Source organism: Coptis chinensis, chromosome 2 (genome assembly GCF_015680905.1).
Source record: "Coptis chinensis isolate HL-2020 chromosome 2, ASM1568090v1, whole genome shotgun sequence".
NCBI lineage: Eukaryota > Viridiplantae > Streptophyta > Magnoliopsida > Ranunculales > Ranunculaceae > Coptis > Coptis chinensis.
In genome coordinates this window covers 67,077,618-67,149,706 of record NC_141457.1, presented here as the reverse complement: position 1 = coordinate 67,149,706, position 72,089 = coordinate 67,077,618, and the positions used below count along the sequence as shown (strand labels likewise).

Genomic DNA, 72,089 nt, shown 5'->3' with positions numbered 1-72,089 from the left:
ACCTCACTTGAGGTGCATAAGCCCAAAACAAGGTCAATTAATTTTTGCTGAAATTCATGAGGGAGAGTGCGGAAACCATGTAGGAGGTCGCTCTTTGGCTCACAAAGCGATCTCCCAAGGGTATTTTTGGCTTTGAATGCAGATCGATGCCAAAGCATATGTCCTCAAGTGCATCAAATGTCAGACCTTTGGGCCACAACATCATTCAACCAGCTCGCGAGTTGATCAGCATTGCGAGCCCTTGGCCATTTCACATGTGGGGCATGGACATCATGGGACCGTTCATCCCATAAAAAAGTACCAGTTTTCGTTTCGTCTTAGCTACAACTGATTATTTCACTAAGTGGGTTGAAACAATTCCTTTAGCTCATGTCAAGGAATCTCACGTCAGAAACTTCATTTGGACTCACATTATTACCATATTTGGCTTACCACATACATTGGTGATGGAGAATGGTTCCCAATTCAAGGCAAAGACAGTCAAAGAGTTTCTGGCCAAGTGGAAGATCGTCCATGCATTCTCCACTCCTCAGTACACTCAAAGCAACGGCCAAGCAAAGGCTAGCAACAAAGCAATCTTAGAAAATTTGAAGAAAGAGATCGAAAAGAACAAGAGTCAATGACCAAATCAGTTAGAGAACATTTTGTGGGCTCATCGCACCACAGCTCGCTCCAGCACAGGCGAATCACCATTCTCCTTATGCTATGGCACAGAAGCTGTTATTCCTACCGAACTGACAGTCACTATGACTTGATCAGAACTCGTCGAATCTGGACATAATGACTCCATCCTAGCTCGAGAAGTCAACTTACTGGAGGAACATTGTGACCTAGCAGCCATCAGAGTAGCGTCTTACCAGCAGATTCTGAAGAAGTCCTACAACAAGCGAGTCCATCCTCGAGCTTTTCAACCTGGTGATCTAGTTCTGAAGAAGACTCAAGATAACTCCAAGCTCGCACCAACATGGGAAGGACCATACATAGTGGAACGAGTTGTAGGCAATTGAGCGTACTGGATCAAGACCCAAGAGGGGAAACCATTGCCACGCCTTTGGAACACTTATTTATTAAAGAAATTTTATCAATAAAGATGCATTGTTTTACTTTCCATAATTTTATTCAGATTTAGTTTACATATATATGCCTTACACCCTACTCCGTTCAATCTCATCAACAAAATACCGAACTTGCCCCGACAGCATCACCAATATTCGTGCACTTTCAACCCTCTTAGGAGTTTCAACGCTCTCAGTGAGCCATACACTTTCTCACTAGTTGAGGACCTATACTTCTAGGATCAACTCAGTGAGAACGCTCTCAGTGAGAAATACACTTTCATAAGCTAACATGCTCTTCGCGAGCAGCACACTCTCTTGAGCTAACAGGCTCCATAGCCTCTCCAATTCCCACAAGTTGAGGACTTATACTTCTAGGATCAACTCAGTGAGCCATACGCTTTCATAAGCTAATATGCTCTCCGCGAGCAGCACGCTCTCTTGAGCTAATGATAAGCACCCAAAAGTGTATTATGAAACCCCGTTGAGACATATAAATTTGGTTAACTATGTGTTTAATAATCATGAAATAAATATGTTTTCATACTTTTGCAAGTATTCGCAGTAAACATGGAAATATGGTTTAAACCTGCAATAAAGCACGAGGAACGACATGTATATGAATTCTTCCAAATCCGCACAGAAGCATCAAACTTTCGAAGCTCCTACCTCTTGAACCAAGACTCCGAATGCGACAAGTAAGCTGCTCAGACAATTAGGGCGATGAACTCTACGCATAGGCGAGAAGTTGTAAAATTGCCCAAAGACCGGACCGCCACTGGACTGCACATAGGACCCACTATATGCGCCCGCAAGATTGGATGAGTCATCAATCATGGAGCATGTCAAGACAAAAATGACAAATTATTGGTGCAAAGTTGACACCTTGCATGTAATTAATTAGATTAGGTGTTAATAGTGAAAAAAAGGCAAGGTGTCACTTTGTTTTAATGTGGTGGATAAAAATGAAGTAAATGTGGTTTGATGTTTCACATGGGAGGAAATGAGATGTCTCTCAAATGGAGAAGAAAACAAAACAAAGGGGGGGACACTCCATTTATTCCCTTGACTTCTTTTCCTTACCTTGTATTATTTTAGTTCCTTAGTCATTCTTATTATTTAGTTTTTTAGTTTTTAGAAAGAAAGCTTGTAATAGTTTTAATGGAGGAAACTTTGGTTTTCTTCTAGAGAATAAATAAAAAGCAAGTGAGTTTAGTTAGCTTTTCTTCTTCCTCTTTCTCTCTCTCTTTTTGCTCTTCAAGTTTGTAATCCTTTATTCCAAGGATCATGAGCTAACTTCCCTTTTGGGGAGTTAATCCAACTCATGTGAGGGAAAATAATTGTTGTTGGCTTGGTAGGTTGTTAGGAAGAACAACTAGACCTACATCCTATCCCAAAATGATAGTTGGAGTAGTGTCTAGTTAGGAATCAAGTAATGAGCTTAGAGATAAGTCATTACTTGATTCCAATTGCTAACATCTATGAGTTTAGAAATGAGCCATACATGTTAGGGATCAAGTTTTCTTCCATTAGGGCTTGTCTATGAGTCTAGGAAGAATCAAATTCACATTTTCAAATCAACAACTAAATATTCTTTTCACATGAGGAGGATTAGCTATCCACCTTTTCTTTGTTAAAATTGTATTTTGTCTTAGTTTCATATTTCGAATATTAATATTTTTCTTTAATGTTTAGGAAATAAACCTAATATTAATATAAACTTACTCACTAGTTCCCTAAGAGTAGCAACCAAGTTGTAGTTGTCCTAACCTTTAGGTTGGTTCGATCCTTACTTCTACTTTACGATACGAAAATCGTGAGTAAGGAACTTTGAGTTCGCTTTTGCATCAAATTAGAGAATCAAATCTCTAAAGACATAGAAAAAGCCAATATCAAAATGGTGCCGCTGCTGTTCTAAAGCCATAGGACTTGTGCTACAGATTAGAAGTTGCATCAAGGGGGAACCCCCACTCTCTTCCTTTCTTCCTTTTAGTTTGGTTCTTAAGTTTTTTGTTAAATCTCATTTTTTTTGTCTCGCAATAGACCTGTTCGCTCACGGATTTTTCGTGGCACTTCCAGGTACCAAAAGTTAGGATTGGGAAAGTATACCGCAGGCAATTATAAGACTTCTGTGAAAAGTTGAACTAATTGTGGCATATTTGACTCGCGTGCGCGTGGAAAGACTCGCGTCCACAGGTGTAGCCCACGTCCACGGGTGTATTTCCTTGTTTGCTTCTCCTGTTCAACCTCCAGCATCCACTGATACACCCTGATCCATATCCAGGCCTAACTCTCTGAACCAGCACCTAAAAATTTCGAATATCTATTGGGATTAATCACGTCGATGATTGAAATGTCTGTTTCACTCTTTGGCGGTTTAGCGGGAAGCTACAGGTTCCAACGTTTTAATGTTTTTTTTTATTTATTATTGCATGAATGCCATGTACGTAGTTATTATAAATTAGTTTATGGATTATTATTTACGTCTTAGGCTAGAAATATGCATGAATCATATTAATACGCCCGTAAATATTTATATGCGATTAAGTGGATATGAATTGCATATTAATGTATATGTACATACCAATGGTACTGTTTTGCATGGTTATCTATATTTATATGTATAAGTGCCTATTATTGCATGTTTAGTTTTTCTCTACGTATACGTACACGGTATTGTCTAATAAGTCGATTTTGTCAAGAAAGAGGAGAACATTCCAACGAGGGTTAAAATCTGAGTTGGGTAAGTTGTTTCTAAACCCTACGGGGTAAAGCTGCTCTCTATATGACACTCGCAATCTCAATGAGTATTGTCGAAATCGAATTATTATGCATTACAAGAGTCATATTTTAGTTTATGTATAATACTTTGCATATTTAGTTTTGTCGTATTTATCTGCGTATGTATACTATATTCGCATGCTAATGTATTTAGATACGTATAAGTGATTCAAATTTGCCTGTTACTGTTGATATACGTTTACGTAATATCAATTTACAAATTAGCATACATATATGTATTACTGATGTATATTTGCCTGTACGTATGGAAGTATTTATCGATGACACAAGCTTGCCTATTCGTATAGTTATACGTATGAGTAGAGTATCTTCACATGTTACCGTACATAGTATTGTATGAGTAGATTGTATTTGCTTGTTTGTATTTTAACCCTTGCATAAATCTTAAAAAAAATAATAATAATAATTAATAATTAAAAACAAATTAAATTAAAATTAATACCACCTTTGCATAAATTTTAATTTCATAAATCTTAATCATATTCCAATGGTGTCTAGGAAACTTGAAAGATTGAGGTTACTTAATTAGAACCGTGCTTGCACGGAAAGCCTCCCTCATATCTCTCTTGTGACCTGGCTGTTGGTTTATGCACACGTCTTCTTAGCTTCACTGCTACATTAGCAGCAGCTTAGGCATATGTTCTTCAACTCTAATGCTTAAGATAATAATAAAATTCGAGTCCTACTAAATTCCTTCTGTAAGTTAGATCTAATTTTAGGCTTGCATGAGATTAAGGTCTGGTTCCACTAAAGAAATTGAACATACCTATCGTCGAAAAAAATACGATAAGCAATTGCGTAAGTTTTCACCTACAAATTGTTCTTCTTCTGCTAATTACCTTCATCACGATCCTTCGCCGCCATCAACTTCTGTCATTATGGCCGACGATCCTCCACCAGCAGAGAAGCCCCCTCGGACTTCTATACTGCATTACAGGAAGGACCTTCTTCCTGCATCAAACTTGAGGATATTGTCGGTGATTTTTGTATCCCACCAAACGTTTCCAGTTTGTTACCTATATATCATGGTTTGGAGCACGAAAAACCTTATAATCATCTTCGGAGGCTTCAACAAGTGGCAACAACATTTCACCATCCAGTAGTCTCTAAGGAACAACTCTTGCTTCGACTGTTTCCATTCACTTTAGCAGAAAAAGCGTCAATTTGGCTAGCAGGACAACAGTCACAGTCCATAGATACATGGAATAAACTAGTTCAAGCTTTCATGCTTCAGTTTTACACTCAGAAAAAAAAACAACTGAAATGCTTCAGAAAATTCAATTCTTTCGTCAAAATCCTCATGAATCCTTTACAGAAGCATGGAGTCGTTTTACTGATCTTCTGTTATAATGTCCTCATCACCAACTGGACAAAGCTATCCTTGTTCGTTCATTCTTTAATGGTCTTTCTGATCATCAAAAAGAAACTCTTGATATAATGAACGGCGGTTGCTTCTTGGACAAAGGAGCTACCGAAGCTTATACTTTTCTTGAAAAACAAGCGAAAAAAGGTACACACTGGGGTAACACTGAGTCGTCTAGGTCATCAAAGGACAATGTTACAAAGGCCACATCTATTTTTGAGGTAAAACCCGATCCCGAAATAAAAAATTTGATGGAATCCCTAACTAAAAAAGTAGATGCCCTTGCAGTTCAAGTAAACGATCAACTACCAAAACCAGTCATGAACATTGACACCGCCCCATGTGTCATTTGTCTTAGTCCTGACCATCCTGATGCATATTGTCCCTTGTTATATGCTTCCCCTACTCAACAATTGGAGGAGGCATGTGCATTCAACATTCCCAATGCACCGTGGAGACAACATCCGAATTTCGCTTGGCACCAAAATAACCAACAAATGGGGGCTCCTCCAGGTTTTGCTAATCTACCTGTTCGACCTACCAACAATTTTATTCCATACCGCCAAGGAAATAATCAACAATACCAACAAGGTCAATTTCAAAATAATTCAAATGCTAACTGTCAAACCAATCGCAGCCTTGTTCCAGCTAATCCAGATCCCAACTATAATCAACAACTTCTCAGCAATAATCGTGAACCCGTTTCGGATAGGTCAAATGAGACTTTCTTAGCTTACATGAACCAACAGTCTCAAATTTTAACGTCTATCTAACAATCACTTCAACAATTGGTGCAAGAAAAGAGTCAGAAAAGCGTGTTTCGGACAAGCAGTTCCAAACCCTAAACCAAAGAAACACGACCTTTGAACTTACTAATGCACCTGGTACAAGCACCTCCAATCAAGGTGAGGTGCATGCAATCACTACTCTACGATCTGGAAAAATGGTAGACAATCAAATACGTATGCCAGATGATCAACCAAAGGAAGCCGAAGGTTCCAATGAATCTATTTCTAATAATGAACCTACGAACGATTCACCAGATCAAATAAGGTCAACATCTCAGAATTTAGGAAATAAGCAAGAAGACCCCTTTTCCAAATTCCGTCCCAAGGCACCGTTTCCTGCACACTTGGCAAAGAATAAACCTGATGAGAATTTTGCGGAAATTCGAGAGACTTTTAAAAATTTGACGATCAACTTGCCTTTTCTCGATACCTTAAAACTATTACCAAAACATGCAAAATTTCTGAAGGATGTGTGCACCACAAAAAGGAGAACTAATGTTCCTCAACAAGCGTTCCTCACCGAACAGTTTCCATCCATCACAGAACACAATGGTATAGTCAAATACAAAGACCCTGGTAGACCAACGGTTCCATGCACCTTAGGTGACAAATATACGGCTACTGCGCTACTAGACTTAGGAGCTAGTGTGAACTTACTTCCATATTACTTATTTAAACAACTAGGTCTTCATGAGCTCAAACCTACCACCATGACTCTACAGTTATCCGATCGTTCCATAAAGTATCCAAAAGGAATTGTGGAAAACGTCCTCGTAAAAGTCCAAGACATCTTCTATCCTGCAGACTTTGTTATTTTAGATACAGAAGTTGCATGTGATTCTATTCCTATCATCTTTGGACGTCCATTCCTAGCAACTGCTAATGCTCTTATTAATTGTAGGGATGGTTCAATGACCATGTCCTTCGGAAATCTATCGGTAGAGGTAAATGTGTTCAAATTGATGAAACAAATTCCAGAGCCTGACATTGATGATGAGGTGAACAGGGGTTGGATGAAGATTCAAAGCAAGAGTATTTAACAAACTCCTTTCCAGAAGATGAAGTGTACCAATTTCTTTCCTTTAGCGAATCCGAGTTTGAGGATGATTATACACAAGAAGTAAATGAGTTATTAGAGTCAATACCATTATTTGACCCTACGACGCGTGATGTCCAAGAACTTGGATGAACATCAATCTATTTATGCATGGATGATGACTTTCCTCAAGAATCTTTAATACCCAATCCACCCCGATTTAAAACCTCTTCCTTCGAATTAAAATACGCATGGCTTTGATCCAAATGGTCATCACCCGCTTATCATTTCTTCACAATTAACGATGATCGAAGCTCGTTTAATTAATGTCATTCAACAACATCGCTCGCTATTGGATGGTCCCTCACGACATTAAAGGTATTGCACCCATCGTGTGCACCCATCGCGATACACCTTGAAGAAAATGCTAAGACGTCGTGTGAACCGCAGCGTCGACTAAACCCTACCATGAAAGATGTGGTACGAGACGAAGTTTTAAAATTAGTCGATGCGGGTATTATTTACCATATCTCTGATATTGTTTGGGTGAGTCCAATACACGTTGTTCCCAAGAAATCTGGCATTACAGTTGTGAAAAATGATAAAGATGAATGCATTTCCGCTCGTATCCCAGTGAAATGGCGAATATGCATTGACTATTGCAAACTTAATGCTGTCACTCGTAAGGATCACTTTCCACTCCCATTCATCGATCAGATGCTCGAACGTTAGCTGGTCATGCATATTACTGTTTTCTTGATTGTTATTCAGGTTATTTTCAGATAGTCATAGACCCTGCTGATCAAGACAAGACCACGTTCACCTGTCCATTTGGTACATTTGCATATAAACGAATGTCTTTCGGCTTTTGCAATGCATCTGGTACTTTCCAACGCTGCATGCTTCACATTTTCAGTGATATGGTTGAACGTTTTATGGAAGTGTTCATGGACGACTTCTCCATATATGGAGATTCTTTCGATAGTTGTCTATCAAATTTTGAAAAAAGTCTTTACACGCCAGAAGAGAAAACCTTGTTCTTAATTGGGAAAAATGTCATTTCATGGTTACAAAAGGAATAGTTTTAGGACATATCGTTTCAAAGGACTAATCGAAGTCGACAAAAGCTAAGATAGAAAAAATTGCTTCACTTCCTATACCAAAATCAGTTCGAGACATTCGCGCATTTTTAGGACACACGGGTTTCTATAGGAGATTTATTCAAGATTTCTCAAAGGTTGCTCGACCTTTAACCAATCTCCTGCTTAAAGATGCCATTTTTTATTTCAGTTTCAATTGCAAACAAGCCTTTGAAATTTTAAAAACCGCATTAACTATTGCTCCCATAATTCAACCACTTGATTGGTCTAAACCTTTTGAATTAATGTGTGACGCGAGTGACTATGCTATTGGAGCTGTACTAGGGCAACGCCGAGAAGATAAGCCAGTTGTCATTTACTATGCGAGTAAAACCCTTAATGAAGCTCAACGTAACTATACCACCACTGAGAAAGAGTTTCTCGCCATTGTATATGCTTTGGATAAGTTTTGTCCTTACCTAGTGGGTTCTCCAACTATTGTCTACACTGACCATGCGGCACTTCGTTATCTATTAGCGAAAAAAGATGCAAAACAAAGGTTGATCCGATGGATTCTCCTTTTGCAAGAGTTTACTCTAGAAATTAGAGATAAAAAAGGTTGCGAAAATGTGGTTGCAGACCATTTATCACGACTTGTCAGTGATGTTTATACTAATACCGAACCTATATGTGATTATTTTCCAGATGAACAATTGTACTCTATTTTTTCGTCTCCTTGGTACGCTGACATAGTAAATTACTTAGTTACCGAAGAAGTCCCTTCATCTTGGTCTCGTAATGACCGAAAAAAGTTCTTATCCACTATGAAATTTTATTTCTGGGATGATCCCTGCCTCTTCAAGTATTGTTCCGACCAACTAATCCGCCGTTGCATCCCCGATTGGGAACACAATGATGTGTTATCCTTCTGTCATGAACAATCTTGTGGTGGTCATTTTAGTGGTAAGAAAACTGCGGCCAAAGTCTTACAATGTGGATTCTATTGGCCAACACCGCTTTTAAAGATGCACAGAACATTGCAAAGCATGAAATCGCTGCCAGCAGCTAGGACGCATTACTCAACGCAATATGATACCCTTAAATCCCATTTTAATTGTGGAAATCTTTGATGTATGGGGCATCGACTTCATGGGTCCATTTCCAAATTCACATGGCTTCCTATACATAGTAGTAGCAGTTAACTACGTGTCAAAATGGATTGAGGCATTGGCATGTCGTGCTAACGATCATAAAACGGTCGTTTTGTTTGTAAAAGAAAATATTTTCTCTCGATTTGGTGTTCCAAAAGCTATAATTAGTGATGGGGGAAAACATTTATGCAATAAAATTTTTGAATCATTCGTAAAGAAATATGGAGTCACGCACAAAGTGGCAACTCCATATCATCCTCAAACCAGTGGTCAAGTACAAGTCTCTAATAGAGAGATCAAATCCATTTTGGAAAAACTGTCAATCCATCTAGAAAAGACTGGTCTCTATGATTATCTGATGCCTTGTGGGCATACAGAACAGCTTTTAAGACACCTATAGGTATGTCTCCTTATCGCCTCGTTTTTGGAAAACCTCGACATCTGCTGGTTGAACTTGAGCACCGTGCTCTATGGGCCATCAAAAGCCTCAATTATAATACTAACGCAGCAGGCGCGAAGAAAAAATTGCAGTTAAATAAGCTTGAGGAAATTCGGAGTGATGCATATGATCTCTCGAAATCCTATAAAGCCAACATGAAAAGAGTGCATGACAAGCACATATTGAGAAAATAATTCAAAGTGGGTCAAAAAGTTTTGTTGTACAAATCAAGATTATACATTTTTCCAGGAAAATTAAAGACTTCGATGAATCCGGTCCTTTCACGTCTCTGCATTGTCACCCCTTATGGGGCTATTTCTTTGAAAAACGTAAATGATGACAGCGAATTTCAAGTAAATGGCCAACGCCTTAAACATTATTATGAGTTGTGCTCTCCAGATGTCGAAGAGACTCTTCTCAATGACCCAGTCTACATAGACTAATAGATTCGATGGTGTACTTCTTTCCATGTGTTTAAACAGAGAAAGTACGCCATTTGGGTAGTCGTGCCCTCTTCTATTTTCTTTTCTTTAAATCCCTAGAGTGTGTGGTTGCAAGCGCCGGAACCATAGTCCACAAAAACTCTACTTCATAACTGAGTATAAATGTCTTCTGATAATCGAGCAAACGTGCCTCCTAGAAAACAATGGGTACCAAAAATTTCAATTCCTTCTTTCTCCTCCATTTTCTATTCTCTTCCTCGCGAACTCCAACTCATCATTTGGTCCAAATCTCACCCATCTCGAATAGGTAATGGTCGTAGTACTTTTGCTCAAAAGCGACGGGCGAAAAGGATGGGGTGGTGTATGAACTGTCAAACTCCTTTTTGTCCAGGTCTTGATCTTCTATCCGAGATGAGCCGGTATAAGGTATATTATTGTCCGACACCAGCTTTCAAAGAGGATAAACTTCGCTGCCGTCCCGTTGTTCCCACAGGTTGGGATTCGTCTTGAGGATCTGACATTAAAAGACTCACATTCGTCTTGAGGATCTGACATTAAAAGACTCACATTCGTCTTGAGGATCTGACGTTAAAAGACTCAACTTGTATATACTCGTTTTTCCTTTAGCACCAAGCATGGTGCCCAAAGAAAGTCGTGATATGCAACATCGGACATTTCCTAGATCGTGCGGGCAATGGATTCCACCAGGCCAACCCCAATCGGTTTTCTATGTGACTTTATCAAGGGGCGGTTTGAGGCTATACCATATGTACTAAGGGTAATATTATTACTAGACCATTGCACATTGGTCAGGGATGGTACCGTCCTGAACCCTAGGCCCCTATAACATAAAGGTTAAGCCACACCGGCGAGATTAGGTTAAGCCCGAGCCGACATGAAAGTTGCCTGAGTTAAGTTGTTATGTTGTGTTGTTTTATTTGGACTTCCGGTGTTGTTGACACGTTCCTTTCGTCTTGTACATTTGTATATAAATGTGTAGATAAATAAAATCACAAAAAAAAAAAAAAAAAAAAAAATGAGTTTGAATGTGATTATATCATATTCCAGTGGATGGAATTTTTAATGCCGATCATTTTGATATCTCATTGGTTCAATTTAGAGTTAAAACGAATCGAAATTCCAAGTTTGAAATTTCGGAACAATTCGGGACATAAGGGGAATTTCTGGAATTCATTTGGGCTTGGGCAAAAAATTTGGACCTAACCCAAAAACACTGACCCGGCTACAAAACCCACACGCGGGGCAACCACGCGTCCACACCTCTCATTTCTTCCCCCTCAAAATCCGGATCTTGGTCTCCCCCACACAACCCTCGCGCATGACGCGACTCTCCATCAGGGAATTCAACCCGCGCACGCGGGCCAAACTCCACCAAATCAAAAATCCTTCCTCCAGCGCCATCTCCTCCACCAATCCTAGCTATTTCAACCCTCAAAATATCATCTACACCGCGCTATGGCAGCATGAAGAAGAATCACAGTTGAGAGAAATTTCGAAAACCTCTACAATTCCGGGATGTTTCACCCATTTTTCGATGAGGAAATAGCTAGTAGAGAGTGGGAATATCTACTGCATCGAATTCCAGCTCAGTACTCCGAAGATTTAGTGTTGAAATTTTACAACAATGGAGGTTTCCGGGGTGATGAATTTTGGATTACGGCGGATGGGTTGGAACGTGAACTCACGCTGGAGTTAATATCGAATCACAGCCGCATTCCGATAAACTCGATAGTCCGACCACTTTATTGTCAGAGTATCCGACTACGAGGGATTTGATGTTTGACACGCTTCTCGAGGGAGAGTACAATGATGGCTCGAACTGCGTGTACCAGCACTCACTCAAACGAAACCAACTAGCCGTCACTCAATGGCTGGCTTGCAATGTCATTGGAACTTCAAAGACGTCTGACGTGAACAAGACATTCTTGCACCTGCTATGGATCCTCCAGGAGAAGAAGCACACTTTCTGTATGGTCCATTTTTTGGGCCATATTCTGACGACCGCGTCAAACAGGTCAGCTCCTCTTGCTGTACTTGTTACTTAGCTTATGCTTAATTTAGGGTTCCAGTCCGCTACTCCTTTCATTCCAACAAGGTCTTTCGAGAATTTTGGAACTTTCGAGACTTGTGTTCTGGACCACTGGGACCCAGTAGCTAGAGATGACATTGAGCGTGATAACGTACCTCCTCCTCCCCCTTCACCACCCGACTGTTTTAATGAGGCTACCATGCACTGAATCAACACTCCCATGGAAGCCTTGAGACACATGAACACTAGTATGCGCAGGATGTTTCTTCGTCAGGAAGAGATGATTACTTCCCAAAATGACTTCCAGCAAGAAATGCGAAATCGCCAAGGCCGTTTCCAGATAATGATGTTGGCAAATCAGCTTCAATTCCAAGATCAACTACTACAGTCTATAGGCCACATTCCAGACCAGTCAGCTCAGCTAGAAGTTCGTTGTGGCCGACGACGTAGAAACCCTGGTTCATCTTCTGCTAACCCGGAGGATTCCCAGTAGCTGTTTATTTCTTATGCATTGCATTTTTAGTTTTCTTGTGATAAAAATATTATATATCGGTTGATTTCTCATAATTTTGTATCTCCAGACGGTTTGAATGAGAAATTATTTAAGTTATGTAATTATTGTAATTCCTACTATATTAGTTGTCCCTTGATGCATTGGGCCTACTCTCAAAGCCCAATGGTCAGAACCAAACGGAATGATTCCAATAGTCAGATGCCCAGCGATCAGAAATCAAGTTATAAATACAACTCTCCTTTTCCACTTTCACTCATTCCCTTCTCTCCCTCTTCATAAATTCTCAATTTCTTGAACATAATGAATCAAATAGAGCGATGGGAAAAGGAGCAACGCGAATGGCCTATCACAGTATTCGTGATAACAGTGTTTATTATTATTCTCCTGTCACTCATGCATAACATGATCCAGAACATCTAGATCTATGTAACCATCTCTTTTTTTTATTTTCATTTTGTATATTAGTATGGTGTGTTAAATAATTCTCACACATTTGTACGGGTTACGTATTAAATGGAGAAGTTCCGCATTAAATATTTGTGTATATTAGTTGTCTTTTCCTCTCTAAAAAAAATAAATAAATAAAAAATAAAAAATAAAAAAAAATAAAGAAAATAATAATAAGTAAATAAATAAACAAACCATAACAAAGAAAGGCCATCCAAAACTCACCAAAATAATTAATTGATACATATGGTGTTCAGAGAAGATCGCGCACGCTACAAGGTACGCATAACACTTGTCACACATGCAACCCGATTATTCTATCCATATTCTATTACTGAGTTATGATCATCATTTCTGAAATTACGTGTAAGTCTAACTACCCTGTGAAACTTTCCTCCGTATTTTCTACCATTTAACCATCTCATTATTTGTATTTGGATATCTGACATGACAAGCCTTACTGTGGATCATCTATGATGTTGTTCATAATCACATGGGTCATTAACTACACTTGGAATCCAGATTGGTACAGACTCATAGATTGGTTATAAATCTCTTCTTTTTCAGCCATTCTTATTTAAACAATTTTCACTATCCTTCCCTCAGTAATACTACCAATGGATCAACCAAGAAAAATAACGGTAGAGAAAGACTACCTGAAAACTTTCGAAGATGGCCAGTTTTCTCCTTATTTTGACACCGAAATCATACGTCGCGGATGGACGCCTCTTCTATATCATTCAGCAGCTGGTTATTCCTGAGAATTGGTTTTGATGTTCTACCAATTTAGCGGATCTGAAAATGGAAAATTCTACTTCAATGCCTATAGACAACGTTCGGGATTGACTAAGGAAATGATCTCCGACATACTTCAAATCCCAGTGAATACCCAGGGGTCCCTTTTTCAAGAGTCATCATTTGATTCTGCCAACACTTTACTACGAGCTACCGTATCTCATGACGAAGTCGGAAATACACATCATTTTGTTCTTCAACGCTCTTTGAAACAGAATCAACGTGTTGTGCTCCACTGGTTGGGACACAATGTGGTAGGTACATCATACCAATCAGAACTCACAAAGCCTCAACTTCACCTACTTTGGATTTTGCAGACTCAAAGAGATGACTTTTGTCTAATCCAACACCTCCGAACGTAATCACCAAGAAAACAAGAAGGTCAAAGACTTCTACCCACTTTAGTAACGCAGATTATGATGCGTTGGGGTTATCCAAATAATTTCTCCGAGACACCCTTCAAAGAGTAGAAATAAAAGTACTCCAAACAGATTACTCCGTTGGTTTTGGACTCGATACTCTGATAGAGGAACGAAACGACCCAAGCTCAAATTCTCGACCATTTATTTGATGAAAATGCCATCTTCAACATTATTAATCCCATGGAAGGCATTAAACTTCTTCATCGGGTTTGAGGGAACTACACGCTCGTCGAATATCATCATCACAACTCTTCAGATTTCCAAGATCGTCAAGCAACGCATGATGTTGAGCAGGAGGAGATCTTGGAAAATCATTCTCAGTCCTTACAAAATTACGCTCTCCTAATGGAAAATCAAACTGTACTCTCTGCTAGCCAAGGGGACATTCAGATGCAACTCGGCCAACAAATGGAAGAACTAAACAGTCTGGTGCACGATATGCATCTCCAAGATCAACATAACAATCCATAATTTTCTAATATAAATACTCTTATATGTTATTACATTTTTCATTGTATTATGAATTTTGTCTTACTTTTGTGTCTTCTTTTGTATGAAATGCTTAATAGGATTGTCATCATTTGCGGTGTGACTAATATAATTTAACATGTGCTTACAGGAGGGTTTATTCTCTTGCATACTCATTTATCCATCTAGTTTGCCTTTGTCGTTACCTATTTCTTTACTTCATCCACTATGGCATCTTCATCAATTGCATCTTCATCAAACATGGTACCTCCCAAACTCATTCCTGAGCAATCCTTTCAGTCTATGATGGATTCCAATACCTATGGCCATCTCTTCCATGACTACATTACAAACATCGGGTGGTCTTCCCTAATTCTTCAACCTGACCAAACTTATTCTCCGAGTTTGGCTGCATACTTTTATGCTAATATGGAAGACACACCAGCATTCAACCATGCGTATGGTTTCTACTTAGACTGGTTCACAATCCAAGTTGGTGACACACCTCATATCTTTTCTGAACAATAACTTGCACTAACTTTGGATCTTCCATATCACAATCCTGTTGCATCATGGCATTACATCTATCATAATTCTTACCGTGCCTTTTAGTGGCAAGCGTTTCGTGAAACTTACGGTGATGGTCTTGAGATTAAACGAGAAGGAAATGGCCATGTGGCATGGCGTGACGTCACCATTCCCTTGGCAAGCATGACAATGAACATGGGGACTGCGATGTTATTTGTACTCCTGAACATTATGTGAGATTGGCATTTTTCTACTGCCAATGAGGCTGCTTGCGTTGTATTCGGTGCCCTAGCTCAAGGTCATTCATTATTTAACATCATAGGTTGTGTTATCTCCAACCTAAAACGAGCTCGTACTTTTCAGGATCAGTATATACTTTTACCGGTCACCGCTTGCCGAATCATGAAGACACATTTCCCACAGTTTGCAGCTACTTTTCATGACTGGGTCAAGGTAGATTCTATGTGCCCAGCAAACAGAATCATTCGTTCATTGAGGTTTAGGCAATGGAAGTGTCCCGCTCGGTACCTGAGGCATGTTCGTTGTTACCCGAAGGATGAAAATATGAAGACACATTTGAGGAAAGCTGGAAACGAAGAATGGGCAGAAATTTGGCAGACTATTATCTTTTGGCGCAATGCTAAGGAAATGCATTTCCTTCAAGAGGACACCAGAACTTCACATCCTGCTGGATGGTAAACTTGAGTTTGCCATTGTACATATATCTAGCTAAACCTTATGTTTGGTGTGCTATTATTTTTCATGTTTCGTATGCTATTGTTTTTTATTTCGTGTGCTATGTTTAGTGTGCTATTGAACATTTTCTTGTTCGCTCAATAATATATTATGTTCTCCAACCTTTTCGTTCAAAGAATCTAGCCCTAATTTTGCTCACGGTTCTCGTGTACTTTCTCTTTTAATTATTGATACTTCGAGGACTAAGCATCATTCTCATTGGGGTGCTTTAACCCTCAGAGCAAATATTAGGCAAATTGCAACCTGTATATAGTTTTTATTTCATGTTAATAATTGTACTTAGTGACAAAGTCTTGCTTCCTTTTTTCAATGATGAAAATTGTCTAGAAATCTCACATTAGTATCTGAATTAGGATTTGTTTTTAAGAAACTTAAGATAATATGTATGCAATAGTTTATACATCTTTTCATAAACATTCATGTAATCGAGTATCATTGATTGTACATAGCAAGAAGTTTCGGAACCAACGGTTAGTTACTTAAACTATAAATCTGTGAGAATCTAACCAAAACCTTGACATGAGTGATTTGTGTGTGATGACACGGAGGAGTAGTTTTCCCGATTAGAGAAAATCACGCATCTACTTACTTGATCACCACCCGAACCCTAGGCGAGAATTTAGGCCATCTTTGGATCGACATAGCTAAAAATTATTACATGTTACAAATTTTACCGCTAGTCACTCCACTGAACCTTTCATCAAACCTTTCACTTTCACCAAAAAAAAATTCCTTGCCCATCTATTAAACCAAATAAAAGAACCTACCTAAGTGATGAGTATGAGAAATAGGATGAAATGTGGAAAGAATAAAGAGAAAGACTTGTCCCAAATAAAAGTCAGTTATTTACTTCTGGAAAGAAAAATAGAATCATGTTCTTAAGCTATCTAAAAAAAAATCCATTAGAGGCTTAAGAACAAGGTTGGAAAACTCAGTTAGAAGAAGGAAAGAAAACAAAGATTTCTCTAGTGTAAATATATGAAGACCCTATTCTCTCATACTCGTAAATTTTAATTATCCATTTCCATTTTCTTGTACACTATCACCTAAGCCCCACAATACTTAAGAAAGACCTATAGCTCAATTAGGAGTAGGGTGGTGTGATAATAAGTAGTAGACGTGATTGATAGACATCGGCTCCTCTGACTGTCATTGAGATGTGAGGAAACATGTGGCCACTGCACACTGGAGTTAACAAAACCTGAGTGGAAAATTTTTGAGTGAAATTGTGTTTTGACACATACCTGTGAGAACCCATTTAGGTACACTCTCCAAAGGATTCAGAAACAACCCTGCTAGTACATTTCAATGAAAAGTTCACTGCATGCATGATCATATGTAGATGTTTTAATTATTGAATACATATTAACTTGAGTTTCAAAGAAATCAATCCTCGTTCCCTACTAAGGAGATGTATGGATATCTGATATTAATTTAGGAAACGAGTTTCTGTCACTGAGTCGTTGTAGTATAAATGAAGTTTGTGAGTATCTTCTCTGAAAAACTCTCATGAGGCTATAACTCGTCCACTAGGGAATTCCTAGTGGTTTAAGGCCTTGTTGCGTATGGTCAATGCAACCGCACTCTGCAAAACGAGAATTAGTTTGGACTACACATTTTTGGCCACTTATCTGTTTTAATGTCTCTTCTTTGCTTGAGGACAAGCAAAGTGCTTTTTGGGGGTAGTGTGATAAGCACCCAAAAGTGTATTATGAAACCCCGTTGAGACATATAAATTTGGTTAACTATGTGTTTAATAATCATGAAATAAATATGTTTTCATACTTTTGCAGGTATTCGCAGTAAAGCACGAGGAACGACATGTATATGAATTCTTCCAAATCCGCACAGAAGCATCAAACTTCCGAAGATCCTACCTCTTGAACCAGGACTCCAAATGCGACAAGTAAGCTGCTTTCGGACAATCGTATGATGAACTATAATGCGATAGGCGGGAAGTTGTAAAATTGCCCAAAGACCGGACCGCCACTGGACTGCACATAGGACCTACTATACGGGCTTGCAAGATTGGATGAGTCATCAATCATGGAGCATGTCAAGACAAAACTGACAAATTATTGGTGCAAAGTTGACACCTTGCATGTAATTAATTAGATTAGGTGTTAATAGTGAAAAAAAGGCAAGGTGTCACTTTGTTTTAATGTGGTGGATAAAAATGAAGTAAATGTGGTTTGATGTTTCACATGGGAGGAAATGAGATGTCTCTCAAATGGAGAAGAAAACAAAACAAAGGGGGGGACACTCCATTTACTCCCTTGACTTCTTTTCCTTACCTTGTATTATTTTAGTTCCTTAGTCATTCTTATTATTTAGTTTTTTAGTTTTTAGAAAGAAAGCTTGTAATAAATTTAATGGAGGAAACTTTGGTTTTCTTCTAGAGAATAAATAAAAAGCAAGTGAGTTTAGTTAGTTTTTCTTCTTCCTCTTCCTCTCTCTCTTTTTGTTCTACAAGTTTGTAATCCTTTATTCCAAGGATCATGAGCTAACTTCCTTTTTGGGGAGTTAATCCAACTCATGTGAGGGAAAATAATTGTTGTGGCTTGGTAGGTTGTTAGGAAGAACAACTAGACCTACATCCTATCCCAAAATGATAGTTGGTGTAGTGTCTAGTTAGGAATCAAGTAATGAGCTTAGAGATAACTCATTACTTGATTCCAATTGCTAACATGTATGAGTTTAGAAATGAGCCATACATGTTAGGGATCAAGTTTTCTTCCATTAGGGCTTGTCTATGAGTCTAGGAAGAATCAAATTCACCTTTTCAAATCAACAACTAAATGTTCTTTTCACATGAGGAGGATTAGCTCTCCACCTTTTCTTTGTTAAAATTGTATTTTGTCTTAGTTTCATATTTCGAATCTTAATGTTTTTCTTTAATGTTTAGGAAATAAACCTAGTATTAATATAAACTTACTCACTAGTTCCCTAAGAGTAGCAACCAAGTTGTAGTTGTCCTAACTTTTAGGTTGGTTCGATCCTTACTTCCACTTTACGATACGAAAATCGTGAGTAAGAAACTTTGAGTTCGCTTTTGCATCAAATTAGAGAATCAAATCTCTAAAGACATAGAAAAAGCCAATATCAGCTAACAAGCTCCATAGCCTCTCCAACTCTCACTAGTTGAGGACCTCTACTTCTAGGATCAACTCAGTGAGAACGCTTTTAGTGAGCCATACACTTTCATAAGCTAACACGCTCTCTTAAGCTAACAGGCTCCATAGCCTCTCTAATTCTCACTAGTTGAAGACATATACATCTAGGATCAACTCAGTGAGAACGCTCTCAGTGAGCTATACGCTTTCTTAAGCTAACACGCTCTCCGCGAGGAACACGCTCTCTTGAGCTAACATGCTCCATAGCCTCTCCAATTCTCACTAGTTAAGGACCTATACTTCTAGGATCAACTCAGTGAGAACGCTCTCAGTGACCCATACGCTTTCACAAGCTAATCCGCTCTCAGCTAACCCTATGCTATATTAGACTAGCACCCTCACCCGAGCTACCGAGCTACCTATACCGTCCTTACTAGTGGTCAACCCACCAAGGAGAACGTCATTTATGAGCAAAACGCTTCTTTAAGCTAAGTCTTAGGCTCCTTAGCCACTATACACCATCAATATTATAAATGGAACACTAGCTACAAACAATCAAGCATAAGCAAAAACATGCATTCCATATACATTCATCAAAAGAACTGCCTGACCTATGCCAAGAAACCAGTTCGCGAATGCACCGATCTGCTGGGTCTACCCAGGAAATCCAGATCGGTATTTCTTACAAATGTTACAAAATATCAAACTGCCACTTTCGTGGAAACCAGCTCGTTGAGTATCTGTACCATAAAGCGAACTGCTCAGGCAAATCGGAGAAACCAGTTCTATTGTTTAACTCTCTTACAGAGAGGTGAACTAACAGCACATCCAAAAATTTCTTCAAAACTTATAGAGACAAGTCCAACAATCATCGTCCCGCATCAGTAACAACATGTTTGTCAATCGGAGCGGTGCTGGTAGAAGGCATATTACTCGCATCGCATGCTACGACAAGTGCAGCAGTATCTTCAGCTTCACGATCTTGCTTTTCCAATAGTTCAACGTATAGTTCTGCCAGCACACCATGTTCTTCACAAATTCGATCATATTCCATTTGTGCTTTTTGTGCCACAATTTGACACTATTTGGCGTACTCAGTTACGGACTCTAGCTTTTCACGCAGGTCCTTCATTGAACTAACCAGCACAGTCTTCTCCTCCAGCGTGTCCTGATGTTTCTTCTTCAGGGCAGTTAGCTTCTTCTTATCAGCTTCCCAGCCAATACGCATCCTAACCAGCTCAGTCGTGCCACCATCGACATTATCAGAACGTTTCACAGCTTGCTTCAATTTATCATACCCTGCCAAAACCTGCAAAGAGAACGCTAATGTTAATAGTCGTCATTCACGTCATAAGAAATCGGTACAAGTAGAAAGATCACCAAACAACAAGCCAAATCTATGGTCTTCAGGGTTGTTTCCAAACTGTCATCCTCCAACTCAGCTTTATCACCATCTAGCACCATTCCTTCTAGGAAGCAGGTCGCTATAGAGGCCGAATGAAAGCTGCAATCAGAACGCTTAACCATGCGCTTTTTCCCCGTCTTCCCAATGTAGAAGAAGTCGCTCCCCACATCACCAAAACGCCAAGACGAGCTGCTAGCCGCAACATTGTGCCCCTGCCCCAGGTTGCCATGTTCTTCCTGGTTCAGGTCGTTACCCCTTCCTCGACTCGGAGACCTGAACACGATACCTCCAGGTCACCCACGCCCCTCCACTTTGGCATGCTTGCCTTTCTTCGAACCAGAATCATTAACTTTGCGCTTACCATGGTTCCCATGAGGATGAGGTCTAAACTCCATCTCCTCCATCACAAGGGGAGAGGTTTCCCTCGTCCCCTCATCACCACCAGCAACATCTCCACGTCGTCTGGCCATACTCAAGTCTACAAACGAAACTAAAAGATCATTGAACTACTACAAGAACAAAACATTCTTATCCAACAAAAAACTAAGTAAAGAAGAGCATTTACCTCAGTTGATCAGTAAAGGTAAGAGCGCAAAAACTTTGGAGCAGAACAGCTTGGAGATAAAGGAGCCCAAATACGCTTGAGCTTCCCCTAACACCTCTACTTATGCCCAAGTAACGTACCTTCCCAAGGCACGTCATAATGGTATCGAGACGCCAAACATCAGGCCACCTGGCAGCCATCATTTCATATCTCCCGACCGCCCATATTCCTACACGTACACGCGCCGCGTCTCAGAGTCCATGTTGCTCCAAAGCATAGAACGCTTCATGCGTCCTAAAGATATGTGCAACCTACAATGCTAAAAATGAATAACAAGCATGACATGTCAACAAGCTCACATATCGTTTAGCCTGTGTCACTCTTACTACAGGTCGCAATAGCAGCCACACATTTACAAAACACAACCAGACACATCATATGCAAAGCATCAAGTAATTGAACAAAATAAAACGAGATACATTCCATACAAGTGAAAGAGCGAACTGACGACCACAGTTAAGCCGCAGTTCGCAGGTTAGCTGAGTTGTTGAGTCTACTCAAGAAATCCAGCTCAGCTAGCACCAGTTATCACTACTTGAACTCCCCATAACATTCAAGGAGGCCAAGTCGTTCATCATTTTCACAACCAAAAAGAAAGACGAACTACCCAGGTTACCCCAGGAAACTAGCTCTATTGTTTTAAGCCAAAGGCCAGATACAAACACAAACTTAAACCACCATCTTTAAACAACGTTATCAAAGCTTTCTGAGATGAGTGCATTTAGCACTGGGGAGGAGCTAGGGTTGCCGGAAGTCGCCACAGCCGCATCAATAACAGTCACATCCAGGTCACTCGAAGCCTGAGGCTGATCAGCCAATACACCAGTAGTAGAAGGAGGCCCGACCTCAAGAACATTACTAGCATTTTTGGGTGTGTCGTTCCTATGGCCACCCAAAGCCCCACATTCATGTTCCTCCTGTAAATCCTCATATTTTTTCTCCAGCTCCTCTACCTTAGCACGAATGGCAAAATAGGCCTCCTTCGTCTGTACCATGGCAGTTTTGCATCAATCAGCAAAGGCATTCACTACGGCTAAATTTTTCTTCAGGTCGTCCACCTCATGCCTTAGCTCGACCGACTCGTTAACAGCTGACATCTTCTCCAAAGTCAATGAAGTGAGATGCGCCTTCAGAGCGTCCAGTTCTTTCTTCTCAGACTGTTCCACCTCTCAAAAAGTCGAGAGCTCGTCCCTCAGAGACTCGACCTCAGTCTTTTCTATCTCAGCGAACTGAGCAGCCGTTTTCAATTTTTGGTACCCAGCAATAAGTTGCGGCAATAAGCACAGTGCACCGCATCAGTATCAAGTAATAACACGAGATGGAACAAGGCAGAAAAATCATAATACAGGAGGTACTTACCATGCACAGCGCCTTATCCATTCCCCTTAATTTCGACTCCTGCTCCTTGGAATCCAAGTCCTTCCTATCACCATCTAGCGTCATTCCCTCCAGCAAACAAGCAGCTATAGGTGCAAATTTGTAGCTACAATCCGACCTCTTCACAAAGCGTTTTTTGCCAGACGCCTCATCTACATACATTAGGTTGTGCTCCAGCTCATCTTTTCCACCACTGGAGTGACCTTTGCCAGTCTCTTTAATAGCAGCATTCCCCTTCATCTTCCCGGAAGTATCTCCAGTGACCTTGGCCGGAGCAACCTTCGTGGTCTCTTCACCCAGCACGCTGAAATCAGGCAATGGCCTAGACCTCGAACTGAGAGCCGCCCTCCCCCCAGTTTGCCCCTCACCACCAGTTCCAAAACTACCCCCAAGTGCGGCTTCAACTACCCTTACAACCTTGGCAGGTAGGGCCTCAAGATCGTTGCCCCTCCTCTTCGGCAAGCGACTTCGCTCAGGAATCTCAAAGGTGATTTCATCTAGGTCGAAGGGGGCGTCCTCTTGACCCTTCCCAATTCCAGCCCCAGAGGTACCAACACCTCCAGGGGGTCGCTTCTGCCCAGCACGACTTCGGTTCTTATTTTCCCTCGTCACCAAGTTGCTCTTCCGCTTTTCCATCACAGGTCTACTAGATGCTTCACCGATCACCTCACCTCGAGCTCTCTTCTTTTGAACCCTCCTCTTCTCCCTAATCGTAGGGCCTCCACATTCCACAAAGAAATGGGCAACTTCATTCAATTCTGCCCAATTCTGAGCTTGAGTCAGCCCCGCGAACTTCTCGATCACCTGCCGATCAGTTTCCTTCTCTATAGCGAGCTCTGCACATACAACAAAGTAGTAATGTCAATACAAAATCAACAGATGCAATATCGAAACACTCAAATAGCGTACTGGTACCCACCAGTAAGGTCACATATCCTATGTTCCACGTTGTACCCTCTGGCACAGAAGTTCCCAACAAACATCAACGGCCTTTTGTCCCAAGACTCGTTACTCACATCGTCCATAACGCTCGACTTTTTAGCTCGTGTTTGCAAACTAAAGTTAAGCTCACGAGATCGCTTTACTGAGAAATGCTCAATAATATCAGCGACCCCTATCCGGTACTCACCGCTGGCGTTCAACAAGTCCAACACCTTAAACAACCGCCACGTGTTACCCACAAACTGACAAGGCGCTTTGCCACAAAAGTTCAAGAATGCACAAACCAATTTAGAGAACGGTATCATCATATGCGGCCTCAGCTGCCCCTCACAGATTATAACCCTGTAGTTCGGTGGATTGTACCTATCACTAAAAACCCGTGCGTCCTGTTTGGGCTCGTGGATCTCCAGACCACTTACGGTTATCCCATAAGTGTTTCTTAGGTAGGGGAACACCCTCAAAGCGTGTCTGTCTACAGCCCACTAGACGATGACCTCTCATCGCGACCTGAAGTGCTAGTTATAGCAACCGCAGATGCAGATCAGACATCATCCTCTCCACCTTTCGCCTCATCAACATCATCATCTTCATCGTCACCCTCACTCACCCCACAAACTGACTCTTCCTTCTCTTCCTCCGCATCATCCCAACCAAGAGAAACTTCATGAATCTCATTAGATTGCGTATCGTCTGAGTCATACATATTTCTCTTGTCACTCACAACTCTAACAACAGGCAACAAAGAAAATGACCTAACAACTTAATAGCAAAAAGCAAGAACAAAGCAGAGAGCAGAAGATCAACAATGGCAGAAAACTAACCTGAAGACTCTTGGTGTAGTGAGTTTTTTCTGCAAAGAGAAACAAAAAAATGGTGATTCAGATAGCCAGCGTGGTTTTGTATAACCGCCCCTCCAGTTCCCAAAGTGTTATGATTACACCCTAGCCCTAGCCGCACGACTTCCAACAAGCCGCCTTGTCTTTTTTCAATCCTGAAAAATGGGGCTGCGCTTTCTCTGCGAATCGCCAGATTTGCTCACGTGTCGTACACGTGCTAACTATTATCGCATATCAGATCACCAGATAGCACGAATCGATCTCAATAGTCCATTGGGTATTTCCACTTCCATCAGTTTGTCTCTTTATGCATGCTCAACACACGCTACTGTGTTCTTTAGCAGATCGCTTCATTGAGTTGCACGACCTACTGAGTGGGGGCTGTGTGAGGGAGTGATATTCTCCTTTAGGAATATCAAGCACGTGCTCAGCATGGTGGAAATACCACACCGACCTCTAACTTACTTCTCCGACCTATGTCACTAGATCGCATCCACGATTTACGAGATCGCTCTAGAACAGTTCGTATCATTACGCAAATCGTTCTATATCATGACTCAGCTTACCTTCTAGAAGCAATCATGACTAAAACTGTGCGTACACAAATCACTGCCACCAGCTACTGACCACTGCCGCAAGCTACTAACCCCTACTACAAATCCCCATCATTATGGCAGACCTACTAGCACAGTTCTCACACGCCTCCGTAATCTCCACCCTATATTTGTGCTGATTTTTACACGTGTTGGGTTAAGATTCACTTTCATCACCTATAAATACTTCCCACATGAACTACGTCAGACTTGATTCTTCTCTCCCCCCAGAATCAAGAGAAGATACGTAGGTAGTTCGCTCATCAACGAACTCAGTCTTTACCATATTCTCTCCCATTCTCCCTCTCCTTCCTCGTATGTAAAGGTGAACTAGAACGCCCCTTTACACATCTCTATATTCTATTAGTATAAAGGTATAACCTCATAATCATTTTCAGATATATAGTAAGACAGTCAACCTTCCAGATTTGTTACAAGCTCGCATTAATAGTGTCATGTGCTTTACAAAATGCTGGAAGAGTTATGAATGATATGTACTAACTAGACAGTCAACAAGAGAAAGAAACCAAGTTAAATATACAAAATGGATTATATAATTTAGGGATGTCCAAACGGGTACCCGGCCTGGTCCGATTGGGTATCGGGTTTTGAATGGGTATCGGGTTTTGAACGGGTATCGGGTTACCCAAACTCGGACCGGTTTTCAATGGGTCAGGTTCGGAGTGTATTTTGTTAAGAAGTGTGACCAAACCCTACCATAACCCTATATTTCGGGTACCAATCGGGCTCGGGTTCGGGTAGGATAAAGTCTGATATAAATAAAGAAAGAAGACAATAAGAAACTTTATTTGAAATATATATCTACATTTTATTCCTTCTTCGGAAATCCACCAATCCTTCAAACAAAATAAAACTTCTAATGAACTTGGAAGTAATTATCACCTATACTCGGACATAATTATTTGATATGATTTAAAAATAGATGGACTCGGAATGAACTATAGACACATGATCACGTGCAATTACTGAAAAAATTGGAAATCCCCACATGAATGAGATCATAATCCAAATATATTAAACAACATATCATTGTAAACATGAATGAGATAATAATCCAAATATTTATCTATCACTACAAGAAAAAAGGTTTTATGTCACTGTTAAAAATAGTGACAAAAAGTCTTTTGTCACTATTTTTTTTTTTCCAAAACCGTGACAGAGTGAGAGTCATTTATTTTTTTCTCAAAACCGTCACAAATGGTTCCTCTAGAGAAGTCTATCCACCAACAAAAAATGGTGACAAATATTGAAAAACCATCACCATAAAACATAGATTTTGTGACTGTTTTGGTAAAATAGTAGTTAATTGAATTCAAAAGTGTCACAAAAGGAGACACTTTTCATGACAATTGTCTTAAAAGCGTGATAAATGATTTAATTTTCTTTAAAAAAAATTAGAACCATAAGATTCCACAATGAACTCAAACTGCACTAGTGCACTTCAACTCTGAACAAGCACAAACTACTAAATAACCCACTTTATTTCAAAATAGCATCCATAAACACTAATTCCAAATCATTCTAATCCAATAAAAGAATACATCTGAATTCAAAAGAAAAACAATCCCAATCTCGCCAAAGTCACATGTATATCAGCCAGCTAGTGGTTTATCTTCAGGATAGTGGCTTGAATCTAAGTAAGTGGCATGGTCTAATGCGCGAGCAACTACTAATCTTCACAATCAACTGGGAAAAAGAAACAAAAGAAAATTATTAGAAATCAAATCAACGTATTATTTCTTTTTAGAATTTTACATTTATGTGGTATGTAGTCAAACAACTAAGACCTGTTACTAGTTGAATTCCCCGAAAGAACCACTAGGTAAATGTCATAAATCAATAGAATCCTTTCAGCAAAAATCTAATCCAGACTCAACTACCAAGTGTCATTGGATTGATACGTTTGCCAAACAGAAATCAAGTGGTTACTACATACCACATAAAACTAACCACTGCACATAAAAACTTTAAGGCATGACTAAATGGTGCTCAACATCTTTATAAGTCGACCAATATCTATTTCGACACTTCTTGCATGGGCAAGGACACTTCTTCCCACCCAACTTCCACTCTGCAAATTTAAAATAAAACCTTGACTCCCATTGAATAGACTGTGTATTTTTCCCTTTTTTTTACACCGCAAAGTCACCGAGTAGCAGACAGTTCTAGCAGACTTCTCAGACCGAACTACCTAGCCTATCTAGCCTCAGATGTGTCGCATGAGTCTATGATTATATAACTTACTTGATAGCTAGATATCTAGCTACTAGGAACAGCCTAGCTAGTTAGATACGAAGGAAAGAGCAAATAAAACAGCGGATAAGCATAAGCTGAAACCTATTATACTAGATATGCATTGCTGCTCTTGGAGGCTAAGACTTCTAACACTTTAGCCTCATTAGACTCAAGGACATATCAAAGATTAACTAAATGATCGAGGCCACATAGTGCGAAATGCACTTTGGTGAACTTGATTATGGACAGAACACTTATTAGCAGTGTCTTACTCCTTAAAAACTTAGTTCGTGCAGGCTGAGACAAATATAGGCAATAGTTTGAGAATTAAGTCGACCACTCAACCCACCATGACCCCCTCTTTAGTGTTTGGGCCACTCATCTGAAATATAATCAAGGAACACAATTGATAGAGAAAAGGTATTATCTAAAAACTATATCAGTTAATTCGACCCCCACCAAGTAAAGAGAACTTTTGTAACATTAGTATGCTAACTGTAGCAAGCGTTGGATACATGCATTTGTTCCATACTAAGACAATTAAGCTCTTGCTCTATCTCGTCCCAATAATGAGACTCATCACGCATTTCTTGTGAAAATGCACCATGAAAGCTGAGTGGGCAATGGGTCAAGGCAAAAGTATTAGAATATGGCAAGATGAGTGGGCAGGAGTAGCTCTAGCCGACAGAATTCAAGGCATCAACAGGAAGGTTTTTAATGCGAAGCTATCGGACCTTATTCTTAAGAATAACTAGAATATTCCAGTTCCAGTTCTTCAAGAGCAGGAATTGATCTCAGTATTTTGCTACCACCTTTTGGCGAGGTTGAGAACACTCGAATATGGGAACCAGCTAAAGATGGCATGTTTACAGTCAAGGAAGATTCCGATACAATCAGACAAAAAGAACGGGTGGGCATGGCTACTTCGCACAAATGGCTATGGGTCAAAAACTTGCACCCCAGAACAGCAGGCAATATCTGGAAACTTATCCAGAAACTTTCATAGTATCACTATTCACTATCAACTAAAAAAATCAGATTTCTTTTGGGGGGTATATACAGTTCGAAAGGGGTTTTAATGTAACCAGAAGGGTAGAAGCAGGATGGTATCGAATTTAGATAGATTGTTTATTAATAATACATGGCTCAACATATGCTAGATGGAGATATACGATGTTATGTAGGGCAGTTCAGGCAAGTAGGGAATTAACAAATAGCATTCCCAAGCAGATCCCAACTTTTGGTCAAACCTTAGGGCAAGTTCAGTTTGGTAAAATACTCGGTATCAAGTCTTGGAACCAAAAATCAGAAGCTCTACTTGACACCAAGTTAGGAATCAAAAAGTAGAATCAGAATATCATATGTCATATAACCTTTTGACTAACACAACATCTAATACAACCTCCAACAATAACTTCACAAGTAGAATAACGAATATTACCAACAATACTTCACAAGTACTAGATCGAAAATATGAAGTTGGTTTGTGTAAATAACTACACAACGTCAATTTACGTATACATGTAACTTATGAACTAGCTACATGAAGATGCAACAACACAAAACATTAAAACTTACAAAGATTCTAATATAGTCTAAATATTTTATACATACTAGACTTCACATTACTGTGTTCAAAAGGAAAATAAGGTGAACAAACAAGGAACAACAACAAAAAATTCAGTTTCAAACACTTATGTTCTACACATTTAAATAACTGCAAGCAACAACAAAAACAATTAAAGTCCCACCAGCCATAATGAATCAACACAACTCAACACAACAACATCAAATCCAAAGTGAACAAAAAATATACTTTCTACTTTATAAAGATTCTACTTCCTAGGACAAACAATAAACTGAGTTTGAGCAAGAAATTTACCAATAACTTTGAGCGAAAGTGGTTTAGGAATTTTATCTAACAAACCGAAAGCGCTCAACTGCAAGCTTGAAAACGCAAATACTCTTACCAAATAGCAGCTGAACTGTTGCTACACGTCAGTCCATGATAGAGATCTTTGAGTTTGCTAACAAAAGAAAAAATAAAGAGAGATTTAGTGACAGTCCTATAATAAGTGTAGCTCGTGTCCTAAATTATGTGTTTTGACATAGTGACTTTTAACTTTGAAATTGCTAAACACAAATTCCTGGTCGTTTAAAAAATAAAAAAGATATTACTTGCCTTTGTTTAAGATGGAGATGTTGGGATAAACAAAACTACCGCCTTTAATTCACCTTCGTCGAATTAGGGGATGATGAACACTAATTGGTACGACTAGCCACTAGCAAAAAATACACGCCAACTGAATTGAATAGATTCAAAATTTTAGCATGATTTCAATTTGATGAAGAGAAGCAATTAAACTAAATTAACAATGCAAAATTGAAACTAAAAATTTGAAACTGACCTTCTCAGATGATTTTCGCTCAGTAATTTCAAGCAAAATTGTTGAGACGAGTTGGATAGTGAGAGTGGGGGTTTTCAATTTTTTCTAATTCATGCCCTAGGTATTGCGAGTTTGTTGGAGAAGGAGACAAGAAGCAGAAGGGTTTCTTTCTTTGCTGTGTACTTCTGTTGTTGAACATTCAGAGAGTTGAGATCGAGAAGAAACCCGCAGTGTTTGGGTTTGACGCCTCGTCCATTAGCACATGCGTCGAGGGGGTCTTTTAATTCAACAAAAATTCAACCAAAACTTTGTCTACGATTGTGTTGGTTATGTTCATGGAATGGAATTTCTCACTCGTGGTATTCCAAGTTAAACAATAAAAAATCCTTCTCTTAAAAACAATCAGAAATCCCAACCCTAACTAATACAAAATTAATAAAGATTAATAAAGATTAATGAAAACTAATAGAGGGGGAATCGACTGAGGAGCTTACTAGATTTTGAACTTCCACGATTTGTATCCAATTGGCTAACCTGGTTATGGAATCTGGAGATAAAAACCATAAAGTCCAAAGCTTTGAAGCTTTACCTCTAACCAAATTCTCACCTGTCGGCATGCCCCAAAGCAAAGAAGAGAGAGCGAGAGTAGCGTTGAGTGCGAAAGAATGAGATCTAAATCGAAGAGCTTTAATTGATCGTCAGCTTCGAAATTAATGAACCAGATGAGAGTCATGAGTGAAGATGAGACTATAAAAGCAATGACTGAACGGTTATGAACGATAAGATGAGCTTGTTTTCAGATGGTGGGTTTTAAGGGTGTGTTTGTTAAATTTTAACTCATGGAAAGGAAAGGAAATAAAATGGGTGGTCCACTATGGAATGGAATGGAATGGAATGGAAAGGAAATAATTTTAAATGGTATGTGTTTGGTAAACTGGGGAAAGGAAAGTAAAAACTAGGGAAAGGAATAATCATGTTTGTTTGCAAAAGCTATGGAAAGGAATAATTGTATTGTTGAGTAGAGTGTATTAGTAGTAAGTCCCTATCTATCTATTTCCTTTCCTTTCCTTTCCACAAAATTTTCAGGGGTTAGCTAAGGACACAAAACCTTTTCCATTTGTTTCCATATGGAAAAGCCCATTTCCTTTCCATGGGTAAACAAATGCCTTAAAAACTATGGAAAAGGTGGACCACTCTTATTTTCCTTTCCTTTCCATAGTGTTTCCATCATAACAAACACACCCTTAATGTAGTTTCAGAAGAAACTAATTATCTTCAGGGGCTATGGGATTAAAAGTTAGAACAATGACCCGAAAATTAATACCACCAGTGACTGTTTCAGCCTAATAGTAACAACAAATAGCCCAGGTTAGTTTCTGTGTACTGGGCCAAAAAATGAAAATGTCATTTGTCACGGTTGTCAGGGTGTGCGTGACAAAAGGACTTCTACAACAGTCACAAAAACCCTTTTCTGTTATTTGTGACCATTTCGAAAAGAACAGTTACAAATAACATTTTAAAACAGTCACAAAAACCCTTTTTTGTACATTCTTTTATATGAGATTAGTAGTATGCAATTGAAACCGGATTTGGGGTTCGATTTCGGTCCGGGTTTGGTTTTAGGTTTTTTTGCCCTTTTAACAGGTTTAGGGTTAAATTATCGGGTCGGTCCGGGTTTAGAGAGCGTGACCAAATCCTACCCTATGTATTTCGGTTCGGGTTCGAGTTTTGTCGGGTTCAGACAGGATTCGGTGCGGGTATTTTGTTCGGGTTTCGGGCAAGATGGACATCCCTATATATATATAATGGCAATAACAAATAAACAAGGAATGAATCAACATCAATGGTGCACAAACAGTATAACCAACAGATTTAGAGACAGCTATGCAATCAACCCTCAACGAACGACCAAATCAATCCAAAGAAGCGCTTTCCTTCAACTGTTTTTTTTGGGAAAGAAGAATTACAATCTCTTCTAAATGCCTTCCTCTTATTTCGAGCGTTAGACTCAAATAGTCCCACATCGTTTAGTTCGAGTTGTTTGTACTTTGTAGTAGTAAATAAAAGAAAGCACGTGACGTAAGACGATTGTGGAGCGACCGTCAAACCCCTTCGATGCCATCACCCCCCCCCCCCCCCCCAACCCGTTTTTTTATAAGTTGGCTAGTCAAATGTAAAATTTGGTCAATTTTACTTTTTATTCGAGCAGAAATTTGAATGAATTCGAGTTAATTTCTCGAAGCTCGATATGAATTCAAGTGAATTGGTATGAAATTAAGGTGAATTGTTGGGATAATTGAAGAAATTGGGGGTTAATTTGGGGAATTAGGGTTTTGGGATTTGATTTGGGGAGAGAGATATGAGGAATGGGCTAAAATGATGAAAGTGCGTAATCTTACTAGATCCATTTTGGCAACAGGTGGGTTCATCAATTTTGGATTTTTTTTCCTCATTTTCTGATTTTTTGAGAAGGTTGGTTAATGGTCAAAGACGTATGTTAAAAATGGAGGGTTTTTACAAATTTGAAGTAGGGGTAAAATGGGCAATATGGAAAATATCAACTGACGGTACTCACAAAACAGACGGAGTAGGGGGCAATCAGTAATGATTCTCAAAATGGGGGGTTTCGCAAAAGGGGTACATCCGTGGGGGGTTAAGTCAAAAAACCCCTTTAAGTTTGGGGTTTTGGGGTCTAGCCTTCAAATCGATAACTTCCACTGAAAAATGAAAACCCACAAAAATAAAATAAAATGTTATACTGACATACCCCACCACTAGTTGCAATTAGAATTACCCCCATTATAATTGAAATTAGGATTTCCCCCCAAATTGACAGTAGAAGAAGTCAACCAACAGTGGTCGTCAGTTGACTAGTCAAGGATCGTGAATTGTCCTAAATACCCCTTTTCTGTAGAAATTACCTAATTTGCCATGGATTATGAGTGCCCCGTATTGGACACTATTTAAAGCCCACAACAATTTTGTGACACATGTCCTTACCTCTGATTCAATCTAATGGTCGAAATTAGACACATTGCTAGAGTAAAAACCCTTTTCTCAAATAGCATAAATTAGACACAACAGTTTCGTGAATTGTCTCAAATTCAACACACATTTCGTGATTTCTTAGAAAAACAAAAAAATGAAAATAACAAGACATCGAAGGGATTGATCTCAGCAGAAACTAACTTGACATTTAAGCTACCACCACCACCAAAAAGAAATATTCAAGCTATACAAAATATGGCAAAAGTTAGAGGTATTACTTTCACTAATGTAGTTCAGCCAGTTAAACAAACAAGGGCTAAAGCGCCACCTCTAGCTACTGCAGTACCACAACAGAAGTTCAAAGTTGTTAAAGACCTTGGAAAGTGATAACATGGTGTTTATCAGTGTTTTGTTGTGTTATTTTGGGTTTCTCAAGTTATTTTGGCTGTGCTAATTTGGGTTTTCAAATGTAACTATGTAAGACAAGTTATTTGTGCAAGTTGCACTTTTATATGCGTCCCCCTTACATGCGTAAAAAACGAGAATGAAGTACTTTATATGCGTCACTCTTATGATGTTGCATCTTCAAACTTGAAAAAAAAAAAGTATTGGGCATCTGTGATATTGGTTAAAAGAGATTTGAAATGGCAACTTTTGCTGGAAAACTCAGAAATATAAAGCATGTAAGAAGACTATGTACTTAGTTGATCAACTTCCTGCTGATAACAAAGTTTATCATAAGGCTTGTTTTCGTTGTCATCATTGTAAGGGTACTCTCAAGGGACAATTCTTTTGCTTATTAATTGTGTTTTAGTATTGGTTCTGTTTTTGTTGGTTATTGTAAGTACCCTCCGTTCTATACTACAACACACGTGTCCACACACTAGGTCGTACTTCACCAGCTTGAACCAAGCCATCAAGACGTAACAATGACCCAAACTCAGGTCGTCCCAAATACCCGTTACAGCCATATATGGAAGCAAATGATCTAGAGCAATCTTGGAGCTCAGTCAATGCACCAATCAAGGAGACATTTACTTTGTAACATCAGGAGTATTGGTGAATCATCGAGATAGCACACAATGTGGATCTACCTTTGACAACGGCCTGGAGCAAATAAGGAAGGTCAGCCCAAACATCTATAAGTAGAGAGAGATGAACTACGTAAGGTTTGATTAAAGTTTACCCCGAGAAAATTGATACGTAGGCAACTCTTATCCCAAGAAAGAGTGTAGCCACTCCTTATCAATCTTAACCTCAGGTCGTAGACCCCAAGATACCAAACCTCTACATTGGCGCCGTCTATCGGTTCGTTCTCTTGAGAAAACACACACGAACTAATTTCTCAAGCCCACGAAGCTTATGAGAAAAACCACCATGGAAGCACAACTACAAGCTTTAGCAAATCAAATGAAGACGATCCAAGATTCCTTTGTAACCCTTCAATAAGAAAACCAAACTATGCGCGACCAAGCCACCTCTAACACCAACAACGACACTCCAGACGCAATGGAGAACAATGCAATCACAACCTTCACCATTACCACCAATCAGCGACTAGAAGACTTCGCCCAGAGATTGAAGAAGTCGAATGACAAAGCTAGCGCAGTCTAGATCGCTCAAAAGATGCTCCAGTCATACAAGGCATCACCATACACCACTGAAATCAGGGACAAGCAGCATGCCTCAGAATTCATCCAACCAAAGTTCCCGCTGTACAACGGTAGCTCGTGTCCAGGCCAGCACGTAGCTCGTTTTAGCTAGATCCTCGCACTCTACATCGCTCCAGACTACGACTGCCTGAAGTGCAAACTCTTTCCAACCAGCTTGAAGGACGGAGCACTAGACTGGTTCTACACGCTCACCCCCGATTCAATCAACAACTTTGACAAGCTGGCTGAGAAGTTCGCAGCAGAGTTCTCCAAAAGGGAATTCTCTAACTTCTCCAGGACGCCAAGTCATATCCTAAATAAGATATATACAGCACCATACTTCAAGCCCAACATCAACAAAGTCATAGCAATCCAAGGACGTCCATACTGCCATTTCCACAAACTCCACCACCATGACACGAGTGAGTGTTGTAACCTCAAGCACTACATCCAAGACTTAGTCGAAGAGGAAAAACTGAAAGAGTTCTTGCCAGAAAGCAACCTCAGGCATAAGCTGAATGCCAATCACAACAGAAGCAGGAGCAGGAGCCAGGAATGACCTACTCACAGGAAAAGTAGAAGCAGAACAGCCCGATGATCTAAATCTCTAGGTTAGTCGAGGTACAACAGGAGACAACACTTCTCTGACCACGACAAGGAAAAGATAATCAACATGATTACAGACACCTCCAACAACAAGACATCAGGTCGTGAAAAGCGCAAGCGTGTAGGAGCACTGTAAGAAATCTACCACCTCTCCCACAAAGCTGAGGTGATCACTCCTACCAATTCTAAATCTATGACCTCCATATCAATTACCGATGAAGACCTCGACAAGGTATGCCTACCCACAATGATGCCCTGGTAGTGCACGTCAAAATCAACGGATGGACAGTCAAAAGGGTCCTCATCGACCCAGGCAGCTCCTGCGACATCCTCTTCTATAAAACATACAAGGACATGCACCTGCCAGACTCGATGATGATAGAATCAAATGCACCACTCTAATGGTTTAACAGAGAGCGCACAAATGTCATTAGAGACATCATCTTACTAGTCTCCATTGGACAAAAAGAGGACATGGTCAAGACTTCAACACGTTTTAGTGTTATTGATGTCAAATCGTCCTACACTACCATCTTAGGATGTAGGTGGATTCACAAGATCCAAGCAGTTCCATCCACCTTACACCAAGTCCTGCAGTTCTCCGGACCTCGAGGCATCATGGAGCTCAGGAGCAACCAACTAGAAGCTCATAGATGCAATCAAGTCAGCGCAACAGCCAAGGCCAAAACTCAAGTCGTTCAAGACAAAGACATCCCAAAGCTACAAGAGCCTTAAGCAACCAGGTCACAAGCACCCGCAACAGACAAGCTCAAGGAGACACACACACAAATTGAACTTGGAGAAAAAGTCAATTTGGGCACAAATGATGACCAAAAATTTGTTTATATAGGGGTAGATTTAGACCCCAATCTCAATGAGCAACTTATCAAATTTCTATCTCTCAATAAATATGTTTTTGCTTGGTCCTATATAGATATGCCAGGAATCGACCCTCAGGTCGCTTGCCACAAATTAAATGTAGATCCAACCGTAAAGTATATCAAACAATGACCTAAGAAGCTTGCACTCAAATTTCAAAAAGTCATTAATGAAGAGATAGAAAAGCTCAAAAATGTTAGATTAATTAAAGAAGTCGAGTACTCGACCTGGCTAGCTAACATCGTAGCCGTTCCTAAGAAAAATGACCAGGTACGACTCTGCATAGACTTCACCAACGTCAACAAGCATTGCCCAAAGGACAGCTTCCCCCTACCAAGGATTGACATTATGGTAGATCAAACTTGCGGACATGAACTTCTATCATTTATGGACGCATACAGTGGGTACAATCAGATACCACTTGTAGAAGAAGACCAAGAAAAGACGTCCTTCATAACCGAACAAGAAACATTCTGCTACAACGTCTTACCATTCGGCTTCAAGAACGCCGGTGCGACCTACTAGAGACTGGTCACAAAGATATTCAAAGACTTGCTGGGAGACACTATGGAAGTCTACATAGATGACATAGTAGTCAAAAGCAAAAAAGCTGGCGATCACATTTCTCACCTCCAAGAAGCCTTTGAAAGATTGCGCCAAAACAAGATAAAGCTCAACCCAGCAAAGTGCATATTTGGAGTAGCCACAGGAAAATTCTTAGGATACCTCGTTTCACAAAGACGCATTGAAGCAAACTTATAGCAAATACGAGCTCTCTTAGAAATACCAGAGCTAACTACCAAGCAACAAATCCACAAGCTATCTGACATGGTTTCAGCCCTCAACAGGTTCATCTCACGTGCATCGGACAAATGTAGACCGTTCCCACAAATACTCAAAAAAGGCGCAACATTCACTTGGATAGGCGAATGCCACAAAGCCTTCAACGACCTGAAGGCTTACCTATCAACCCCGCCCGTCCTATCCAAACTAAAGGAAGGTGAAACACTTGGGCTTTACCTTGCAACTTCAGACTTTGCTATCAGCTAGGTCCTTTTTCACGAAAGCGAGGGAATCGAAAAGCAATCTACTTCACCAGCAAGACCTTAGCAGATGCAGAAAAGCATTACTCGGCAATAAAGAAAACAATGTTGTCTTTGTTGTACTTTGCTCGGAAATTCCGACCTTACTTTTAGGCTTACAGCATCAAGGTCAAAACAGATGTACCCATCAAGCAGGTTTTAAGTTCCAATAACAAAACAGCCAGCATGGTCAAATGGGCTGAAAAACTCGGAGTGCATCACATTAAATTCGTTCCCAGAACGTCTCACAAAGGCCAGGTCGTGGCAGATTTCCTTGCTGACTTCCCCGTCGAAGATGTCAACTGGGAACTTGAGCCCATCATTTCACTCCATCAACCAACCACCCCAGACACGTGGCACCTCTACGTAGATGGAGCGTGCAACAACAGCGGTAGTGGACTGGGGGCTATGTTGACTTCACTAGAGAGAACACAGCTACAAAAGTCAATCAAGATCGACTTCACAACATCCAACAACGAAGCGGAATATGAGGTATTAATCATAGGCCTCCACATTGCACAACAACTACAAGTCCAAAAGCTCAAAGCTTACAGTGACTCATAGTTAATCGTCAAACAGATCACCAAAGAGTATGTAACAAATGGAGCAACCCTCGCCAAGTACGCTCAGGTCGTTCATAACATCATCAGCTCTTTCAAAACATTCGCTTTGGAACACATTCCTCTAGATAATAACAGACATGCAGACAGCCTAGCTTTCTTAGCCTCGAAAACCCAAGAGGCATGTCCCAGCATAGTCTACATTGACATCCTAGGGAGGCCCGCCTACTAGCAAGAAAGTGTCAACAACCTCACAAACTTCTAACCCTCATCCGAAGAAGAGATCACTCAATCTTGGATAGGCCCATTCCTAAAATTTATAGTACATGGCGAACACCCAGCCAAGGCAAGGAATGCTCGTGCCATACAATTTCAAGCTCCTATATACACCGTGATCAACGGACAATTATTCTGAAAATCCGCAGGAGGACCCCACCTAAGGTGCATAACTCCACGCGAAGGCCAACTCATCTTTGATGAAATTCACAAAGGAGAATGTGGCAATCATGCAGGAGCAAGATCTTTAGCTCGTAACGCAATCGCCCAAGGGTATTATTGGCCAGGCATGCACATCGAAGCAAAGAAGTATGTTCTAAAATGCCACCAATGGCAAATATTTTGCCACAACCACTTAAGTCCATCATGGGAATTGATCAACATAGCCAGCCCGTGGCCTTTTCACATGTGGGGGGTCGACATCATGGGACCATTCATCCCACAAAAGGACTCAAATACGTCCTGGCAGCCACAGATTATTTCACCAAATGGGTTGAGATAATCCCACTTGTTCAAGTCAAGAAAGTTCACGTCATTATCTTTATATGGACCAATCTCATCACAAGATTTGGTCTACTCCACACCCTCGTCATGGACAACGAAACCCAATTTGTTGGCACGCAAGTCAAGGCTTTTTCTACAAAAATGGTGCATCACTCAAGCATTTTCTATGCCTAGATATACACAAAGCAATGGCCAAGTAGAGGCTACAAACAAAGCCATCAAAGAAAATCTCCAAAAGACGTTGGAGAGCAAGAAAAGCCAATAGCCAGAATAGCTCGAGAACATTTTATAGGCATACAGAACAACAGCCAGAGCCAGTACCAATGAGTCTCTATTCACACTTTGTTTCGGAAGAGAGGCAGTCATACCATCAAAACTCACAATCACAACCATTCATTCTGAAATCGTCGAATCAAGAGAAAGCGACAACATCTTATCCAAAGACGTCGACCTCCTGGAAGAGCAAAGGGAAACATATACAATATCCTTAGCTCGGTACCACCAAACAATACAACGATCTTACAACAAGAAGGTCGTCCCAAGATCTTTTCAAGCTAGCGACCTAGTCCTCAAAAAACTTTAGCACCGGCCAAGCTTGACCCAACTTGGGAAGGCCTATACATAATTCACAAAGTCATTAGAAATGGAGCATACTAGATCAAAACGCAACTCGGTGATATGCTTCCCCGACCTTGGAATACAACTCTCCTCAAGTGTTTTTACCAGTAATTTGTCTCCAGATGTATCAATCAATATGAATAAAATTTCATCAGCATTTTGCGTACAAATATTATCTTTGCATTACATAAGTACCATGTATTTTTGTACTCGCTCCCGATCTGAAACATCAAAGTATCAGGTCGTACACCAACGTCAGTGTTAAGCACGACTCAACTATAATTACCACATAGTGGTTAATTATCAATCAAATCCAACTCAAGGTCCCCCAAAAGGACCACAAATCAACTTAACACCAACACCAGGGTTAAACATGATTCAACTATAATTGCCACACAAGGGCTAATTATTAGACAAATACAAACCCAGTGACCCCCAAAAGGACCCAAAGTCAACTTAAAGCCTTTGAAAAGGTTTAGTGTGGCTCAACTATAATTACCACTCAAAGGATAATTATAAAGTCCATAATCAATAAGAAGTTCCCCCAAAAGGAACCACTCAATCAATACACACACCTAAGGACACAAGGAAACCTAGGTGCCAACTACGCACTTGTATCAGGTCATACACAGACACTTACGACCTATGCACATCTATCAGGTCGTCAAGCCTACTACTATGCAGCAAAGGTCATCAAATCACAAATCAAAAAGCAATGGAAGCAAGCACATACATGCAAAACTCAAAGACAATCCCAATTCAAAATAAGTAAGTAATTTAAATATTTTTTACTTCTTACAAATTTGGTTAGATGCTAGAGGCCCCCAAGTTATCCTGAGAAAATGATCTCAGCATCCCCATCAAAAATATCAGTATCAATAGCAAAAAGAAAATATTGTTCAAACACTCCAAAAATAGCACAATCAGTTGACGCAAGGAAGATTCTCCACATTCAAGGGGTCCAATTGGCAGCCCTCTTCACCAACAGAGCTACGGATCACCACTTGCATTCAACACTTATGTGACAACATCTATAGTGGGCTGAGCAGCAGGAGCAGCACCCAGGTCGGAGGTAGATCAGATCATCTGCTAGCATCTACAATAGTACTTTCCATAGTTACTATTGTAGCCCCATTTTCAACCGATCTCTTGAGGGTTTTGTACTTACGTTCTAGCTCTATGTAATCATCCACCAGAATGTAAACATCACCACTCTCTACCAAGTTGACCAGCTCGTTATATTCATTCTGACCTCACTCAGCAACGGCCTGCAACTTTTTACACTCAGTAATCCAGTGCTGAACCTCCACCTTTAAAGCATCAAGTGAAGGTCGCAGCAATGCCACTTTCCAGGCCAAATCCCCGACCTGAGCCTTCAGCTCCCCCCCCCCCCAACTCAACCCGCTCAACATCTTGCACCGCCAGCAGCTTGTCATAGGCCTCTTTGGCAGCATCCAGCTCCTTTTTGTATAGATCAGATTTAGTTGTCATCTCTTTCAGCTTCCTATACATGGCCAGAACCTGAGAAACCAACAAAACAAGTCAAAAACTACAGCAACAACTCAAATCACGAAACATAAGTTAGATCGAAAAGACATTTACAAAGCAGATAGAGCGATCCATATCCTTCAGATTCACCTCCAAATCCTTCCTATGCTCCAACTGGTGCCTATCACCATCCAAGGATATACTCTCCAGCAAACCTCTAGTAACTAGTGAAGACTTGAAGCTGCAGTCCTTGTTCTTCACTAGCTTTGTCAACCCACTCATTGGGTCATAGTAGCTGACCACCCTATCCAGGATAACAGACTAAGTAGCCTTGTCACCGGGCGCTCCCCCCACCCTTATATTTTTACGGGCACCGCCTCGGTTGTCACCCGGCCTTCTTCTTGCCCCGGGCATCAGCCACCCCCACATCAACAGCCAACTCCTTCAGATTCATCTTCTTCAAAGGAGCCCAACCTGAAGAAGCACGACCTTCCCACGCACCAACTCGTTCCTCATACTCAGTTAGGGTCCTCTTCACCCCCTCAGACTCAGCCACCTCAGAACGCCTCTTCAGCTGAGGCCTCTGGAAGGGAGCAAGAGCATTACCACTTCCCCTAGCACTTCCACCTACACCTCGACCAGCTCGGTCACCATCACCCCCCTCATAACATCTAGAAGTAGAACAGCTATCAACAACTCTTCCAGCCATTCTCACTCCAGAAATTGCCTCCTTTGGCTCTCCCTCTCCATCTTAGGATCCGAGCTATAATTAAAGATATCAAGAACAGGCTTACGAGCCCTCTTCTTCTGCTCAGCTTTTTTCTTGTTAATTTTCGCACCGCGTCGTCTCTTGAAGTAGTGTGCAACCTCCCCTAACAAAGATGCTTTCTGTTCCAAAGTCAGCCTAGCAAACTCTTCAATTGCCCCCATAGACGTGCAATCCCGAATTACGACCTCTGCAAAACAAACAAACATCAAAACGTCATCATATCAAACTTATAACCAAAACAAACGACCTACAACCTACAAATTACAACATAAAAACAACCGACATCAAATAAATGACCTACTATCAGTCCTCGCACTACGATTCTCCACCACATACCCAGGAGGACAGTAATTCCCCACAATCAACAGAGGCCTACACCACCACTCCTCCTTACTCACACCAACAATCACCAGTGATTTATCCTTCATCACTTGAAAACCAAAGTTCAAAGTAGCAGATATTTTCACAGAGAAATGCTCCAGCACGTCAGACAAATAGATATTATAACCTCTGAGTCTCAACAAATCTAGAAAGTAAAACACCCTCCAACTATTACCCACAAACTGCAAGGGTGCATTACCACAAAAGTTCAGAACATCCAAAGTCAGACGTGAGAACGGTAACCTCAACCCCGCCTTCAGTTGGTCATACGTAATTACAACCCCACCGTCTCGAGGCACATAATCTGAGCCAAACACATTCTTCTCACCACTCAGGTCATATATCATCAGGTCAGGGCTATCACTCCCAAACTCCCTTCTTAAGTCCCTAAAGTTATCAAACACCGACATAGTCACCACCTCCTCAGTTATCGTCTCCAATGAAAAAGACAAGGACGCCTCACCTCCACTCCATGGCCTAACACCCACTACACCATAACTGCTATTTTGTAATAGGGAAAATTTTTAGTTAGTAACGAAAATAACTATTACGCATTATCCGTTACCTATGACCACAAGCGTTACTTAAAGTCAAGAATTAATATTTATTAATAGTTTCACGATTAGGTTAGGATATGCTAACACTTATATCCGTGAGAAAATGGAAAAATTGATCCAAACGAAATTAAATAAATTTAAAAAGAAAAAGGAAATCATAAGCGGGCAGTATTTTTTGGCTAACACTTATAATTTCCGTTTCTTCTCCTTTTCGTTATTAAGGAAACATAAAACCCTCTCTGTATAACCCTATTTTCTGAAGCATCTTCTTCTCTATCTTCATAAGGTTATGTTAGTGAGGTAAGGTTTCAATCTTTTTTCTTCAATTTCTATTGCATCTCTCACTTTAGATTCTCGATGAAAAAAAAGGTTACTTTTTTGCCATTGAAAGATCACTTCTCTCTCTCTCAATTCACGTGGTTGTTTGGAAACATGTTTCTTAGTTAGAACAACTTCAATTAGGTAAGCTCCTCAGTCGGTTCTCCCTCTCACTGTTAATGGGGATTTTAATTCATTTTTCTAATTGGGGTTAACAATTTGAAACACATCAACAACAATCTATAGTACTATTAATTGATGGGAGATGAGAGGGATTAGAGAAGTTGGATTTTATATAGAGGTTTCTTGTTAATGAATCTTGGCAATTTTTCAGACCCGAAAACCCCAAACTATGTAAAAAATCAGTCCTCGGTTTAAGGGTCTTATCAGGATCACACTTCACAATTTCTGCTACATGGGCATTACTTATTTCATAACTTCTCAATACAGATAGAACTAAATCAGGTTTTTTAGTTGTTGTCAAGTTAATTTTTTTATCTAAATTTTAAGTTGTTTTTAAAAGATAAACCACATGAATGCGCAAGATAATCTATTGTTTTAGATGATGGGCTTGTTGAAAATGAACTTAAATGATGATTCTGAAGACAATGACAGAATGTAGAAGTTTTCAGTTCTGTGAATCTATTGCAGTAATGGGGTTTTAGTGCTCTATGAAGAAAACTTAACATTGGATTGAAAAATGGAGAAAATGAATAGCTTACTAGTTTTATGATTGACCCTCTCTTCTGCAAGTGACAAGGACAAGTGATTCAAGTCTTCAAAGCTAAAACTCAGAGAAGAAGTGCAGATGCTCCTTAAAAGGTTTAACCCTACGTTGGAAATAATAATAATAATTTTTATTTTTATTTTATTTTCAAAGTTAAACGTGTAATGCTAATTGTAGTGTAGACTATAGATTGTGTTTTAAAATGGTTATTATTTCGTTTCCTGCATTCCTTTACCATTGTCAAGGCTTGAGAATAAATGCATATATAATGGAGTTTGAGATAACCACCTCAACATAATTATATTGTGGGATTGTACTATTAATAAAAAAAAATCATAATGCATGCTAGTCAAAATTGAAGAATCCAAATTACGTTCATATTACTATAGAGATTAACATCATAGTGTGTAATTTACAGGTGAGGAAGAAACCATTTGGAATTTTTTACAGTGAAGGTCGTCGCCAACTAAGGGTTGTTTAATAGAAAACTTACTCAGGTATGACTGGGAAAATATTTTGCATTTATTTACTTACTCATTGTGAATTTTGACACATTCAGCGTGTAATTATGTCTGGGGGTTAATGAACTAGTAATTATGCGTGATTAGAATCATAACTTCCAGATCATTTATGCATTGATTTTATCCTTTCACTCGCTTTCTTGAGCCAGAAAAGTTTAAGAGTTTGCGGGTACATTTACTTTTCTTATCTATCCAGTATTCTGCTAGGCAGGTGCTTGGATTATCTATGACTTTGATTATGAAATCCCCCATCAATTGTTTACATCTTATTCCTAAAGTATGTTGTTATTTTCTTTGAAGGCAGTCTGGTACTCAAGGTGCTCTTACTGGTGTAGGGTTGTCCATTGGTTATCCCACAGTAATTGATGAATCATCAACTGGGCTTGTTGTTATATCTTCTACTCCTGGAACCCCTGCAAGTAGGGCTGGCATTATGTCTAGAGATATTATTTTGGCAATTGATGGTATAAATACTGGAACCATGGGGATATATGATGCAGCAGGGCAATTACAGTAAGCTTTTATTACGAGATCAAAATCAGTCTCTCACATTTTCTCTTTTAAGGGTAGATAAACATAATACAACTCGAGCATCATATTACTAATTTACTACACACTTTACTAATGAAAGCTGATATCTGAATAAAAATCTTAGTTATTTTCTCTGTGACATGGACACTTCATTTTCAGTTGGATGCGCAGAAATTGATCTTGACCTTTAAAATCAATGTTGCATACTGTTATTCAGTAGGGTATATTTATTGTCTCCCAAACCTGTACTTTTGGTGGACTTTTTAGTTCCATTCTGATCTAGGTTACATAGTTTACATGTATCATTTTTACCATAATAAAGCTACTTTCTTGGCCATTAATATCTATAGTTGGATACCCTTATTCAGTTGGGTATCTTTATTGTCTCAAGAGCCTGTAGCTTTAACCGATTTCAGTGGTTCTTTTCATTTCCTTTTCTCAAATCAACCGATCATTGCTTTTAAAATTGGCTCTTTTTGCTTACAGGAGAGAGAAGGTTTCTCTTAACCTAGTGAAGTCTAGACTATGCGAGGTTGCTGCTGGTGGAAAGGGTACCTCCAGGATTGGTTACATCAAACTGACTACATTCAACCAAAATGCTTCTAGTGAGTATATCAATAAAGGATGCTTCCTTTTAGAGTTATGGTTCTAGATTCGAATAGACCTTCAATTTTTGCAATATTATATATGTTGTACTTTATTCTGAAAGAAGTCTCCTACAAATGATGTCAAAGATGCAATCGAAACTTTCAGGAGAAACAATGTTAATGCTTTTGTGTTGGACCTTCATGATAACAGGTTGATATCATTTTATATAGACATGCCACATATTTGCTTTCACCTCTTAAGAAAATTTATAAAATTTGAAACTTGATGCAGTGGAGGCCTTTTTCCAGAAGGAATTGAGATTGCAAAGATCTGGTAAACTTAATGATATATTCCTTAGAAACAAATCTTAGCTTTCATGCATGTGTTGTGTACGTATACATGAACTTTAACAGACAGTGTCTTAGAATCATAGTTTTTTTTTTTCATTTTCTTGTATTTTTCCATTTTTGTTTTACAAATTTAGGTTAAAGAAAGGAGCCATTATGTATATCTATGATAGTCGTGGTGTTCGAGATATATATGAAGCAGATGGCAGTGATGCAATTGCAACATCTAAACCTCTAGCAGTTCTGGTATGTTTTCTTATAGAGATCTGGCTATTGCATTCTCCAAAATTAGGAAGATCATCTTGCTTGCGAATTGCTGTCTCTGTCACTCCTCCAGCACCAACTCCCCACAAGCTTCACATGCTGACATTACTGGAAACAAGTACAAGAATGGAGCCGACTTTTTGGGGTTGCTTAAAAGGGATGAGGTAAGGAACTCAAAATTCAGTAGCATGAAAATCTCTCTTCTTGGTCTATTTTGAGCAGTTTGTATTACTCTTCTCTTGATTCTTAAATGCAGCTTTATATGACAGAGCTTTATTTGACTGGTGTTCTTTGCAGCTTTATATGACAGAGCTTGTTTCAAGCCAGTGGTTTGTACCCATCATCGTTGTAGTTTTTGGTAAGAACTAATCCTATTTATGCTCTAAACCATCAAACACTTATCTACAATTGTGTGACATGAGTTCCCGACTACTATTCTCAGATCTTTTGCTTTTCTTGAGCTTTTGGCGAATTCGGAAGAAGTGTCAATGGTGAAGGAGAGGGTCCAGTAATCAATTTGCTTCTCCATAGTCTCCTGACTTAGTCCATTCATGTCCACCACTCTTGAAGGCTTTGGGAGCTCCTTTCTCTGCCCAGCCTCGGTGAAAATTTTGTACTCATCATATCTAAGCACCATGTTTTAGGCTTGGGAGGAATCTAACGGCATCCATTGCATATAAGTATGAGAACTCAGTCACATAGTTCTGCTTCTGCTCATCTGACATTATTTGGCCAAATTTGTATTGGACATTATTTGACCCAAGATTTTTTTTTTTTTTTTTTAGTGGCTACAGTTTACTAACGGTATATCCGTTACAAACAATAGTTAGTAAACAAGTGACCACATCCATTACTAACGGATATATTCGTGACAAACAAATTATTTTCCCGCTAGAAACTGAAGCGTGCCAAACTTGACTAACACTTATATCCGTTACAAATGACAAATTTAATCGGGCCATGGGTTGTTAGCTATCTGTTACAAATAATTTTAGTAACGGATATAACTGTTACTAAAATTATTATCAAGTAACGGTTATATCCGTTACTAAATTTAGCCTAAGTGAGAGTGACGCCCCAGAGCTAACGGATATAACTGTTAGTAAAAATATAAGTAATGGATATAACCATTAGTAAACGCCTTTTCTGGTGTAGTGACCACCATCATCATCACTCAAAGTTTTCTCTCTCCACTGATGCAACTCAACTTCTCCACTCAAACTATCACTAGTGATCGACATTACAAACACAAAAACGAAACAAAATATCAAATTATTTTGAGATGAAAAGTGACGCACTTGAAGATGAAAACTTGAAAAGTTTTTGCTTTCTTTTTCTCTGCTTTTTTTTCGTCTGTTGAGATGATAGAGTGAAGAAATGAAACACCGCCAGACCCTAAACCTTTTAGCTACTCAAAATCTCGAAAAAGACAAAACGTTTGGATTTCCCACACAACACAATTATAACTTCGCCCACAAACCGCCGCGATTTTGGGCCCATGGGTCAGATCCAACAGTTCCCGCACATTTTTCCAAACCAAACAAAGCTAGCTGCACGAACACGTGTTTAATGCTTTATTTTATTTCTTCTTTTCACATCACAGTTGTCCAAAGAATAAATAAAATAAAGAGGGATGTGTAAGTACCCTCCGTTCTACACTACAACACACGTGTCCACACACCAGGTCGTACTTCACCAGCTCGTACCAAGCAATCAAGACATAACAACGACCCAGACTCAGGTCATCCCAAATACCCGTTATAGCCATATATGAAAGCAAATGATCTAGCACAATCATGGAGCTCAGTCAACGCACCAATCAATGAGACATTTACTTTGTAACATTAAGAGTAATGGCAAATCATCAAGATAACACACAATGTGGATCTACCTTTGACAACGGCCTAGGGCAAATAAGGAAGGTTAGCCCAAACATCTATAAGTACAGAGAGATGAACTACGTAAGACTTGATTCAAGTTTACCCCAAGAAACTTGATACGTAGACAACTCTTATCCCAAGAAAGAATGCAGCCACTCCCTATCAATCTTAACCTCAGGTCATAGACCCCGAGATACCAAACCTCTACAGTTATTTTGCTTCTAGTTTTGAAATGAGGTACTTTTATGTGCGTCACTTTTATGAGGGTACAAGACTGCGATGCTCATTGTATATAGATTCTTAGTTGATGTACATTCTGTCAGAGACTGTCGTTCTGTTTTGTGTGTGTGCTTTTGCTTTGGGTGTGTACGTTGCCGTTCAGTTCACTCTTGCTCTTGCCATTCAAAGTTACTACGCATTCATGCTTTGAATAGGATAATGTGAAATACCAATTCTCATAGAGACTACTTTGAATAGTATGTGAAGTAGTAGCTCATATTGACTCACAAGAACTTCAAACGATGGAAAATATAGCAGGAAACATTACATTAAAAACACCAAAGTTTATTTCTAACAAAGAACCAATCAAAACCTTAAATTAGCATCTTCTTTTATCACCAGATATTCTTCTCAAGCTCTATTACAAAGTACAAACTCAGCTTGAAATAACTTTACACTCATAAAACATGATTAATTCTACATACAACAATGCAATAATTCTAAACTTTCATGCACTCTGAATCAAGCTATTGTAACAATACATCAAAACTCATTTCTTCTGCGCTTTTGCTTTAAGAACTCTATAATAAACTCAAAACTAAATTTAAATTTAGAATTATCCTTCTCCTTTTCTTCAAATGACAACTTCTTTTCTTCAACTACCTTCCCAACTGCTGACAACTTCTTCTCTTTCAACCATTTAAAAGACTCACAATTTTTGCATTTATAAAATTTCTTGCCATTGCTGTGAGGTTTAGTAGAAGTCAATATCAATCTCATTGGAACTTGAGCTATCACCACCTCCTATCTTTCAATTTTTCATTGACAAAAAACATTTTTGAAATTTCTGAGATTTGGGTTAACTGGAGGAGGAAGACGAAGTTACTTGATGGCTAGGCCTGCTATTTGAGAAAAGGGTTTTTACTCCAGCAATGTGTCTAATTTCGACCATTAGATTGAATCAGAGGTAAGGACACATGTCACAAAATTGTTGTGGTCTTTGAACAATGCCTAATACGTAGTGCTCATAGTCTATGGCAAATTAGGTAATTTCCACATAAAAGAGGTATTTAGGACAATTCACGATCCTTGACTAGTCAACTGACAACCACTATTGGTTTACTCCTTATGATTGTCAATTTGGGGGAGAAATTCTAATTTCAGTGATAATGAGGGGGTAATCCTAATTGCAACTAGTGGTGGGGGGGTGTGTCAGTATAACCAAATCTATGTGGGGTAACAAACTCATAAAATCCACAGCATTGTGATTGATTTAGTAATTAATATGCTACCAATTACCAACTACCAAGTCTGGATGTGACGTGGCAGAGGGAGTGTCGCGTGGAACAAGAGCGACAACACAGTGATTTTTTTTAAAATGATTTAAAATTGGTTTTCATATGTTATATGGTAAATTTCATTTTGTCATTTTTTTTCACAATTGGACGCCTAAACTCATGTTGGCCCAATGATTGTTATGTTTACGAGGAATTTAGTTCAGATTCCAACAATAGCTACATTAGAGCATCTTCAGGAGAGACACTATCCTAGCACCAAACACCAAATTTATTTTCAATAATTTAGTGTTTTTTCATCTTTAGGAGAGACACATTTTGATAAAAATACCAAAGCAAACACCAAATTGGCCAAATTTGGTGTTTGCTTTGGTGCTGTATAAAATCTCTCTCGCGGTTTTGGCTAAACCGCGCGGTGTTTCGAACATCGCATAGGCTTGGGCTAGATTGTGGGCTTCTATGGCGCGGTGTTTCAAAAACCGCGGGGTTTATCCAAAACCTCATGCGTGATATGAATAAAAATGATACCGGAATTAGGAATTAAACTTGAATGATACCGGAATTAGGAACTGGACTTGAATTATAATGTTGAAATTTTTGTCAGAGTCTCTTTTGTATTTTTGAAATTCTCATATACCCTAATCCTGTCATACATTTTGAAAATCAACAATAATACCATATCACAATCTAAAATGAACTCATGTTACATATTCTTATACATCTCATATTACATAAAATTTATTTAGATCTCTTCTTATGCCCCTTACCACTCGATGACTGCCCTCTTTCCATTTGGATATTCCGAAGCTTCTCCTCTAAGTTCCTAACCTGAGAACCAAGATCTTCTCTGTCTGCACGAATGTTAACTATCTCAGCCTGAAGTTCCTCATATGCCTAATGTTGTTGCGTGTACACCTGCTGAATATCCTCATACGCTTTTTGAGTCTCCTCATACGCATGTTGGGATTGCTTATATGATTGAGAATATGCCTCCTTTCTTTATTGGCTGTAATGATACAAGGCAGTCCTCATCCCATCAAACATACGAACATTGTTCTCATATCTTTCCCGATAAACATCCTGAAGATCCAAGAAAATACAATGTGAGTACATATTATATATATAATGAAGAAGATAAATAAAACAACTAAACTCAACAGGGTATACTGATCAATCTGCGGCTTTAACTCATGGAAACAAGCTTCAGACACCTCAAGAATGGAAAGGTAAGTAGCCTCCCCATCAGGTCCACACACGGCAAACATCATCGGATTAGTGGCAGACAAAGGAGCTAGATGATATGCATTCACAGGTTGTGGGTTGTAAATAGGCTGTGGCAGATGAGGAATACGTAGCACACATCTCATCCCTTCTAGGCCCACAAACTCAAAGTTGCTAGCTCAACCAATAGGGGGCAACAACGGACCCATAGAGACACAGTTCCACCATCTATAATACTGATCAGCAGTCTGCTCAACAACAAAAGAAGACGCATCTGGCCAAGGACCACCACTGGCATGAACTTCATGAACTTGAGTTCTACTCCATGACTTAGCATCGATCACTAACATCTGGTATGGGAGCACATGGAACTCCATAACGTCCAGTCAACTGTCTCCAACATCTGTCGCCATAGTACCAAACCTTATAGTCACGTGCGGCAAAAACAACTCTGTGACATGACAAAACACAAGTATGCCGCACAACTGGATCCTTAAAGGCAGTAGACAAACGCCAAGGTCTCCACTCAATAGAAGACAAATGATATAATATCAATCTGAGCATGAGCCATACACATATTATTTCTAATCTGCCCCCTGTTACGAGTCAAGTGAGGCCCTGACCAACTTGCAAATCTAGGGTGAGTATCAGCAATCATGTCTATGTTAGGACAAAGGCAATGGAAGTACTCATAAAACCAAATCTCTAAAAGTCCTATGAATCCTATAATCTGAGGACTTTTACTTCCAAATGTCTGTGAAGATTTGTCTAACGCCGCTATCAGTGTGGCATATACTGAGCTACCAAGGTTATAATCTCTCATATTATGCAAATTAGAAACATAAGCATAATATCCAAGTCGTACAGTAGAATGACTGTAACGCCCATATTTTTAAAATACATATTTAATTATTTATTAATTAATTTAATTATTTATTTTCAAAATTCGTCGGATTGGACTCGGGATACGTGGGCCTGGTTTTGGGCCCGAGTCTGTGTTGGGCTTGGGTTTCGGACCCAAGTATATAAACACATTGTTCTGGAAAATAGGGTTCAGAGAATAATAAAATAATGAAAATGGAGGCAGCTCGTTTGCTCGAGCGGTGGAGCGCGATGGTTCGGACTACGGAGGATTCGTCGGGTTTTAATTCAGGTGAGTAGCTATTTTGCTATATCACCGGATTTATCGTTTTCGAATATCGGTATACTGTCTAATGTTTCTGTTTTTTTATACTGTTCATTATATTATTTTTATTCGATGTCGTGTTCGTCGAGTTGTTAAAACTCTAGTCAAACACTGTTGAACTGTTGAAATCTCGTGTTATTGAAATGCATTGATCGAAAAATGGGATAATGAAGTGGTGTGGATATTGGTTTTAGTGAACTATGGGAACGATTCCAAACTCGGGAGGGCGTCGTCGCGAGCCCAAGATAAGGGAATGGTCCCGCAAGATCTTGCCTTATTGTTTCTTTGAACTTTTTTGTTGTCGTGGGGCTGTTTTGGTTGGGTTGATTGGTTGTTGGTGGAGGCGAGATGGATCGGGTTGGATTAAGTTGTTGGTGATGGGGTCGTGTAAGGGTGTGTGGGCGGTAGATGGGAGCCGTCGAAGCTCTGTTAATGGCGACGAAATGTCAATCTAGTGTGTGGAGGAAGGGTTAAATGAAATTTATAAGGTAGTCGTGTTGGTTGTCGATGGAAGGGGTGTGTTGGAGTGCGGTGGTTGGGCTGTTGGGAGCCTTGAATAGGCGCCAATGGCGGTCGGGTTGAGTTTTTCAGATTATGAGGGAATCGGGTTTTGTGGGTATGAGAAGATGGGGTTTTCTAGGGATCAAAACCGAACCATTTCGCTAGTTTGGAGGGCGGTGGGTGGTGGTGGTGGAGAGGAGAGAGCAGCAGGAGAGAGGGAGAGGAGGAAGAAGAAGACTTGTTGGTCGGTGGGCTTGGACTTGGGCGAGTTGATCTTTTTCGCCAAAAAGCTAATTAGTTCATTTGGGCGAAATGTGAAGTTCTTGGGCCCTAGCTTGTTTTGTTTGGGCCCGATTCTATTTTAAGTTTTGGGCCCGATTTTGGTTGTTTTGTTTGGGCCGGTTTCTTTTGGTTTTGTTTGGGCCGGATTCTATTTTAAGTTGTTGGGCTCGGTTTAGATTAAGTGGTTGGGCCAAAATCTAACTAGTTTTCTTGGACCCGATCTAATTTAAAGATTTTCAGGCCGAATCCAATTATGTTTTGGCCGATTCAAGATATAAGTTTTGGGCCTAAACACTAGTTAGTTATTGGGCGGATTAATCCGTTGTTTCGGACCCGCCCCATATTAATTTGTGGACCCGATTCAATATAAGGTTTGGGCTTGGCGGTTAGGTCCTAACCTTTACCTTGGTCATGAGCCCATGAACCATGGACCTTTGCCCTTAGCCATGAACCATGGCTATGACCAACTGAACCCGTCGAACACGTAAAACGGCAGTTTGACTTTGACCATGACATGTTGACTTTGATTTTGACCATGATATGTTGACTTTGACTTTGACCATGATGTGTTGACCATTGACAGTTGACTTTGACTGTTGACCTTTGACCTTTGACCGTTGACTATGAAATGTTGACTTTTCCAGTTTTTCACCTATTTGATTTGTATGGACAAATATAGTAATAAAATATTGTCGATATTATATAACTTGGTTGGTCATTATCTAATTAAGATTTGACGTTGATATTATGACATTATATAATATGTTGGGATATATATATATAATGCAATATGTTTGGGAGAAATAAATGTATAAACACTCCATTATTATATATGTGAGATGCTACTATGAGGTAGTATATGATTGGTGAATATTTGCCTACGGGATTGTGGCTTAGTGCAATAATATATTGGCACGAAAAGAATGAAAATGGTTATGAGGTATATTTGAGACATTTCTAAATATTGTGGCTTAGTGCAATAATGTATTTGACATGCACGCGATATAGTGAAACGTTTATGAGTCATAAATGTATGACACCCTGATAAATTACGAACGAAAATCCTAGAACCCGACTACTACAACTCATGTGATCTGCCTGCGTATGGGCGATTTGATATATAAGATGTTGTATATATATGAGATGTTGATTGACCCATAGGTTGGGCAATCGTAGCCGAATAGTGGCTTGATATATAAGATGTTGATATATAAGATGTTGTATATATATGAGATGTTGATTGACCCATGTGTTGGGCAATCGTGAAATTAATAGTGGCTTGATATATAAGATGTTGTATATATATGAGATGTTGATTGACCCATGTGTTGGGCAATCGTAGCCGAATAGTGGCTTGATTACTCCGTTCGCAAATATTGGAACGAGACGCGCGATATTTTATGACGAATAGGGGCATTACTTATATAATTGCTTCCGTGTGAGGATTTACCTGGTGTGTGGCATCCCGCTCAGGGTGGTTACGCACGGAGTGGTTCATTATATAAGGGGAGGCATGTGGATGTACATATTCGGCGTTGGGTAGCGATTGTGGTAGCCAGGGAAACTAGGTAAGACATAGATACGACGTGAATTTTAGGGACACGCAAGGAAAGCCTTAAATAATCTAATTATGGTAATATGTTTGGTTGGTTATATGTTTAGTTAGAACCTAAGGCGCCTCGATGGAGGAACTACATGCCTTATTTATGATGCGTATAGTATGTTGTATTAGTTGTTGAAAGTTAAGGCGCCTCGGTGGAGGAACTAACTGCCGTATGGATTATATATATATTTGTATACGTACATGTTGTTTTTAGAGCTACTTTCACACCAGCATTTTTATAATGCTGACCCGATTTGCATGTTTGCTTATCGGGTGTGTTCATTCAATGAACATAGTTGATAAGTTTTGACAGGTTTAGTGTTGAAGAAGAGTGGTTGCTGCTTGTGGTTTGCGTTATCGTTGCATCTCAGGATTTGTTTTGTTTTCCCTTGAGGTGATATAGAATTTCAGTCTAGACAATGATAATGTATTTTCATTTGTAAATTTTATTAAAGAGTTATTGAAAGGAGAGTTGTAACCTAATCTTATTTGTGAATCTTTGTCATGAAGAAGACTTTTGTTTAAGTTAAAAATTTTATTGGTTTTTATTATCCGCATATTTAAACTGTTTATGGGTTTTTGGGAGTTGAGAGTGCGTCACACCTCGGAGATCGAAGAGTCGGGAACAAATAATGTTTTTCCGAATTCTGTCGAAATTCGGGGTGTGACAATGACCATTTGGAAACATAACATGCCCAATAAAAAAATATCAAAAAAGCTCTAACATACACATCAACACCCTCACTACCAGGTAGAACAGTCAAAGCTAACTCTATTGGTGTATTAGGATCCAAGAGAGGTTCCATGTATGCAGTCTTAATATGAGATAGCTTAATACCAAAATAATCATAAGCATCCGCATCTAAGAGAGGAAAAATCATAAGCATACTAGCAATATTCTCATAATTTGTATTAAAAGGTATCGGTTGGCCTATACCGATACTCAACCTAGAAATCATGGTGAAGTCTAGTGGTGTGAACCCCAACTCCGCACAAGGAAAATGAAATGTATGAGTATATTCGACCATCTTTCTACTAAAGCAATGACCACTGCCCAATCAGCCTTCTCATAATCTACATCAACCAAAATACTCAAAGGTGTATACAAAATACTATCTCTAATATGTACAAACTCATCCAAACTCTTAAGAACCTTCCACCACTCTCTAACACCAAGTAAAGTTGATCTAACTTGGTAGTCAATAACTTACTGATATTATGGAAAAAAAAATAATGCATGTAAGATAAATAATTAATTGATTCAAAACTAATTAATATATAATATTCAAAATATTTAATTAAAACTAATTAATTACCTGAGAATTAGCTACTACACTCGACACGTGTTTTGTATCACGTGTAGAAGACACAACTTGCATATCAAGTGTTTCATCGGGATTAAATTGTCAATCGAAATCATTCATTTGATACTCAAATACATAGGGATGTCTATCAGTCGGCGCGACATCCTCGGCTTTTTATCTCCCACCGTCTTCTACTTCCTCGACTTCTTCTACCTCTACATTATTGCCAATGTTGTTTGTGTACTGTCAATACTCATCATCATCACCGTCAAAAAAGTTGAAAATAATCTATATAAAATTTCAAGAGTTTAGGTAGGTTTTTTTTTTTTTTAGTAAAGATAGGGCTTATCAATTAAGAGAAAAGTTAAAAATGAATGAACCGCGCGGTTTTGGCTATATATTTAAAGACATAACACGCGGTGTTTGAAACAATGATACTGCGTGGGCTTGGGCTTCTATGGCATGGTTTTGCGAAACCTGCGTGGACTATATGGCGCGGTTTATCCAAAATCGCGGCATTTGATGTCAATTTTTTGATATCGCTCCTGAAGTTGGTTGGTATAAGTTTGATTTTGTATTTGGTTTGGTTCAAAATTTTGGTTTTTTTTGTGTCGCTCCTAAAGATGCTCTTATATAGGGCTGACAATTGGTTAGATCAGTCCGGATATTTGAGAATCTATAACCGTTTTGCTTTTTAACAGTGTAGATCCAGAACCGTACCAAACCCGAATGAAAATTTGAAATTGAGAACCAGAACCGGAATGAAATTGTTTTCTTGATTCCGAACCCAATCCGTTCCGAACCAATAACTTTAATTTGGATCGGGTGGACCGGGTCTTTTGTAATTGGATCCGAACCAATAACATATTAAGATGTCACAACTTCCTCCACCACATTTCTGCAAGAGCAGTGGTGCTATTGCTCGTAATATTCTTCATCGGCTACAGGACATGAAAATTGTTAATGTTGATCCTAAAGGTGGAAGGGTAATCACATCTACTGGTCGGCGGGATCTTGATCAGGTTGCTAGACGTATAGTAGTTCCTGGCTTCCTGCTGCTGCTCCATGATTGGAATCTCTCTTTCTTCTACATTTTATCCTTTGTCGAAGGTTTTGTAGGTCCATTTTAGTTGAAAGAGGATATGGGCATATGGCTGTTGTTTGAATGTCAAAATATTTCTTGTCTTTTCCATATTTGGTATTTTGGTTGGTAAAGAGAGTGTTTCATCTTTCATGTAAAACATCTTACCTTGGTTTTACTTAATTAATATAGTTTCAAACTTACAAAACTCTAACAACATCTACAGACTGAAGGAAATAAAGTAGCAGTACAAGCTCTGAAGCTAAACCACTCCGACATTCAGTGCAATTTATGATGACCTACCTAAAATCTAAAGATGTCCCCCCACAGAAGAGACCAAAACTCACTTAATTTTCTTCTTGGGCAGTTGGGCATCAGTTGATTGCTATGACCACATTTCTTCTTCCTGCAATTTACTGCCTTCAGTTGCAGTCGAGCGTAGCACTTCCTGCAAATCATCTTGTCTTTTTGCAAATCCACCTCTTAACCTCAACACCAAATGCAAAGTTGACTCTTTCTGAATTTTGTAGTCAGCTAAAGTACATCCATCTTCTAGTTGCTTTCCAGCAGAGATTAATCTCTGTGTGATCAGGTGGAATACCTTCTTTGTCTAAATATAATTATATAAACAATGCATAGAAATAAAAAAAGGCAACACATAAATAAAAGTTGAAAATTTTCATTACTCAATAAAAAGCCAATATAAGAGCTTACAATCTTGCACTCTACGCCCACTCTTGTTTATTAAAAAAAAAACTAATAAATAACTGGGAACTGCATACATCCCTTATTAACTTGTTGTTCTTGCTCGCAGAAAAAAAAAAAACATGTTGTTCCTATAATCAGCAACTTCCAAACCATACTCTAGTCCAAGTCCCACCAACCTAGTTCATCGAAGCCACCGTTTCGTTGTCAACATCCATGTGTGTTATTTGAACAGTGGAAGAACCTATCAAGTAAAAAACCAACTTGAGAAAATTGATATCATATATAATTTGACATACTAAACTTTTGCAATTGATGCATACCTCCAGTACCCGAATTCAACCAATCTTGTGCACAAATAAGAGCTTGCAATGTATCTAGAATCAAGCAAGAACGGTACTCGTTGAGCACCCTGCCACTAGTGCTGAAGGCTGATTCATATGGGACTGATGAAACAGGAATTGTAAGAACATCACGTGCTAGCTTAGACAAAATAGGATACTTTGGACTATTAACCTTCCACCAATTCAATATCTTGAACTCACTATTAGCAAGAAATATGGGTTCGTCCAAATACTGCTCCAACTCAAATTTTTGTGGTGCACCATCATAACCCTCCTTATTATGGCACCATGTTTCAAACCTTTGGAGCTTGTCCTTACTAATCCCTGTCATTGCTTCACTTGAAGAGCTGTCATGGAAAACTTGAGTACTAGTGCTTGAGTTCGAACTGGACTCTGAAGCATACTCATTATATAAGTCAAACAAAGTATCTCGTATTTGACTAGCATAAACCTCATCATCAGCTCCATTTATGAGATTATAATAAAACTGAACAAACATCATTTTGAAGCGAGGATCCAAAACCACTGCAACAGCTAAAAGCAAACTACAAACAAACCAATACTTCTTAAATTTTTCTTACATTTTCTCCGCCATCAGAATCACCAATACATCTTCATGATTTAGCCATTGAAGCAAGTTCACATGAATTTCACATACTTCTGCAAAATACATATTTGCGGTGGGATAATCAGTGCCTGTATATCAAATAATTCATTACTAACTTGAAACATCCAAGAGATAAAACTAAAACTAGAAACATGTAAAAGAAAAAAAAAATAGTCTAGTTAATAAGAATTAGTAGTTAGTGAACCATATACCTGAAAGAGTCTTTGTCGAATCACAGAACACCTTCAAACATCCAGAAATCACCCTAGCCATTTCCTAATCTTCTTTGCTTGGGTTCGTTAAAAAGTCGGACTCCCGCTGTTCCAATCGACAGAATGCATCTTGATACATCAATGCACGTTTAAGCATTTTATAGGTCGAATTCCACCTGGTTGGAACATCTAGGCAAATCTGTTTTGTTGTTGCTACCTTCACTTGGTCGACTGCAGATTTCCATTTGAGTTTTCTTTGTGGTGTTCCCTTCACAAACTTGCAACTCTCTCTAATCTTAGAGAGTGCAGACCCAATAACAGATAAACCATCTTTGACAATAAGATTAAGAATGTGAGTGGTACAACGTACATGTAAAAACTTTCCCCCAAGGACAAACAACTGATCACGATTAAGCATGGCTCTAATCTTGGTTAACATTGCATCATTATTAGATGCATTATCAACAGTAATAGTGTTAACCTTTTTATCCACATTCCAATCTAGCAAGCATGCCATGACAACCCTTGATATATCATCAGATGTGTGAGATGCTTCCATAAACACAAAAGTTAAAATATTTTTTTGCAAGTTTCAATTGTTATCTATGAAATGGGCAGTCAAACAAAGATATGCATCTTGTGTTTCTGAAGTCCATAAATCAGTAGTAAAACTGATTCTACCAGAAAAATAATCAAAAAAATTGTAAAGCTTTTCCTTCTCATCTCTATATATTGTAAGAATATCACTCTTGATTGTGTTTCTTGTTACAAGTTTGAACAGTGGCTGAAGATTATTTATGAAAATACGGAAAAATTCATGATCAACCACTGAAAATGGATACTCATGCTTTGTTATCATTCGTGCTAGATCAAGTCGGCTTCAATTTTGATCAAACTTGAATGTTTTAATAGCATGAGTTCCATCATGGATATCCTTATTAGCAAAAATCAGTGGCTGAAGCACATCTTTGTTTTTCATTCTAGGACATGACTTCAAGTGTTTTGCTAGATGACTAGTACCATTTTCATTAGATACAGTAAACTCCTTCCTACAATGCTTACAAGTAGCAATGTCTTTACCTTACGATGATTTTTTCTTGTCAAAATCCTACCACAATTTTGACCTTAGCTTCCTTTTCACTCCAGATGGTGGAGATGAAGCTTCAGCAGGGGCGACATTCTCAACAATGGGAATAGGATTACTCATAACTTCACTCTCTGCACCATACAAGTCAAAATTAATATAAATTAGTATATCTATCAATATGATCTAAAATAATGATTAAAAATAATGTGTCTAAAATATATGAAATCTAAGAGACTTACATTAAGAAAACATTGGATTGTATGCTAATTTCTTGTGATAGTAGCAGTAAAGAATGAAGTATATATAGATGATTATAGAGAATTCACCTTGGCAAGATATCATTCCTTTTTATTTTTTTGGAATATGCACTAGATAGTTAGGAATTCAAATCGTAATTGCATGATTTGTGGTTTGAATGGGCGTGATAGATGATTTGAAATCTAAATTTGTAAGGGAAAATTTTTCTTTAGATAGAAACAATCTTTTTTATTATGTTAAAAAATAATACAAAATTGAGCAGGAAATGGGAATATACGGCAAGAATAATTTTAAGTTTTTAACCTCATTTCAACCGGATCGGGTCACTCATTCGGAAATTAGGGAACTCGTGACAAACAACAATGGGGACACTTTTAGGGGCTACCGGGTGTGACACTACTTAAGTAACGTTTAGGATCCTGTACTCCTTGTTTTTGCCGCTTTTAGCTAAAATCAAAGATAGGAGACTCTACTCTATCTTCTCAAACCTTTTCCCTTTTCTATTTCGGGTAAAATCCTACACTGCTCAACAGTGTGAGTTCCAAATTCTCTTCTCTTCCTACCTTTTTGGGTGAAATCCTTCACTGTGAACAGTGAAAGTTCTGTAAAGGTTGGGTTTTGTGGCTGGGTATTCTCATGCTCCCTTTTTTCGGGTAAAATCCCTCATTACATTATAGTGAGCGTTCCGGAAAAGGTTGTCAAGGATGAACCTTTATGAGATGGAGAACCCAACTCCCACGGGGGCGGTGGGCAACATGAGTGCTGCGAAGAGCACGGTACCAATCAGGAGTTATGCAGAAGCTACGAAGAAAAACCCTTTGCCACAGGTGGTGATGAATGATCTCTCACCTCCAGAACAGATTGGGGACTACCCCTCCATCACTATCTCACCCTCCGCCTATGAAAGAGGATTGGAGTACTGCAGACACTGCCACATCGGTCGTATTGACTTGGTGAAGATGCCGCTTGAGAAGGTCAGAAGACTGGCAAAGGAAAAATGGAATCCATCTGGGGAGTGGCTTATCACGCCAATTGGGAAGGGCTTCCTCTTCCTTCGCTTCTCAAATGCAGAGGACATGAATTTTGACGAGGTCCCTCTCCGTCTAAGCTAATGGAGTCCCAATTTCAATCCAGAATCACATGCTTTGGTTTGGATTCGTCTGCCGGGACTTGGACAAGAATTCTAGGTGCCGGAAACTCTGCTCTCTATTGCACGAGGAGTTGGTTATCCAATGCAAATAGATGAGAAAATGTTGCGTAGAGAGTATGGGTATTATGCACGCATTATGGTGGTTGTGGATCTGTCGAAGCCGTTACCAGATCAGATATATGTAAAAACGCCTCACTATAACTTTCGGCAAACAGTGGAAGTGGGCAAGCTGCCTAAGATGTGCAACCACTGTAAAATTGCCGGCCATCTCGTAACGGAATATAAGAAGCTTAAGAGGGCCATGAGTGTAGACGGGAAGACTGTGGTCACAGACTCGACCCCTCCCCCTCCTCCCACAGACGTCACTCTTCCGAAGAGGAAAAGGGGACACAGGCACAGGCGGGAACACGGGGAAACTAGTTCGGAGATCTGGAAATTCAAGGAAGGTAGTATCTCAGGAACGGCTAATGGACCTGTGGTAAATAATAGTTTCGAGGTCTTGAACACAACCAGTGAAGAAGTGGAAGGGGCTGTCAAAGAGGTTTTCTTTGACGCTGCAGAACCGAAAATGGTAAATGATACTGTGGATGTGGATAAGGAGGCCTCCTCGAATTCTTTGGCTATGGTGATTCGTGATATGAGTGGTAACCTTATCACCCCATCAGCATCGGCAGAGCAGGAACGAGATATTATAAATGTGGAGGCCTATATGGTTCTTCATATGGTGGTTCATCAGGGTATTGCTCATGGGGATCAGGAGAACTCCAACAATACTAGCCTACAACAGGAGGCAATCGAGATAAACAATGCAGTGAGGAGTTCTCCTCCAGATTCTAGGGGTATGCAGCACGTGGAGATCTCTGAGTTGCATAAAGATTGGGGTTTCACATCTAATAGATGGGTGGATATGGCCGAGGAAAATCTACCACCTGATAAAGGGGATAACACAGCAAAGAAAAGAGGTTATATGCCGCAGTGGAAGTTGCAACATGTTTCTCCACCCAAGACAAGGCTTCAGTCTGGGGGGGAATTAGCAAATTAGAATTGAGGCTTGCCTCATCCGATAATAATCTCATCTCTTTTCTTAATGAGGTGCATATTTTGGAATGTTCGAGGTATCTCGAATGATAAAACGAAGTCTAGGCTGGAAAAGCTTGTGAAAAGATGGGAGCCAGATATCATTGGTATAGCTGAGCCTAAGATTGATCCGTCTAGCTTTTCTACATCTTATCTTCGTTCCTTGGGGATTTGCAAATGACAATAGGGTGCCTAATCTCTGGCTGCTTTGGAGGCATGATGTGCTGGCCCCAACTCTACACAGCCAATCGAGTAAGCACATCACGGTAGAGTCTCAGAATGGGTTGATTACTATCATTCATGCAAGCTCAGTGTATGTGAGATGGAGACATTTATGGGTGGAGTTGAGTAGTTTAAATTCTTCATCTAGAGCATGGCTTATGATAGGCGACTTCAATGCTTATCTTAGCCCAACAGAAAAGAAAGGTGGAAGAACTCCCCTGTATGTAGCAATGTCGGACTTCAGAGACATGGTACATTCAAATCAGCTGATGGAGGCTCCTCACTCCGGGTTCGAATTCACTTGGTTGAATAAACATATGGGAGTGGACAAGGTTGTGGGGAAGCTGGACAGAGCTTTTGTAGGCAATGAATGGAATCTTTTGCACCCAAGTTGGAGCTACAGGGATCTGAGTAAGTTATGTTCTGACCATTCACCCCTTGTTGGCTAGACAATCACAATTCCAAGGCCCAGGAATGTACCCTTCAAATTCTTCAAGATGTGGACTACTGATACAAGTTTAAAGGACCTGGTGCTTCAGAGTTGGTCAGAACCCATAGAAGGTCACTCAATTTTTGTGCTCACCCAAAAGCTTAAGCGTCTGAAAGGTGCTTTGAAGTGCTGGAATCGAAATATTTTTGGGAACTTGGAAACAAAAGTGAGAGAGGAATATGAGGTTCTAGAGACTATGCAATAAGAGTTGGAGAGGAATTTCACTGATGCTTTGGCCACTGATTTGATTAATCAAGAAAACAAAGTCGAGAGCCTGTTAGAGCAAGAAGAATCTTTTTGGAGGCAGAAGTCCAAGGTAAAATGGGACAATGATCTGGATAAAAGTACTAAGTTCTTCCACGCCTTAGCTGATATGAACAGAAATAAATCTTACATTTCTGAACTCAGAAACACAGAGGGGGTGATTCTCACTTATCAAAAGGAGATTGGGGATTTCATGGTGCGACAGTTTACTAAGAAACTGAAAAAGGTCGAGCTGCCAACGGATGATGACCTTATCAAGTTGTTGCCAAGGTTTGTGACAGAAGAGGATAATGTGAGCTTGACTCGGTTGCCTTCGCTGGGGGAAATAAAGAAGGCAGTTTTCGATTTGAATCCAGATAACTCTCCTGGGCCGGATGGTTTAACAGGTCACTTCTATCGGACTTTCTAGGATATAGTGGGGTTGGACATGGTTAGGGCAGTACAATATTTTTTCATCAGAAGTCGCATTCCGCATAGCTTCAATGCAAACTTCTTGGTAATGATCCCAAAAGAAAAGGGCGTGAATAAGCTTGATAGATTCAGACCGATATGTTTGGCAAACTTCGGGTTCAAGGTCATTACAAAAATCTTGGCTTCAAAGCTAAATATTCTCACTCAGAGGATCGTCACAAAAGAACAATATGGGTTCATTGCCAATCGGAACTCTTCTCAAGCTGTGGGGTTGGCTTCTGAGCTCGTCAATGAGCTGCATGTCAAGAGGCGAGGGGGAAATATAGGCATCAAGCTAGATATTTTGCAGGCCTTTGATACTCTGGATTGGAAATTTCTTTGGGTAGTTATACAGAGAATGGGGTTTGATAAGAAACTGATAGGGTGGATTCAGGGAGCTATAACGAATAATACCATTTATATTCTTTTGAATAAAGGTCCAATTGGATGTTTCATAGCGGAAAGAGGGCTCAGGCAAGGAGACCCACTTTCGCCGATACTTTTTGCCTTCGCAGAGGATTGTCTGAGTAAGGGGCTGGAATGGCTTTGTGTGAACAGGAAAATTCAGAGAATGGTGATACAAAGTAACTACTCCAGCCCTACACATCTTATGTTCGTTGATGATATATTTATCTTCTGTAATGCAAGAAGGAGGCAGCTCATTAATCTGATGGAGCTTCTAGACTCCTATCAGTTGGCTTCGGGGCAACTAATAAGCAAAGATAAATGCAAGATTTTCTTGAGTCCAATGGCACATAGAAGGAAGCATGACATCGAGGATATCATGGGCATAAAGAGGGTTTCCTACCGGAAAGATATTTGGGTGTTCCTTTAACTGTGGGCAGGGTTACAAGAGCAATGTTAGCGCCTATGGTCGACAAGATTAGGAAAAGGGCAGCCAGTTGGGTGGGAAAGATGTTATCCTTCAAAGGTCGAGTGGTTCTGGCTAAGCAGGTTCTCAATAGCATACCGATACATAACATGGCTATTTACAAATGGCCAGTGTCGGTGATTAAAGAATGCGAGGGTATTATCAGAAATTTCATTTGGAGTGGCAGCCCATCGAAGAGGAAATTCATCACAGTAAAATGGCAAAAGGTTTGTTGGCCAGAGGAAGAGGGCGGACTGGGCCTCCGTAAGCTCAGGGATATAAACCTATCAATGCTCATGAAACTTGCCTAGAGTTTATTGAATGACACTTCGGATTAGTCAGAGTTCATGAATGGAAAATACAAGAATAAATCGGGGGGTTGGTCGAGCCACAAGAAATCTACAGTGTGGACCGGTCTACAATGGGCTCTCCAAGATATGGATACGCATCAAGGGTGGATCATTGGGAAAGGGGAGAACATAAGCTTATGGAGGGATAACTAGTCAGGGGAGGTGATCATAGGAAACCATATCCAGGATAAAAGGCTTCTGCAGAAACTCAAAGCACCCCTCAATTCTTGTATTCAGGGGAATCAATGGAACTTCCCGGACTCCCTGAAACAAATTCTTAACAGCCTTGGGGTGGATTTAAGTCAGCTGCAGCTCCCAGATCAGCACAAAGAAGACAGAAGAGTATGGTGTCAATCCACCAATGGCTTGTTCTCGGTGAGTTCGGCATATGAAGCAATAAGAGAGAGGGTCAATGTGCCGCTGTGGACCAAGTTTCTCTGGTCAGCTGAGGTGTTGCCAATTAAGGACACATGGGATAGGATGGAAAATACTTCATAGCGCCATGCATACAGATAAGAAACTAAGGGCGAGGAATTTTCAGTTGGCGTCTCGCTGCTGCATCTGTACGGAGGCTGAGAAAACTCAAGACCATCTTTTATTTGAATATATGTTTGCACAAAGGTGTTGGGAGCTCATAGCAAAGAATATGCAGCACCACTCGAAGATTGCCAATAGGGAGGAAATGCTAATAAAGTGTCGAAATGAAAGCCCTCTCCTACAGGATCTATGGAAGGCAACTGCAATCACATGTTTGGTTGCTGTTTGGAGAAATAGAAATGGGGTGTTATATGGCAGCAAGAAGTCGAGTATAAGCTCTGTCATGTTTCAAGTTTGAGGAGCGGTCAAAAGAGCATATGACCGATCGAAGAAACACATGAACAATTCCACCAGAGACTTGGAAGTTCTGAAGGCCTGGAAGTTACCGGCCAAGCTAAGGAGGGCTCCACGCATACTTGAATGCTATTGGGTAGCACCTCCCAGTACCATGATAAAAGTGAACGCTGATAGTTGTTCATGAGGTAATCCCGGAATTTCAGGTTGGGGCACGCTTCTTCGAGACAGTACCGGCAAGGTTATTGGTGCATATATTGGAGGCTTGGATATTGCCACAAACTTTATAGCGGAGAGTTTTGCGATAGTGGAGGGCATCTCAAAAGTGGTGGAACTGGGATGGAAACAGATCTGGGTGGAATCCGACTCTATTGCGGCTGTGAAATCTTTTCAAAATGATCAGGTATATTGGCAGATTCGAGTAGCTTGGGACAAAGTGAAAGGGCTCGCGGACTGGATCATTGTGACTAACATCTGGCGTGAAGTTAACTTTGGTGCGGCCATCTGCTCCAAAGAAGCAGCTCACTTGGCAAAGGGAGAGAAGAAGTGGTGGGATGGCAGGCCTGCATTCGTGCATAGAATTGAGGATATGAACACCACGTACTATAGATTTGTAAGCTGAACTTTGAGATAGTGATTGACTATCAATCATATCTATTCTTTGTAGTTCGAAATATTTCTTATTAATACAATTACCCTTAGCAAAAAAAAAAAAAAAAAAACGAATCGGGTCCAAAATGGCTCGATCAAAACTTAATCCAGATCCAATCCAATAAAAGTCCGGTTCTGATTTTCAAGCCCAAAACCGGTCCAAAATGCTAATTACCTATTCCATACCCGCTTTTATTGGTTCGGACCGGAGCGGATATCGGTTCTTACCCGACCCATTGCAGCCCTACTCTTATATACACAAACTGTACATGGGTCCGAATTGTTAAAATATTGCAAAAAGCCATATAACAATGATACTTAATAATGCGGAACTAAGGAGGAGCACCTTGTGGCCCAAATGCCCAATAACATTTCACGATTTCGGAAATGCCAAAATTCTAAAAGTTTCCAAAACCAAATTTCAGTTGGAATCCAACATATTCATATTAAATTTTGGAATTTACATTTTTTGTGATCCTACTAATATTGTTTTTTGGATTTCTTCAAAAACCAAAATATTCGATGAAAATTTGAGATTCTGTTCGAAATCAAGACTATGCGACCCCAAGACAAATTTGTTTTTGAGCATATAATCTTTAGTACGGTATTTTTGTGTTTTTAGTACACATTTTTTAATAAAATCAATAAAAAAATGTGTGTAACTAGTGAATATTTTAATAACTGAAATGAAAAACCATAAACGGGAATACTCGCTAGAAACCGATAATTATGGGTATAGTTCTACAATTTTAATAACCGCAAATAACCGAAACAATAACCGTAAAATTAAGGGTGTGTTTGTTTAGTGGCAAACCTCTAGTGGGAAAATATTAGATTTGCCATCATTTTCCCACTAGAGTTTTGCCAGGCTAATTTGTAGTGGGAAAATTTCAGTTTGCCAGTGTTTGTTTGCAAAAATTTCTAGTGGGAAAATATGGGATTTGCCAGTTTTGCCAGTGTTTGTTTACATGGTTTTTTTCCCATGGAAAATAATTTTTCAACTTTCTGGAAATATATTTCTTTTTGTTTTCAAACTCAATAGTCTAAAAAAAACTAAAAAAAAATACAAAATAAAGATAATTAAAAACAATACAACTCAACATTAATAGTAATAGTGTCTTTGAAACAACCATAAAATAAAGTCAAAGTGCAATACCCCTTAACAACCATTGTTATCCAAACACACATAAAATGTCATTGTACCTTGGATAAATTTTATTTCTATACTTTTCCATACTCGGATCACGTGCTATGGCTTGATCCCAAACCTCGTTGCTAGCTATGATCTTCTGTTCTTCATAACTCCATTCAAACCCCTGTTGCATTGTTACACTAGCAATATCGCGTGTTATCCATCATAAGGTCTTCACTCGCTGAGTTACATGACTAATAGTCAAGTCGATACCAAATGTAAATGTGTTTTGGAGTGTTTCTCTTGCACGCTCTTTTGATATTGGAAGAAATCCGTTCTTATTCTTATGCCTAGAAGTAGCTCGTTATGGAATATATCGATAAGAACATTGTCTATCTCAGTTGTCCATCGCATTGCCATATCTAATTAATAAGCATACAAATTTAGTTAATATACTTAAAACAATGACAAGTTAAGAAAGTGCATTAGGATAATTAGTCAAACAAACTTGGTCCAAATGTCGTTACAGCCACATAAACATAAATTTAATTAGAAGACTCCACAGACATATCAGACTAGTACAACTACAAGACGAATAGTAATTTGATCATTACAGCAATTAAAATAACTAAAAACACCATGACCAAGTAGCGGACGTAGACCCAATCGTTGCGTTGCTCAGCTACATGACCTCTCATATTTTCTATGTGAGGTGCATATGGAACTTCTATGTGAGGTGCATGCGGAACATGAGAAGCTAGCACTTGGAGAGGTTGTGAATTTGTCAAATTGGTCTCTTCGATGGGTGCATATGGAACTTCTATGTGAGGTGCATGTGGAACGTGAGAAGCTAGCACTTGGGGAGGTCATGTGCACCTACGAATAATGGATTCCGAAGACCTCTTACACTGAAGGTGAGTGGCCAATCTATGTTTAGCTTCTTCTACGGACTTACATCCATAGTAATCTGCGTTACTATGACCATTCACCTGGGCTTTACAGTCATCCCAATTTGTGTACACTCCGTGATTCTTTCCCTCGAGTACTACATAACGCACAGGTTTTCCCATTCCTGTCATCATATTAGAAAATGGCCATAAAACATACAATTATTTTTACAACATACAAAAGGCCATAGAAAACAATTATATATTTAAATAATACAGGCCACATGCATAAAATAAAGAAACACAACTATATATGATATTAGTGGTCACTTGCTAAATATGCTAAATATGATATCAGTGGTCACTTGCTATATATGCTAAATATGATATCAGAGGAAGTTGTGTCCGCATCCATAGAAATAGAGAAGACAGTGGAAGAGCTAACTCTGTCAGAAAATTACTTCTGTCAGAAGTTAAATTACTTCTGTCAGCTTGGATGGTTGGGTAACTCAATTTCAGAATGGACAAGATTTGGAACCAAATGACCGAGTGATCTCTGAGTGTGTCTGTGGATCAAGCTGCTAGTGCCAAAACTAGTTCTCATGGATAAGGGTCATACTCAAAACCCAATTTAAAAAACTATGCATGAACCATTTTGCATACGTATAACTAATGTTGTCAATGCATAAGGGTCATACTCAAAACACAATTTAAAAAACTGTGTATGAACCATTTTCCCTTGTTGTCGTGACAAAAGGGAAGCACAAGCTGCAAAAAGGAAGTAAAAGAATGTGGGTTTGGCCAGCAACCTCGTAAACACATTTGAGTCAAGTTTCTATACTTCTTGGATAATATTATGTCAATCGTTTGTAGCATTTTTCTAGGATATTTACCTTACACTCATACAACCTCTTTCAAAATTTCAAAACTTGTTACTTGTTCGTTCTTAACATGTTGCTCTTCCCTTCAGTTAGAGTATGTTGTCAGTGTGTCATAGAGAAGCAATCAATCAGTTTTGTTATACAAAGCACTACTACTAGTCTACTACTACTACTAAATAGTAACTGGAAGGAAGAGGTGTGTGATCCATGAAAACTGAAACTGGCCAACGAGAAGGCTGCTTCTGAATCGTGATCCTTTGTTCTTCCTCTGTGCCCAAGAGAATGATTCCTTTGTTTGGCTATAAAAGAAAACAAGAAGAAAAAAACTCCACTTCTCTCACTCTTCCACTTCAATGACATCACTTCTCTCCAACAACTTGAATAGCCAAGTCTCAAAAACCCTCCCTGATAATGAAACCAACAGTAACAAGGTCCAAAGTTCTGTTTCAAACTGGTTCTGTCTTGACTATAGGAGTTATCTCATGGATCAAATAACTCCTGACTCAACACACTCTCTGCACTCAGAACACTCTCAGCACTCAGCACACTCTCTGCACTTAGCACTCATCTAACTAAGCACTCTGCACACTCAGCACTCATCTAACTTCAAAGACTCACAAAGACACTCTCTCTCAGACTCAAAGACACTCTGCATCACACACACAAAGACACTCTCTGCACTCACCACACTCTGCACACACACAACAAACTCTCTGCACACTCTACACACACAACACACTCTCTGCACTCAGCACACATAGCACACTCGGCACACATATCACACTCATCACTCTGCACACTCAGCACTCATCTACAATCAACACTCAGCACTCTGCACACTCAGCACTCAGCACTCTGCACACACAGCACACTCAACCTACCACCGCCAGCACCAGCATCAATTGACAACTACTAAACTGACACATGAAATAAACTAGTTGTCGAAAACAAGAACTAGAAACAAAGTCCAGAAATGTAAAGCCGCAAAATAAGAGAAAGTACCAAAACAGATGTCATATATAATCATACCACTAACAGTAAGGATAATTAAATCCAATAATCCAACACTTGTACCTCAATACAAAATATCCAGCTAAACTCACACTTGGCCTTACAAATCAAATAGATGCATGTAGGACATAAATAAAAACTTATTAAAGTTGCAACTTGCCAACATAAAACCTTAGAAACATCTTCTGCTCAAAGACCTGCTTGGTGTAGCTTCCTAAACAACCAAGGAGCCTTGATATCCTCTTCAAGGCCCAAGAAGACCTCCATTAAAGGCAAATCAACTGCCAGCAAGTAAAGTGGCCTTAGGTAAAGTTCCGGATTCATATCCGGAAGAGAATGCTGTAAAGACTCAAATTCTTGTTAAGGGTATTTCAGTAAATTACATAGCAAACCTAGGGACATTTATGTAATTGGTCGGTCGGGTTTACATTTCAAACGTACATAAATTAATGAAACTTAACTCTGACTCATAAGCCACGTTAGGTAAGCAAATCATATACAAAAATTTGACAAAAATGTCAGTTAGCAGCTTTTCAAGTTGAAGTCGCACGAAGTTAACAAATTTTACACGCATGAGTGGGCTATCGTTATAGCCTGCGGTGGGATAGAATGTAGGAAATTAAATTAAGCTGGTTGGGCCGGAAAAATAATTACGACGCTAAGTCAAATTAGTTAGTGGTTAGAAGTTAATTAGGACTTTAAGCCTAATTTGGGCATATTGGGCTTGGGCCTTGATAACTTAAACATGTAAAGACAAAAACAACCAAATCACACAACCACAAAAAAACGTACCCAATTCTTCTTCCCCAATTTCGCAACTATTCAAAAACCTAGGAGAGAGAATCCTCAATTCTCCCCAATTTCATCGATTAAGACCAAGAATTCAAACACCCAATCCTTAGTAACACTAAACCCAAGCGTAAAGATTCAAATTGATTGGAATTTCGTCGTATCGCTGCGAAAGGTGAGTTTAATTTCATTTCAAACAAATTTTTAAACTTATTTCGATAGCTTGTGATGTATTACTGAAAATAATGGTAGGGGGTTTTAATTTCGGCAGTAGCAGTTTGGAGAAGCTAGAGTTGAGCAATATTGGTGAAGAAGCAAGCTAAAGGAGCGATTCCTACTGACTGAGTAAGAATTTTGTTATTCACTCCATTTTGAGCAGTTCATGTTGATTATTGAGTGGAGGAGAAGAAGCACCCACCGATTTTATTGTTAGAATTAATGTGAATTGAAGGTGTGGACTTGGTTGTTATTGGAGTTGGGAAAAATCTCACTTGTTAGTGGAAGTGATATGATTGGCGTTGATGTGAGGGCCTGGAGTGGCAGGAAATAGCCTGCGAAGACTTATCAGAGGTACAGTACTAGAAATGGCCTGTAGCTTTGTTAACTGTAGTTAGAGGAACAATTACCTGAAATCAAATTCTTAGCGTCGAGATTCTTCTCGACTTACGTTAGATAAGAATTTCATGTTCGTTCGATAAATTCTAATAACCTATGTGTATATGCTGTTATAGGAGTTAAATAAGAGTAGATTCGGTTAAGCGGGCTCGATTCGATTAAGTGGGCTTGAGGAGAACCGAGCTTGCTAAGGTAGGAACCTACATACTAATATATAGCATACTTATTTTTATGCATGATTTGATTTGTTTAAATTGGTAAGAGATAGTTTGCGTATCAACCATGCATGAATATATGGTATTCATGTTTTGCATTTGTATTTTTCCGCGATATAAACTAAATATACGGATAGCTTTTGTGTGAAAAATGAGTTTGCGAAATCTGGGTAGCGGGGGATTAATTTCTTGTGTTAAAAGAGCAAAAAAAAACTGGTTTTGGGAAAAGCTCTCGTCTCTTGTCTCGGTAAGGAGACAGAGAGATGGATTTTTTTTAATGTGGGTAAGGATTACCCGGTTGTTTGTAAATATGGGTGAGGTTCTGGATTGTTCCATGGATATAATTTGTTGTTATTTACGATGATTCGCCGTTTGGGAATCATCGGTTGTCATTTACTATGACTGACCCATTTGGGAGTCATAGGTTGCATTACTCGATTGTTGGAAATCCAGGAACTCACACATACAAAACCAACAGTTTTAAAAGAAAAACTAAATATGTATCTATAGTATTTAGAAATGACCGGTAATACGAGTATATATATATAGGCAAGGAAGCAAAGTCCGGGTGGATCCTAAACCTAATACAAAATCCTCAACTCTCCCAAATGCACTTTTTCACAGAAAAAAAAAAGAGGCAGAGATCTATCGAGCCTGTCGCCACCTAGGTCTAATTTCTAAGTGGGCTCAAGCGTGGCAGATAGATGCTTTTGAGAAAGCCGCTTACGTAAGGGTATATATATATATATATATATATATATATATATATCACTATGCTTATCACGAGGGGATTTAGAAAAGGAATTGTGAATTCCTATAAAGAAGGAACTGTTGTCGCATTTTCGGAGACGGCAGTTCGCTCTAGGATTCCAACTATGGTGTACACCTTTCGAGGTGGTGGGCCACCTTTAAAAGGACGCATCACTGGATATAGTTCGGGAATTCCTTTTCTACTTTTCTAGATAACCATGTTTGTACGTGTCACGATGTATGGTGCTTAGTTTGTATGAGGTTGCATGTTACCTCGATGAGGTTTAGACGCGAGGAGTGAGAGTTTAGTCCACTCCTGGATGTGTGTCAGGATCCTGAGCAGTCTGCAGTCGTCGAACGGTT

General features: G+C 39.4%; 2 protein-coding genes across 2 annotated transcripts; one reads left to right on the top strand and one right to left on the bottom strand.

Annotated features, from left to right (window-relative positions):
* Window positions 1-43,693: 43,693 nt before the first annotated feature.
* LOC147517306 (carboxyl-terminal-processing peptidase 2, chloroplastic-like) lies at window positions 43,694-46,166 on the top strand (the record flags this gene model as incomplete). Its single annotated transcript, XM_086593553.1, has 8 exons — window positions 43,694-43,744; window positions 43,880-44,088; window positions 44,593-44,711; window positions 44,841-44,904; window positions 44,986-45,027; window positions 45,179-45,469; window positions 45,603-45,663; window positions 45,748-46,166. Coding segments are annotated over 7 exons (786 nt in total), but the record flags the coding sequence as incomplete, so codon positions are not given.
* An 11,643-nt stretch (window positions 46,167-57,809) lies between these two features.
* On the bottom strand, window positions 57,810-58,304 carry LOC147517305 (zinc finger BED domain-containing protein RICESLEEPER 2-like). Its single transcript, XM_086593552.1, has one exon. It carries the CDS (start codon window positions 58,302-58,304, stop codon window positions 57,810-57,812), a length of 495 nt encoding a protein of 164 aa, XP_086449678.1.
* Between the last annotated feature and the right edge of the window lie 13,785 nt (window positions 58,305-72,089).

What these genes read in the sequence shown, in the direction of transcription:
- LOC147517305 (XM_086593552.1), bottom strand. Translation starts at nt 58,304, where the DNA reads ATGGAAGCATCTCACACATCTGATGATATATCAAGGGTTGTCATGGCA.